The sequence below is a fragment of the Colobus angolensis genome, unplaced genomic scaffold (assembly GCF_000951035.1).
Source record: "Colobus angolensis palliatus isolate OR3802 unplaced genomic scaffold, Cang.pa_1.0 Scaffold42, whole genome shotgun sequence".
NCBI classification, from domain to species: domain Eukaryota; kingdom Metazoa; phylum Chordata; class Mammalia; order Primates; family Cercopithecidae; genus Colobus; species Colobus angolensis.
Genome location: NW_012117599.1, coordinates 4,453,707 through 4,511,639, shown reverse-complemented (window position 1 = coordinate 4,511,639; position 57,933 = coordinate 4,453,707). Strand labels below are relative to the sequence as shown.

Genomic DNA, 57,933 nt, shown 5'->3' with positions numbered 1-57,933 from the left:
GCTGCTCAGGTGCGACCAGGCGCTGGATCTCGGTGAGTCGGCTGCGGGGAGGGTCCGCCTCCCCTACACCTGTCGGGCCCAGCAGCGGGGTGGGGAGCTGACCGGTGGGCCCGACAGGTTTTGGGCTTTCGAATGCATTGTCCAGGCTTAGGGGTCACTTTGCTTCCTAACCATGGGAAGGTGAAAGGTGGGGGCGGACACACCCTGTAGCCAGGAGAGGCCACCTGCACCCCACTGGTTTTGTCTTTTCCAGGGTGCTGGTAAGTTTCCCGCGGCCCCCGGAGCAGCTCTGTAACGTCCTGTAATTGCCTTTTGGCACCTTCTGCGTTGTTGAGGAGTGGGGAGGATGACGAAATATTTTTGCTCATCCTGAGGGAAAATGCACATAACTGACACACTAGAGGCGCGGAACGGGGTGCCTTGTACTGGGGCAGGATTTGCTTTGGGTTTCAGCTAATATAGCCAGGAAGGAACCCCCTCCACTCTGCTGTCATCACGTCACACGCTCCGGCTCTGGCCTGCTCTCTGTCTCCGAGGCCATCATTAGATGTCATGGCGTATTTAACTTACAAGATAGTTACACTGACTAGTGTGTGTAGTTTTTAATTATTCATTCAGTCATTCCCTGATTTATCTGAGGCCTAAGGCCAGCAACAGGCACTCTCCTGCCGTCACCCAACCACCACCTGTTAACACTGCTTAGCTGAAAGGAAGACCAAACTTCTGTCATCGTTTTGGCTTTGACGTATGAGTATGCGCTCTGTTGGCAGTTGTTTGGGGCAGTGTGAGGAGGACCGTTTGCTTTCTGGTTTCACCGGTTTTATAATAGGGTGTATGTGATTTAAAGCACTAGCCGAGAAGACTTGTTGAATCTCTTGTTACTAAAAGAATCTTCTAGCATGCTACAGTCAGTACGCATGTTATTTTAAACTTAGGATTAAGGTTTTCCCTTTTAGAAAGCACAAATCATAAAGTGACTAGCATCCAATTTTGTCTTGCAAAAAAAAAAAATCTAATAATTGAACAAGTGCTCAATATCTGCATCTAAATTGGGATATTCTCTGCTGGAATAGAGCACTTAACTCAGCTTTTCTAACAAGTATTCTGTAGTTTTTGCAACCAACATGTCCATACTTTAACAGGCATATTTTTTAGTTTTCTATTAATTTTGGTATTGGTGGTGTTAGAGCAGCACTATCCAATAGAATTGCTGTGTAAGCCACACATATTTGGAATTTTCTTGTAGCTACGTTGAAAGGGTGAAAAAAGCAGGTGAAATATATTTTAGCAATTTTTAACCCTATGCATTCAAAATATTATTTCAATATGCCTTCAGTTTTAAAAAATAATTGAGATTTTACTTTTTTAAACTAAGCCTTTGAAATTCATTATATATTTTGCATTTACTACACTACCCCATTCCAACACCAAATTTTCATTGGAAATACTTCATCTATATTTAGATGTTGGAGAAGATGTAGAAAAATGAAAACTGTGATGTTTATATGCTGCTGAAGGGACTGCAAATTATACCCCTGAAAAATATTTGGTAGTGTCTACAGATGCTAAGCCTGTCGTTGGCCAAATAGTTTCAAAGAGCTATATGCATATGTGCCCCCAAAAGAATGTGCAAGTAGGTACAAGAGTGTATGTCATTGTTAGAGACACCCCAAAGGTGCACACAACCCAAATGTCCAGTAAGAGCAGAAGGGGTGAATATATGATTATGTTTTCATAGCATACTATACAGAAAGAAAATAAATCAACTACAGTTACAAACTACAATGTGGACAAATCTCGCAAACATAATGTTAAGTGGAAGAAGTCAGACTCAAGCGTTTTTACTATATGATCCTATTTATCTGTAAGTCCAAACAGACAAAATTACTGTAGGATGTTAGAAGTAAGGACAGTGTTTACCTTGGGTGGATGAAAAGGGAATAGTGATTGTGAGGAAGTATGAGAGGGATCTGTGGGATAGTGGTGATGTTCTGTTTCTTGATTTAGGGGATGGATACACAAGTGTGTTCACTTTGCAACAGTTCATTGCACTATATACTTATATTTTTAGCTTTTCTATGTGTATATTAGACCTAGTTTAAAGGTTTTTAAAATAGACTATTTCAGTAAATTCATGTGAGAACTTATATAGAATGTATTCATTTTTCTATTCAAAGATTACCTTAAAATTTTATGAAAACATTTAATTTCCAAATAAATTAGCCCTTTTAAAGAGGTTTTGATATAGTAAAAAAAAAAGTTCACAGATGTTTGGAATCAGAAATACCTGTGTTTAGATCCAAGCTCTGACTTTTTTTTTTTTTTTTAGATGGAGTTTTGCTCTGTCACCAGGCTGGAGTGTAGTGGCACGGCTGTACAACCTCCACCTCCCTGGTTCAAGCAATTCTCCTGCCTCAGCCTCCCTAGCAGCTGGGATTACAGGCACGCAGCACCACACCCAGCTACTTTTTGTATTTTTAGTAAAGATGGGGTTTCACCATGTTGGCTATGATGGTCTCGATCTCCTGACCTTGTGATCTGCCCTCCTCAGCCTCCCAAAGTGCTGGGATATCAGGCGTGAACCACCACGCCTGGCTTTTTCTTTTTCTTTGAGATAAGGTCTCGCTCTGTCACACAGGCTGGACTGCAGTGATATGATCTCGGCTCACTGCAACCTCTGCCTCCTGGGGTCAAGAGTGATTCTCGTGCCTCAGCCTCTCAGGTAACTGGGATTACAGGCATGCACCACCATGCATCGTGTTTTTTTGTGTATTTTTAGTAGAGACGTGTTTCACTATGTTGTCCAGGCTGATCTCCAACTCCTGTCCTCAAGTGATCTGCCCACTTCAGCCTCCCAAAGTGCCAGGATTATAGGCATAAGCCACCACACCTGACTTCTGACACTTATTTATTATGTGACCTTAGCCAAGTGTGGTGGTCATTAGTGCTAGTCTATCTCTATACCTTCCCCAAACAAGGTAGGATTGCGCTTCCTGGTCCACTTGTGATTAGGTGGAGCCGTGTGACTACTTTTGGTCAATAAGTTATAAGTAGAATTTAAAATAACTAGTATGTATGTAAGAGGTAAATAAATGTATGAAAATATAAAGCATTGAGAAGACAGTTGTCTATAAAAAAGAACCAAGTGAGTATTCTGGAAATTCAAAATATAATATCTGAAGTTGAGAATTAATTAGATTTGTTACAAACCAGATGGCACACATCAGAAGTCTGAATGAGAAAACTCAGAAGCAAGTCAACAGAAAATATCCAAACTGAATCACAGAAGAAGAATAAAAGAGAGCGTGAGAGTTATGTGAGACACAGACAGAAGTTCCAACATCTGGGAAATTGGAATCCTGGAAGAAGAGAGAGGGGAAAGGCAAGAGAAATATTTAAAGAAAAAAGTAATTGAGAATTTTCCAAATCTGATGAGAAACTTTAAATCACTGAATCAAAAAGTTCACCAAGCCCAACAGGGTGGACACAAGTGCACACACAAACATACACACAAAATCCATCCAAGTGCATTGTAGTCAAGTTCCTGAAAACCAAAGATAAAGAGAATCTAAATGCAGTTAGAGAAGACAGGACATAGTTCCTTCGAAGGAATCATAGAAGACTGACAGTTGACTTTTAGACAAAATTATTAAAGCTAGAAGATAATGGAATAACGTCTTTAAAGTGCTGAAACAAAAAACAAAACCTAGCTGGAATTCGTTACCCAGCTGAAAATATTTTTCACAAATGAAGACAAAATCAAGGTTCTTTAAAACAAAGAGGTAACTCAAGCTAAAGTATTTTATTGCCATCAGCATTACATTTCATGATATACTGAGGGGAGGTCTTCCAGCTAAAGGAAAAGTATCCATATGGATGCATGGAACTAATGCACAGAGTAAAGAGTGCTAGAAGGTGTAACAATATAAGACAATATTGACTATTTCAATTAACAATAATAATGTCTTGTGGTATTTGTAACATACATAAAAGTGAAGGATATGGCAATAGTACAAAGCCAGAATGGGTAAATACAGTTAAATTGTTGTATGGCTTGTATACTGTTTTGGAGGTAGTAAAAGTACTAATTTAAAGTAGACTGCTAAATCAGGTTTGCATATTCTGCTCTCTTGAGTAACCACCAATAGGAAGGTAAAATTAAAAAGCTGTAGTGAAATAGTAAAGTAATACTTGATTAATCTGAAAGAAAATGGGAAGGAAGAATAGAGCAGCAGAGAATAAGTGGGATAACTAGAAAAGAAATGGAAAAATGGGGATTTAATTTACATTAAATGTGAAGACCTGAATTTTCCATTTAAAAACTAAATGTTGGCAGACTGGATTAAGTGAATTATAGTTACATGCTGTTTACACACGAGGTAAACTTTAGGTGTAAGAACACAAAGAAGGTTAAAATTAGTAGGATGGCAACAGAGACTGACCAAAAAAAAAAAAAAACAAAAAACAAAAAACAAAGCCTGATATGGCAAAATGACTATGAGATAAAGTATTCTTTAAGGCAAGGAATATCAGAAGAAATAAAGACATTTATGAGGAATGGGTCAGTTTAACAGAAAAAAATAACGTATCATAATATTCCTAAATTTTTATGCACCTAACAACAAGTGTACACACACACATGCGGAGAGAACAAAAGGAGACAAAAGTGAAAGGGGAAATCACTGGAGATTTTGAACAAAACTTTTAGTAACTGATAAAGTAAGGATTGAAAAATAGGTAAGGATGTAGGTACAACATACTTCAGCACTTTGATTTAATTAATAGGTGTCTACAACTCCTGCAAAAACACAGCCATTTAGGCTCCCATGACCATAGGCAGAGCGTTGGAGTTGGCCTGTGGTTGCGTTTGCCGACTCCTGGATTAGGCCATGAAGTCATAATAAATATTAAAAGATTGAAATCAGACTGTATATCTTCTTTAAACACTGTGGACTTAAACTAAAATTAAATAGCAGGTAAATAGAATATCTTCAAATATTTTGAAATTAAGCAATATATTTTTATATAATGGGTAAAATGAATCACAATGTAAAGTAGAAAATTTTCTAATTTTCTAGTAATTATTATAATTATTAGAATTTCTAATAATTATTAGAAAATTTTCTTTTTTTTTTCTTTTGAGACGGAGTCTCGCTCTGTCGCCTAGGCTGGAGTGCAGTGGCGCAATCTCAGCTCACTGCAAGCTCTGCCTCCCAGATTCACACCATTCTTCTGCCTCAGCCTCCCCAGTAGCAGGGACTACAGGTACCCACCACCATGCCCGGCTAATTTTTTGTATTTTTAGTAGAGATGGGGTTTCACTGTGTTAGCCAGGATGGTCTCGATCTCATGATCTTGTGATCCACCTGCCTCAGCCTTCCAAAGTGCTGGGATTACAGGTGTGAGCCACCACGCCCGGCCAGAAAATTTTTCCAATTTACCTGAATGATAATGAAGATACAAATATCAAACACTGTGGGATGCAGTGCAACAGTGCTTAGAGGGAAACTTCCTGTTTTAAGTGCCCATACTACAAAAGAACAGCTAATAGTCAGTGATCTCTAGGCTTCAATTTCAAGATGCTAGAAAAAGAAAAGCAAATAGAATCCAAAGAGAGTACAGAGAAGGAAATAAAGGAGCCAAAATCAGTAACAAGGCAGGAAAAATACAGCCCAATATTTCTTATGAATATAGTTGCAAAAATCCTAAACAAAATATTAGCAAACTGAATCCATTGATATCCTTAAAGAATGTCACATCACTATCAAGCAGGTTAAGTTTTGTTTAATCCTGGAAAATCAAGCAATGTAATTCACCATCTTTACAGAAAAAAAAAATGATATGATGTGTGTTAGCATCTCTCAGAAAACTATGAATAAAAGGGAACTTTCTTAATTTGTTAAAAGTCTACAAAAATGAGACCAGCTATCATAATTAATGATGAAATAATGTTTTCCCATTGAATGAGAAGGTAACAATATTCTATTCTCACTGCCACTCAGCATTTCACTGGAGATTCTAGATAGCTGTGTATTAAGATTGGAAAAATAAAAGATAAACAAAAAACTGTCATTATTTGTAGATGACCTGGCATATGTAGAAACTCCAGAAGAATGTATGAACTGTTAGCAATTATAAATGATTTATCCAGATTGCTGCCTACAAGGTCAATATAGAGGTATCAAAGTTAACTATATACTTAGAAAAAAGCAAATAGGTAAACAATTTTAAAACAATTTATATAAACAGATTCCTTGGAATAAATCCTGAAATGTCTGAAAGATGTTTAATACCTCTACACTGAAAATTTCATTTCAGTACACTGAACACATGAAACATTTCTGAGATAAATTAAAGCAGACTTAAATGGATGGATATATCATTTTTTTCATGGATTGCAAAACTCAGTATTGGCAAGATGTGAGTTCTCTGCTGATTGAATGGTAAATTCAGTGCAATCTCAGAGAAAATCCTAGCCCATGTTTTTGGTGGAAATTGATGAATGGCCAAGGCAACAATGAAGAAAAACAACCAAGCTGGAGGATTTACACCGGCAGATACCAATGCTGACTATAATGCTGCAGTCATTAGGACAGCATTGTACTGGCTTAAAAATAGACACATTGAAACTGACTCTTACATATACAGTTTCTTGATTTACTACAAAGATGCTAATGGAATTCAATGGGGAGAAAAGAGTCAGTTGCTTTTCTATATGGAAAAAAAAAAAAAACTTGGATACCGATCTCACATCATATAACAAAATTACAATTAAGTATCTGGGAGTCATAGGAGACCGTTTTCAAGGACTTGGGGTAGGCAGTTGTTTCTTAAATAAGACACAAAAAGCATAACCATAAAACTTCTGTTCCTCAGAGGCCCCCAAAAGAGTGAGAAGGGGATGAGTATACAAATATCTTACTGAGACCTCTAATGCAGAATAAATAATGCCTATGATTCAAAAAGAAAAAGCCGATCTGTCTAAACACAGTAAGTACTCACTTAACACCATTGATAGAAACAACTTTAGCTGAAACTACGTAATACACAAAGAATTAAACAGGTGCTTTATAAAACTAGATCTCCAACTGAGCAATTAACATCTGAAAGACTGCACAACATAATTAGTGCTCAAATGCAAATTAAAATGAAAATAAGTTAGTACATCCCCACCAGAGTAGCTGAAATGAAAAGAACTGGCAATAATTCGTTTTTATTTGCAGCAATTGGAACTCTCAAATTACTGGTGGAAGCGTAAGTTTGTGTGACAACTTAAGAACTATGTTTGGTAGCACCTGCTGGAGCAAAACTCGTACAACCTCTGATGTGGCATTTATACTTTTGAGTATATTCCTAGATAAAAATGAATGCTTATGTCCATCAAAATATGTGTACAGGAATATTCATTACAGCTTTATTTATATATGCCAGAAACATTTGGGGAGCAGTTCAATTGTTCGTCAGTAGTAGAATGAGTAAATAAATCAATCCTACAGTGTAATATTACACAGCAATTTTTAAATTTTATTGAAAGATTAATTTAAAAATATTACTGAGACATATAACAATATTAATGAATCTCACAGAATGATAATTTAGTGAGAAGTCAGATGCAAAAAAGTACATTCCATTTGTAATTATCCATTTAGAGAAGTTAGAAAACTGGAAAAAGTAATCTAAAGTGACAGAGGTGAGAATGGTGGTTACCTTTAGCAGGGGCACACTAAGTGGGATAGTGCACAAGGGAACGCACTTAGGCCCTGGGGATGATTGGCTTGATGATGGCACAGGTACATATGTAAGAGTTCAAGATACACACCTAAGATTTGTGGGCTTGACTCTGTAATTACAGTCTCCCATCAATTTGAATAAATAGGCTTTGAGGAGTATTGCCATTTATTCTTTCTTTTCACAGGGAATACTACCCAGTTTTTATTGCTTTATGCGTTTGTTTGTTTATTTATTTGAAACTGGATCTCTCTCTGTCACCCAGGCTGGAGTGCAGTGGCACAGTCTTGGCTCACTGCAACCTCCACCTCTCAGGTTTAAGTGATTCTTGTGCTTCAGCCTCCCAAGTAGCTGGAATTACAGCCACGTGCCACCATGACTGACTAATTTTTTACTTTTAGTAGAGATGGGGTCTCGCCATGTTGGCCAGGCTGGTCTCAAACTTGTGACCTCAAGTGATCTCCCCACCTCGGCCTCCCAAAGTGTTGGGATTACAGGCATGAGCCACCATGCCTGGCTCATTTAACTCGTTTAAAATAACATGTAATTCTCCATTTCTCACCACTGCACACATTTGACAGATTTTATAGCAGTAACCCTAGCTCCTGGTACAACAGTGGCTCTGGGTTACAACGGGAAGACAGCCTTTGGTGAACCCTGAACACAGATGTGGTAGACATCTCTTCTTTTCCTCTCAAAGCCTGGGTCTTAGGCTGCCCTCTTACGACTTTTCCCCACAGAGGGGTTAATTGGTGAACCTACTGAAATTTTGCATCAATTCCTTGGGAAGTACATATGTACATTTTTCTTCCATATGTTTTGTCTACACAAAGACTTCAAATTTGTACTTCCTCTTCTACTTATTTTTGAGTGATCCTTGGAGAATTCCTTTAGTTTTGTTAAGCCTAAGGTTTAATCCTTAGAAAATGTGTAGGCATTTATTTTATGTGTTTTAAAAGACTAAATTGTGAAGTGCTGTCCTCACAAATGTATCACCAAATGGTGGAAGTCAACAAAGACAACAGTTTGATTCATTCAGTGTCTGGATGAGAAGTGTTTGTTTTTCGGCCTTTTGGCTAAGATCAAGTGTAGATGGGAGGTGTGAATTTTATGCAATTTGGACTTCAGTTAAAGCACCCTTTAGAATGTGAGTAGAAACTTAAATATAAAAAGAATGATTAAAAATAAATGTAAATGAAATGTATTTTTAACACTGGAAGCTTTATCAAGATTAATTAAGCTAACACAAAGATAGTATAAGCAGAGGAATAATGAACAAGATATTAGTAAAACAGAAAAAAATTGAGTTAGTTAACAGGTCAGACACTGGTTCATTACCAAGACCATTAAGGGACAAATATTTGACAAATGTATTGAAGAAAAAGCAAGACATAAATACCATCAGGAATAAAGAAGCGTAATTGCTAATATAAAAGGATATTTATAAAAGATTTTAAAACATATAAAAATGACAATTTTAAGTAAAATATAAATTATCAAAATTTATCCATGAAGAAGTAAAAGGCTGACATGAGCCTATAAAAAAATGGTAATGCACCTCAGAGATTCTCTTCTGCTGAAAAGGTGCTAAGGTCAAGCAAGTCCTTACAGCTTTCAATGACTGATTTCCATCTTATTTCAGATCATAGAAAAATGTGGGAAGATTTTCATCTCATTTAATAAGGTTAGTATAATCTTGACACCACAATCAGGTAAAGCTTGCACAAGAAAAAAAAAAATGTATAGGCTAGTCTTACCTATGTATATAGATGTCAAAATCCTAATTAAATTTCTTAGTAGTTTGAGTCCAGCAGTGTAATAAGAGTTAAGACCAAGAAGAGCTTATATTAGGGCCATAAGGATAATTCAGTACTAGACAAATCTTTCAGAGTAATTCACCACAACAGGTTGAAGGAGATAGACTATATGTAATCTCTCAGATGCTGAAAGCAGTCTATAAAATTAACACCTACTTCTTATAAAGTCCTTACAGAAAACTAGGAATAGGAGAGAAATCACCTAACTGGATAAATATTTTCTCTCAGAAACTTACAACAAACATATTTTGTGTTAAAACATTAGACACATTTTAAATTCAAGAATAAGAGAAAATGCTGTCACTATTATTGCAATATGAGAGTATGAGGAAATAGGAGGTACAATGTATAAATACTAGAATGAAAAAGAGCAAATTGTGCATGACATTCTTGTTTAAAACATTCAAGAGAATCCATTGGCAGATTGGACTAATAAATAACTTTAGCCAAGTGGAAACAGGATAGGAGATCTCCATTCTCACACAGATTTGCAGCAGATATAACCCAAGCCTAAAAAACTATACTTCTAGGAGCACATTTTTTTTGGTAGATTTCCAAAAATCTCCAAAGGAGAATTGTATATTTCAAAATGCATTTAACTGTGCGTATGAGGCACTTTCACCAATCTTTTAGTTGGAAATAATCTAATGACATGCTAAAAAGTCAGATATCGTGAGGAGAATCTAATAGAATTCTATAATGTCTTCTCAGCAATTAAAATGCTCAATTTAAAATCATATGAATTGATGCCAGCATTTCAGAGTTACTATGCGCATTTTCAAAGATGAAATACATAAAATCTCGTGTTCGATCATAATTAACAGATGAATATTTTCAGTTGTTTTGATGATAGGAAACACTAACTTGGAAACTTAATTAAGAAAAATGTTATTCCCCAAACCAGAATTCCATTCTTTCATTAGTTTATCTATATTCCAAAAAAGTACTTAAATTATTATCCTTACCATATTTTAAATTACATCAATAAAAAATCTGTGAAAATTTGTTTTCCTTCTTGTTAAACAAGTATCTATATAATATCTTTCCATTTGCCTCTTTGCCTGCAAAGCCTAAAATATTTACTATCTGGCCTGTTACAGAAAACAAGTTTCTGCCACCTGCTCTAGCCAGTTATCCATACCCAGCAATGTCTCTTTTAATAATTCAAATTGTATTCTTTAACTCTTGCTGTTTCTTTCCACTTCTACTTTTTTCTTGTTATACGTTCTCTGTGTGACGTATATGTGGTGATGACACGTTTATAAGTAGTTACTTTTCACCATGTCTTGGTGTAATATCTTGATGCGTCAGTTCTTTGGTGCAGGCTTGCTCAGTTACCTACATCAACTAAAAGGAGGCTAGTAGCATTTGGAAAGGACCAAGGGGGTAGTTTGAAAAGAATCAAGGTTGAGATTTTGGAGGAAACTGAAAAGGTACATTAGGTAGAGGGGTGAGAACACCTCTTAGCTCAGAAAATGTGTGGTTGAACTAAAATGGATAGCTGTAGCCCGCCTACAAGGACCGTAGGTGGGCGTAGGTAGAGTGAGCCAGGCCCCACAGTAAGGAAGAAGGCTGTGATGGTTCTGCCTTTCTGAGGTCTGGCTTCCTGCCTTTGCCATGGGGCTCTGCCAAGTCGATACTTCGAGACAGCAAGTCAGTTCAAAGAGAGAGCCAGTTTTGGCCTCTGTGTAGCTGGACTTAAGTCTGTGGCAGCGTGTGAGTCATTATCAGGACCTCTGCTGTTGAGGAATGCAGAGAAAGGAGTTTTTTTTTTTTCTTTCTCCCCTTAAGAGAATGTACTCTAAGTACAATTATGGGGACAAATCAGCATCTACTAAGTTGTGTAGAAAAACAAATTATGGGCCAGGCGCGGTGGCTCACGCCTGTCATCCCAGCACTTTGGGAGGCTGAGGCGGGTGGATCACCTGAGGTCAGGAGTTTGAGACCAGCCTGGCCAACATGGTGAAACCCCATCTCTACTAAAAATACAAAAATTAGCCGAGCATGGTGGCACATACCTGTAATCCCAGCTACTGGGGAGGCTGAGGCGGGAGAATTGCTTGAACCCAGGAGGCAGAGGTTGCAGTGAGCCGAGATCATGCCATTGCACTTCAGCCTGGGTGACAGAGCGAGACTCGATGTCTGAAAAAAAAAAATGTTTTACTTTTCTGTTTCTTAAACATGAATTTCCTTGCATACTTTCATAAAAAATTATTTTAAATCTCTTCTAAAAATACCTAGCTATAGCAGTAAGAGGATTCAGCAGTTGCAGAATTTATTATTGGAGATGATGTAGCTTGTGTGTGTGTGTAGGAATTCTCAGTGGCAGTCTGTTTTTCTTGGTGCTTTTTCAAGTCTTGTTAATCTTCTTCCTGTTTTCCTGAGAGGAGCTGTCAAAAATATACTTACTAAATAACTAAACTCTATGATTGGAGGAGGGAGGAATTCTTTCTAATTTTGTCTTTATACTTTATACATATGTATACATACACTTTAATATATGTAATGACGTTAAGATTACTTGTTTTTAAATGCGGTCATTTTTATTGATTTGTATTCCTCCTGTCTTTCAGCTCCTGATGATAATTCATTATTGCTGCTGCGGGCAGAGTTGTATTTGATCATGAAGAGCTATGAGCAAGCTCTCCAGGATGCCAGTGCAGTTTGTCAGAATGAACCTCTCTTGATTAAGGTATTTGTATTTGTTAGCTTTGGAGATAATCAATGTGAAGTTTATATGATTTTCTTAAAAATAAAAGTAAGATTATTGTGATCAGGTACCTGTAGACAAAGTATGTTTCCCTCAAATTACTGTAGCCTACATTTAGCAATCCTCACCTCATGCTAAAGCAACCTGATTTAAAAGACTAAATCTCCAATTGAATTTAGCTGAGAAACACTAATTTTGATTACACTTAATAGATATTTAGCTGAATAATATGCTGGCTGCATTGAAAAAATATATAAATAAAATCAAATTTTATAAAGTTGTAAGTGAAGAAAAAAATATTTAAAATTGCAACATCAATAGGAAGATCACATAATGATCCTGGTTAGCTGTTGGATCCTAATATGCATATGAACAAATCAATGCTATTGGTGAAAGAGTTAACATTTTGTGTACATTTTACACTACTTTTAGTCTCTGTGTTTTGATTGGAAAGGTTTAATATTTCTCTCATGACAAAAAACGAACTTTGCTGATCTAATAATGATAGCTTAAGTAGTACTTAAAGAAGTTTAAGAAGCCAAAGAATAAAAGCTTTTTCATGAATCTTTGAATGTTAAAGTTTTGAAGAACTTGTGATGGAATTACCAGCTATTGCATGCTCTATTAGTCAGTAAATAATTAAAAATATTTATTCTGCTCTATTACTTTATATCATCTTTGTTTTAGAAACATTAAAGAGACATTAAGCCAGGTTAGTAGACAGGCTCTGGGAAGCCTGCCCTTTTCCCTCCCACCTTTTTTTTTTTTTTTTTTTTTTGAGGTGGAGTCTCGCTCTGTCACCTAGGCTAGGCAATTGTCCTGCCTCAGCCTCCCGCGTAGCTGGGACTACAGGCACCTGCCACCACACCCAGTTAATTTTTTGTATTTTTTAGTAGAGACAGAGTTTCACTGTGTTAGCCAGGATGGTCTCAATCTCCTGACCTCGTGATCTGCCCGCCTTGGCCTCCCAAAGTGCTGGGATTACAGGCATGAGCCACTGTGCCCGGCCTCCCTCCCATCTTTTAAAACAAATATTTTCAGGTTAGCCTGAGTGTCAAGTTCAACCTAGGAATAAGCCCAAGGATGGAAGCAGATGTTTGTTGGACTAAGCTCAGAAATCTATTTTGTTGCTTGTTTGCTTCCCTTAAAAAGAAGTTTAGACTCCAATTTCAAATGCCTTTTCTCCTATGCCTTCATCCATTCTTCTTTAATATTATGTTTTCAATTGACAAACAAAAATTTGTATAATCTATCAGGTGCAATATGTTGATTTGAAACATGTATACACTGAGAAATGGCAAATTCAAGTTAATTAACATATGTATTACTTCACATACCATTTTTGTGGTGAGAACACTTAAAATCTATTCTCTTAGCAGTTTTCAAGAATGCAATACATTGTTATTGACCGTAGTCAACATATGGTATTGTAATAGATCTCTTGAACTTATTTCTCCTGTTTGACTGAAATTCTGTATCTTCTGACCGACATCTCCCCAATTCCTCTCCCCTGCCACTCTTCTTCTGAGTTAATTTCTATCAGTAATGATCAAGCCTTAGTTCTTATGAATTATTACTATTATTTCTGACTGACAGCAGCCCTGCATTGACCTCTGACGCTAGATTCCTCTCCATAGTATTATTCTTTGAGCTAAAAACTTGACAGTGTGTCTCTGACGAAAGACAGACTTAATTCCTACAGAGGGACGTGGTTAATTGTAACTTTTCAAGGGAGGCAGCAAATGAATATTTAGTGTATGAGGTGGTATGAGATGATGGCCATATCTGCAGGGTCTGTTGCAAACCTGTGGACCTCAGTTCTTGACAGATGCCCAGTGAAGAGAAGCTTCAGCCAAAACATAGTTTAATAAGTAAGTTGAAGATAGTAAAAGATATATTCTAAGTTTATTATTGTAAGTAAGGACTGGGGAAGAAGTGCTACTGGAAGGTAAGGCAAGGGGATGGGCAGTAAGTTCACTGAGGAGAGGACTAAGGTGGCTGAGTGCGATCAAGCTGAGATGGAAGCTGACTTAGAACCAAGCACTTCGAGAAGCATGTCTAGACCCTCAGGGGAGTTGGGTTACAGCAGTGCGTCTTATTTAAGCAAAACTGCCCTTTCAAGCATCCGGTCACAGCTAATATTCATCATGGCTAATGATTCAAAGCTTGTGGAGCAACTGGAGATAAGCCATTGCCAGCAAAATATTTACCCGTTTGCAGAAATAGATACAGGCACATGATCAGTTTGATCTTACCCACACAGCAAACCTGTAAGACTTAAAATTACTTAAAAGCCAGTTAATTTATTCAGTTAATAAATATTTATTGACACACTGTGGTATCAAAACTGCAAATCTTGATTGAGATTCTGAGCACATGTATGAAACACTTGAAACTTTACGTGAAGTTATTTGTGCATAGAAGACAGTATTATTTTCTCAGAACTTTTGATAATCGAAGCAGATTTAGACACTACTGAAATATGAAAGTTGGGGACTTTCATAAGGCCTGAAAGGGGCCCTAGCAACTTTATATTCTTACTTTTGTACTTTTCCTGACCAGTGCAGTGGGTCACACCTGTAATCCCAGCACTTTGGGAGACTGAGGCGGAAGGATCACTTGAGGTCAGGAGTTCAAGACCAGCCTGGCCAACATGGTGACACCCCACCTCTACTAAAAATACACACACACACACACACACACACACACACACAAACGAAATAGCCAGGAAAAAATTAGCCAGGCATGATGGTGCACACCTGCAATCCCAGCTACTCTGGAGGCTGAGGCAGGAGAATCACTTGAACGTGTGAGGTAGAGGTTGAAGTGAGCCGAGATGGCGCCACTTCACTCCAGCCTGGGCGAGAGAGTGAGACTCCATCTCAAAAAATAATAATAACAACAATTTTGTACTTTTCCTTAAACAACTTTTCAAATGATGTAAGATTCAGGCTCCACCAAAGCGGAATGTTTTGTGATTCCGCTTTTGTGAAAGGAGAATAAGAACATGAGTCAAACTTCACATTTATTGTCAACGTAAAGTCCCATAGATGAATCACTGATTATCTGAAGTGTATTTGAGACTTCAGGGAGCTCAGGGATGAAACTGCTGATTTGTTGTGTGAAATACTCATGTCTTTCGAAATGGCTGCTCTTCCCGAGAGCTGCAAGGTAAGCGATGTGGTGAATAGACAGTTAGCAAACATGAGGAGACATGCTGGTGCTGGAGCTGGAACCTGGGCACTATCAGAAGAGTCATGGTATTTAGAACAGTGGAGAGACAAGTGCAGTAAAATGGGACCTGAAAATAGACCTTCACATGTACCCGTTAGTGGCTACCAGTGTTCTGGAGAAATTTTAGTACAGAAATGATAAAAATGACAGTAACAGGGGTAGTGGTTTACTCCTGGTAACAGTGAAGGAGTGAAGTAGTCATGTGCATCCAGAGGGGAAAACAGTTATAAAAACTGGATGAAAAAAATAAAGACACTATAAAGCCTCCAAAAACAGAAGCTGGAGGAGAGTTTCCAAAAAACCTGCACATGAAAGGGATGAGAATTGTGTGTGGGTTTTTTGTTGGTTTGTTTTTGGTTTTGTTTTTTTGGTCCCTGAGTTCTCTCTATCTCCACAGCTGCAGCTGCAAAAAAAACAGTACTGGGACAAGCACTCAGCATCACCACCTAAAAGGACCAGGAGTTCAGAGTTCTAACAGAACAGCTGAAAATTAGGGGGAAATCCCTAAAAGCAGAGAAATCCCAGAGTGGATGATTCCCAACTCTGGCCAAATCTTGGCTTATTTCCAAATTTCATACGCATCAGGGAGAACCACAAGGCTTAAAAAGGAGCTGTGGAGGTTGGGTGTGGTGGCTCACGCCTATAATCCCAGTACGTTGGGAGGCTGAGGTGGGCAGATCACAAGGTCAGGAGTTAGAGACTAGCCTGGCCAATGTGGTAAAACCCCATCTTTACTAAAAAATATAAAAATAAATAAAAAAATTTAAAAAATTAGCCATGGATGGTGGCATGCACTTGTAGTACCAGCTACTCAGGAGGCTGAGGCAGGAGAATCCCTTGAACCTGATTGTACCACTGCACTCCAGCCTGGATGAGAGAACAAGACTCTCACACACACACAAAAAGAACAGTCAATTAAAATTGTCTCTGAGAGGGCCCAGATAATATATTTTCCACAAAGAGTCTTTGAAGAAGCTATTATGAATAAGTTCAAAGAGTTAAATTGCAAAGGATTGAAGGAAAATATGGTACCTTTGACTCAAGAGCAATCTCAGCAGAGAGATGGAAACTGTAAAAAATGGAAATTCTGGCTGGGTGTCATGGTTCATGTATCTGTGCCCAGTGCTTTGGGAGGCTGAGGCAGGAGGATCACTTGAGGCCAGGAGTTCAAGACCAGCCTGGGAAACGTCGCAAGACCCCATCTCTACAAAAAAAATCAAAAAATTAGCCAGGCAGGGTGGCATGTGCCTGTAGTCTGAGCTACTCAGGAGGCTGAGGCAGATTGTTTGAACCCAGGAGTTAAAGGTCACAGTGAGACGTGATCATGCCACTGCATTCCAGCCTGGGCAACAGAGTGAGACCCTGTCTCTAAAAAAGAAAAAAGAAAAGGAAATTCTAGAAATAAAAATTATCAATGCTGAAATTTAAAATTTCTAGGTAGGCTTAATAACACATTATACATAGCAAAATAATCAGTGAAATTGAAGATAGATCTATAGAAACCTTATTCAATGCAAAGAACAGAAAGAATAAAGATTAAAGAAAAATGAAAAGAATCTTGGAAACTTGTGGGACAATATGAAGTGGTACAATATATGTGCAATTGGAATCCCAGAAGAAGACAGAAAATGTTTGGCAAGAAAAAAAAGAAGAAATAATGGGTAAAAAGTTTCCAAATTTAGTGGGAAACATTAATTTTAGACCCAAGAAGGTTAATTCAAGTTATAAGCAATGATAAACTCAAATCATAATCAAATGGCTAGGCTGTAAGCCAAAGATAAAAGGAAAGTCTTGGAAGCAGTAAGAAAAATGACATGAAATGAGAATGAGAAAAATGACATACAGGGAGATAATATTTATAGTTGTCATCTCATCTGAAACTGTGGAAGCTGGTTGACATTGGAACAACATATTCCAAGTGCTAAGAGAAAGTCTTTCAACTATATATAAAACAGTAAAAAAAGAAACAAAAATAGTATTTTTACAGATTTGAGAAAATACTGTATTCATAAGATGAAAAGAAAATGCCATGGGAAATTACTGATCCGTATTGTGTTTTGTTTACTTTTATTGTGGCACTTAGTATATTATGATTTGTATTGTAATTGTTTTTAGTCATGTCTGTCTTAGCTCATGAGACTGTAAACTCCTGGAAGGCAGGAAGATGGTAGTGACCTGTAATTGCCGAATGAATTTAAAATGGATAGCCAGTTTTCTCTCAGCACATCCCTTAGAACTCCTTTTGTGCAGTATATTTCACGTATGGTAGCTCCTGTGTTCTGACTGTAGATTGTATTTATGAGCTATTGAAGTTTGCTAAGTTTCCAGGGTGAGAGAGACAGTAGCGATAGAGTCATCCTTGGTGGGTTTTGTTTATTCTAAGTAATGTGAAACTAAAACAAATTGTTTTAATAAATTTGTTCAGGGAAGTTTGTATTCAAGTATGTAATCATGCTGGGTTTTAAAAATGTATACTTTGTCTTCGGTGAATCTAGGGACATCAAGTAAAAGCTCAGGCTCTTTCTGGATTGGGAAGAAGTAAGGAAGTGTTAAAGGAGTTTCTCTACTGCCTTGCTCTAAATCCTGAGTGTAACTCTATGAAGAAAGAAGCACAGAAGGTAAGAGTTGTGTTAAAGGACTTTCTCCTTCAGGTCTTATTTATAGCCTTCATGTCCCTGCTGAGTAACCCTTGCCTGTGAAATAAACAAGAAATATAACTCTGAATGTGCGTGATGATGTGATAAAAAGCCCACGGCAGTAATTATAAGGTTCATGCATTGGATAACTTCTAGGGAAACATTATATTTTGTCCCTGGGTAAAGCAGAGTGTTTCGTGAGACAGCGTAAACATGCCTTGATTCTGTTGACATAAAGACACATGTGAGACAAAGCAAGGTTATTATAGTTTGTGTAGAAGCTTTATAAAAGACATTATGATATATGTAAAATGTATCAATTCGGCTCTATAGGGTGACCTGTGATTTTCAGCAAAGCTTCACCAGCATAATGCAGAAATATCTGCTCGTTTACGCATCATCCAGTCACACTGAATGTGAAAATCTATCCTGTTAAAAAGCTTATACAATGGTTACCTGATATTTACTTAGCACTTCCAATGACCAGGAGTTTTTATATTTTTATGTTTGTGCTTCCCTGTTATAACGCTGTTTATTGTCAACTTCTACCCTATATTTACTCTGTAATTTTTACTTACCTGTCTAGTTCTATTTTCTGGAGCAACAGAAAATGAATCAGTTCTTCCTTGTACAATTCAAACCACATAAGATGTTTGAGAACAGCTATTATCTTTGCCTTAATGTCACCTTGTGGGTCAAACATTCTTTTCTCACAGACTGGCGTTTCTAAGATTTCCTCTTCTGGATGCATTCTAATATACCCTGTATTTTAGCATCTACATTTGACAGCCACGGTTGGTGAAATTTTACCTTCACTTGTGTTCACATTAGGGGCATGTTTATTTTTAAGTACCTAACTCATCTTTTTTTAAAATAGGAACTTTATAGTGATGTTGTTTTTTATATTCTTCTCTTGTGCAGTTGAGTGGTGTTAGTCCTGTTCAGTTGTCCTGACAGTTGTTCAATTGACCAGTGTCACTCATTGGTTTTTGGCCATCATTTCAACTTTTATCTAAATAATATTGCATCTTCAGCCTGCTGTTCAGCTATCCCTGCCTGCTTTGTCCTATATGGAAACTTCCTAAGAATCTTAAAACATATCTCAACTGATTCTCATAACACTTTTCTGAGAAAGTCAGCCCAAGGTCAAAGAGATGAAGTACATTCACCAAGGTTCCTGGACCAGGGTTTAGGTCTTGTGGGTTGTTGTCTACCTGGAGCTTTTTCAGACATGGTGTTTTCCCCTGGGCATTCTATGGCTGATAGATACCTTGTATCACAGAATGTACCGAAAACAATGTTAGCCTGTTCACATGAAATGTGACTCCATCTCCAGCAGCTCTGCTGAGGCTACTCAGAGCTGGGGCTGAGGACATTGATGACCCTGCTGAGAGTGGTGGTGTGCATTGCTACAGGGCCATGGATTCTAGTATCCACCTTGAACCAAGAGGAACAGTGGAGAGTGGGAGGAGTCTTTGTTTAGGTTTCAGTCACTCCTTTCTGCTTTCCTCAAACCTTGGATGCAGCTGAGGCCATGAGGACCACAGGACCATTTGAGGGTCTGCTAGAATTGGGTGTCAGCTACAATGCCTAACTGGCCATTGCTGTCCACCGTTCCCCTGCCCCCACCAATGCCACTCCCTGGTTCTTGAACCACAGTTATGGCCTTTCCCTCTCTCTTCCTTTAAACTTCTTTACAAGGTGGCTCTTCTGGTTCTCATAAATAAAGCAGTTATGAATAGTAACCTCAGCCCTGTAGGTGATCACAGCTTAGATTTAATTCAAGGCCCCCAGCAACCTTTACACTCCCTTTCTCTCTTATCTGTGTGGCTTTTAGGGGAGATTTTATGTAGTGTGTAAGGACCAGGTAGAAGGAAGTGGTAATGCTTTTATTTCGTCATTGGGAAGTGTAAGACGGAAAGGAATTGGAAGCTAAAATAACTTAATACATTGACTCTGGTTTCAAAAATGTTTGGATTTTAAAAGGTTGGCAGTTAAAATTATTCTTTTCATGTTTTAGGCTTATTTGGCCTCTTAGTTTCCTCTGAATCTATAAGACATGCTATATTTTCACAAAAGTGTTTTAAAATATATATTTTTTCTTTTCTTGGCAATTTTATAGGTAATGTGTGAAGTGCTGTTTTCAGCTACAGAAAATGTGCATGAAAATTTAACATCTTCCATCCAAAGCAGATTAAAGGCTCAGGGTCACAGCCACATGAATGCCCAGGCTCTGCTGGAAGAAGGTGATGCAGGGAGCTCGGAGGTATGACGTGTGTGTGTTTGTCACAATTCTCTTGATTAAGCTTTATGTAATTGCTTCCTTTTAAATAATTACAGATTATTCACACATTATGGCATTACGTTAGTTAGACATGTTTCTCAAGACCAATTGTAGCTCCTTAACCTGGGAGTTGGAACTTTTACATGAAGTCTGTGGAAGTAATGAAAACGATTAAAAATTGAAAGAAGCTTTGGAACACCACCAAATCACGCCAAATGGTTTGGCTTGGAGAAAATAAAGCAAAACGATGATTTGAATATGACATATGATTTTATGTGTGTACGTGTGCGTGTGTACGTGTGTGTGTGTGTGTGTGCGCGCATCTGTGTGTAGACAGATAGACAGATAGATTGCATGTGAAGATAACTTTTCACTTTCCCAGCTCAGGAAGAAGTTATCCTGTATTTTACTGTGAAAAGAATGAAGCTCATCTTAGAAATTAATAGATGAAGCCAATTACGAAGGAAGAGTATAAGCCCTTTTTTTTCCCCCAAAGATTTCTGGTGCAGGCTACTGCATTCTTTTTATCTTATGCTATGATTTCTTTAATATTCAGGATTCCTTTTTTTCCTACTTAACCAGAATTCATCTGAGAAATCTGATATGCTTGGAAATACCAATTCTTCAGTTTTGTATTTTATACTGGGTCTACACTTTGAAGAGGATAAAAAGGTGTTAGAAAGCATCCTTCCAACAGCACCCAGCGCTGGCTTAAAGAGACAGTTTCCAGATGACGTGGAGGATGCACCTGACCTGAATGCCCCTGGAAAAATTCCCAAGAAAGGTCAGTGAACTATTTTCATCAGGCAGTTCTGTGACTCCAAAGTGATAGAATGCTAGCTAGTATTCAATATATTTAAAAATTTTTTACACCATTTAATATTAGTAATGAAATGATTATATCAGCTCTAAGATTATAGAGCATTTTAGATGTTTTATACTGCAAAGACTTCATAGTCAAATATAGCAGGGAAAATTTAGCCAAAATTTTAAATTTTATGCATGCTTACCATCCAGATAAATTATTACTATATGCTATTAACTGGACAGGAACTATTTCTGCCCAATGTGATTTGTTACATTGATACAACACGTTTGGTCCAAAGGAAATACATTTCTTGCATGGTGTTATTCACGTGCTTAGGTGTTAATTACAGCGTTTTAAATTTTTTCACATTCAGATCTCTCACCTCAAAGGAGCCCAAACTCTGAGACAGAAGAAAATCAGGGGCTTTCGCTTGATGTAACTGACTTTGAGTGTGCCCTCTGCATGAGGTAGGATGGTACAGAATCCATGCAACTGTTTTAAAACTTCAGCCTTTCTGAAATGTATACCAAAGTGTAATGGGCTTTTTATTATCAGGGAAACTATGGAGAGCTCAGTAATAGTTCATTTATTTTCTAAAGATTTGAGAGGATATAAAATGGAAGTGCATGCAAGTGTTTTCTAGAACAGTAAGGGGATTGCATAAGGAATCCTTCGAAAACCAATCCATGATTTGAAAGTCTGTCCTGGACATTTCTGGCTGAAAATAGATATTTTCTTCCAGGTTGCTCTTTGAACCTGTCACTACGCCCTGTGGACACACATTTTGCCTAAAATGCCTTGAGCGCTGCCTTGACCATGCCCCACACTGTCCTTTGTGCAAAGACAAACTTTCGGAAGTAAGTGGGTTTTGGGAAATGATGGGACAGCTCCTCCTCTCATCCCTTGGTGGATGCGTATTCCCTGTCTTGCATTGCTTCCCCCGCCCAGTTGTTAAAGAAAGTGAGATTTCTCCAATCAAAGATAGGTCTTTTCTCATCTCTTTGATTGATCAAGAAATACACAAGGAAGGTTTACACGCAGAAATTGCTAAATGTTAAGGAAAGTTTTAGGTAGAAATTTTAGTTGAGATAGATTGAAAATAGCTAACATTATGAGCCCTTACATTACGTTCATTGTAAATGGTTGGGACATTGTCATGGTGCACTTAATGTGCTCCAGGAATTCCCTTTTTCATCTTGAGAGTTTTTCGTAGGATTGAAGACTTGATCATTTCTGACCACTGGTGAGTCCCTTTAGGGCTTTTACCAGTTGTCAGTTATTATTGTCTTTGGTCTGAAATCAAAACCAGTAAAAGTCGGGTTCCATGGGGAAGCTATTTAATGATATTTAGCCCCAATATAAATGATTAAATCCATTTACTTTAGGCATGGTAAATACAGTGAAGAATAGTTAAAAGCTGGACCTTCTGATCAATTTCTGAAATAGCGAATCCATGTCGGCTGTATTAGGCTGTGGTCCCATTAGCGCCATTAACTTTCTATGGAGCAAGTCATATAACATCTTAAGGCGGTGGGGAGTGTCTTCCTTTGTTCTGCATTCATTAAATGAGACTGGTAACATTTGCCTTAATTACTTTCCAGAGATTAAATTTATTGCATGCATTTTAAGTAGGATAAAGTTTTTTTCTTTTTACAAATGTACAGCAAAATTTATTTTTTAAATCTGATGTGATAAGAGGAGATATTATACTTCAGTGACGTTTTAAATAATTATAACCTTGAAAATTTACTGCCAAAACATTTTTAAAATAACTAGTTACAATTGAAACCATTTTCTAAAACATTTTATGTACATACTTGCTTTATTAAATTGCATGCATACTGAATCTTTTTAAAGTCCTCAGAGTTCTCATAAACATCAATTATTGTGCTGTGCACTGTGTGTCACAGTGGTGGCTATGTTCTCAGTCTGCAGAGCTGTTTTCCTTGGTGGCCCCTGTGCAGTTTTCCTCCAGGCATTTGCTGTCTCTTCTTGCTAGTAGATGCATCGGACCCATTGCCTCTTGTTCTGGTGCCTGCCTGGGCCAGAACAGGTCATCTGTTCTTACAAGAATAAAATGCATGTATGTGTGAGCCCTGTTTACAACACAGACCTTACTCACTTCCGTTTCAATGCTGCCTTGTAGGGGGCCGAGTGAAGAAGTGATAGCTGGAGGTTGGCACTAGAATAGAAGCTGCTTAAGTACTGAGGCTTCCTGTGACCTGTTTTCCCTGTATTTCCAGGGACCAGCACATTCACCAGAGACTCTAGAAGTCTTTGTTGAATGAATAAATGAATGAATGAATGATTACATGCAAACTATACATGGATTACTAATGTTCCAGAAATTAGAAATTAGAATACTGTAAAATGAAATAAAATCCAAAATTATAGTTTTGTCTTTCTTCAATGCAGAAGTCACATCATGTGCATAGATGACTTTGCATGCACTACCAGGGACCTGAATCATCAATTACATAGAATCTACAGAACCCTTGGTTAGCGTCATGCCAAGTAGAACACATTTTATTATGTTACTCTTCAATAAAAGGACATCGTAAAGCATTTATTAAATACCTGTGTCATATAATAATGACAATTATAAAGCAGTTTTGTGAATGAGGTGATAGCGTGTTTCTCTACCAGTTACCCTGTGATGGTGGTTCTCGAATGTAGGTGTTGCCAAAGTTTGAACTCCTGGTCCTCAATCACAGCAATACATTTAGCTTGTTTCACACCAGCTACAGGGAAACCTGGTAGCATGCGAAGGACTAACCCAGCCATGGTGTGTTGGAAATACGTGGAGCCATCCCAAGCCCAGAAATGCAGCAGGCCACCAGAGAAAGCGCAGAGCCCTGAAGCTCGCCAGGCCTGGGGTTCTTGTATACCATGGTGGCTCGGCACTGACCCCTGACCCTTTCTGAATCACAGCTTTATGAGCACAGTAGAGAGAACAACTATAGTATTATACTGTTTTCAGGACCGATGAAGCACCTGCAATGGTCCTGATGTGTATCAGAATGTCAGTGAAAAGAGCTACTATATGCTAGTATACATGGCTGCAATAAAACAGTGCAACCTACCGAACTACTACTCTGTGTGCACACACGCACACACACATACACGCACACACAGAGTAGTAGTTCAGCCACATTGTGGCCCTTCTACCCACCGATCCCAGCACTTTCTTGTTCAGTCTCCTTCCACCTTCCCTCACATCCAGCTTTAATCTGTGGTCCCTCACTTTCTTTCTCAACCCTAAAAAAGTTAGCCTTTGCCTTTTACATGCATCCTGAGTAACACAACAAAGCCAGAAAAAAACACAACGTTGAGAAGATTGGTGTCAGTTTCAATGAACAATTTTAAGTCTTAGACTCAAAACATGAGTAATCATTCTTACATTCTTTCTCTAGTAGTTCCAGTTCTTCACTCTCCAAGCTGATCATTGCAAAAGTCTCTCCACTCCCAACATGCCCTACTTCACTCCCTCCCCTCTCACCAACATCAGGGCACTTGGTTGAAAATGTAGATGCTGCCAAGATTGAGTTGCCTCATCCTTTGCCCAGGTGAACGCCTCCTCCTGGTCTTTTCTCACAGTGGAGGGGCTGTCCGGGCTCCTGGCACAGGCTAGCCCACCTCCCTCTCCATCCCTGTTCCTTCTTACCTGCTCAGAGATCCTTCCCGCCACCTCTTTGTTCACCTTTTGACTCACGGAAGCTTCATCATTTACAGTCAATTACCATACAGTATCATTTGACTATTTTTGTTTGTTTGTTTTTGTTGAAGTTATTGGCAAGCAGGAACTTTAACATAACTGTTCTGGCCGAAGAATTAATATTTCGTTATTTGCCGGATGAATTGTCTGATAGGAAGAGAATTTATGATGAAGAAATGTCAGAACTGTCAAAGTAAGTGCTCCTGTTATGTGTCCTTGGTCTTAAGTTCAGATTGAAATTTGTCAACTTCAGATTCACCTCAGATTTTCTTTTCATGGCAGAGAACTCTCTTGGTGTGTAAATGGAAACAAATGTTAGTTGTAAAGTATTTTTGGAAACATAATTGCAAGAACTTATAAGAATTTTTTTCTTTTTTAAGAAGGTATTTTTACAGTGTTTTAACAAAATTATATAGTTGCTTTTTGTATGTAAATAAGTGATACTGAATTTTTCAGGATTTAAAAAGCAAAGAAGGCTGGGTACAGTGGCTCATGCCTATAATCCTAGCATTTTGGGAGGTCAAGGCAGGAGGATTGCCTGAGGTTAGGAGTTCAAGACCAACCTGGCCAACATAGCAAGACCCCATCTCTGTATTTAAAAAATTATTTAAAAATAAATAAAAGGCAAATATTATAAATGTATTTGTTACTGATGAACTGTACACTTAAGAATAGTAAATTATATATTTTACCTCAAAAATTGTTTTAATGTAATATCTGCAAAATGGAGTAAAGTGAAGCACAGTTTTAAAAAGTGGAGAGAATGAGAACTAATACCCAGGATTGCGAATCATGACAGGCTTGACAGTTTTCATCTTTTAAAATGGCAAAAGTTTTGTATTTTAGTAGCGATCTTATCACTCTTCCACTCTTCTATTTAAAACTCATTGCCTTTGAGTACTATGTAGTTTTTGCTTTTATTAGAATTTTTTTAGAGTGCTTAAAAGGTGTAACTTTTCCAAGCAAAGTAATATAATTCAGCATCTTCTTTCTCAAGTTAAATAAGACAGATTTGTCAGGAAACCTGGGTGGGCAGAGAATTTTCACATGCTATGGTCCTTGGCTTTCTTGTTTTGTAGAGGGGAGAACTGAGGTTGGCTGGCTTTTGCTGTTTTGGTGGCCAGTACTACCCTCTGATCTAATAGCTCATGTATCTGAGATAACAACATGTCCCCTTACTTCTGCAGTCTGACCAGAGACGTCCCCATCTTTGTGTGTGCCATGGCCTTCCCCACGGTCCCATGTCCACTCCACGTCTTTGAGCCCCGCTATCGGCTTATGATAAGAAGATGCATGGAAACTGGCACCAAACGATTTGGCATGTGTTTATCTGCTGAGCACGCAGGGTAAGAACTGTCAGCATTCAAAGGGTCCTAATGAAGGGCAACGTTGGACGTTTTTCTTGCAGAATGATTTAGGCTGATGCTTGAAAACCTCCAGTGGCTCCCATTACATAGCAAAGTCCAAGTTCAAGGCTGCCCACAATGCGGTCCCATCCCTTTCTAGCCTCGCTGCCCACCTCTTCCTTTCAAGCTAGTCCAGTGCCGTGCTACTTGCCCTTCTCTTGTGACAGCTCATGCTTCCACACCTCGGTACTTCCCTCTGCCTGCAATTGTCTTTATCCTCATTTATATGTAAACAGATCTAGTCCAACTTTTGAGGTCTAGAAAAATTGCGGCTGGACTTAGTGGCTCACGCTTGTAATCCCGGCACTTTGGGAGGCTGAGGTGGGAGAATCGCTTGAGTACAGGAGTTGGAGACCAGCTTAGGCAGCATAGGGAGACCCCATCTCTACAAAAAAATTTAAAAAAGAAAAATGTCTATATCCTGCACAAAGCTTTTTCTCTATCTCTACAGCCAAATCATTTTCAGTCTCACAAAAACACACTATGCTTGGTTTTCCCCTCCCCTCATTTCACGTCTTTGTCCAGAGAGGGTGTTGGAAGCCAGCAGGTTGTTCCCCTCTGTAGACTGATGTGGGGACTCGGGACCCTCCCATCCCTTAGGGCCTTGTCAGCCCTTTGTGGTCATGATGAGGTCACTGCATCCAAATGCTAGCTGTGGAGGAGGCGCACGTGCTCTTAAAGGACTCTGGAGAAAGGGGGCTCCCTCCTGTTGTAGCCAGCTCCCTCCTGCTGCAAAGGAACCTGGCAAATATAGTCCACCCACGTGCCCAGGAAGAAGAGGAGTCTGCATTTTTAGGGCCACTCAGAATTTTCTACCATAAATACCTAGGGACAGAGCTTTTTAAAATATGTATAGGACCTTGATGGAGAAAATTCTGAAACTTGAAAGATATTCAAGAAGTTCTGAATCAATGGAGAGAAATGCCGTGTCTGTTGGTGCACAGACTCGATGTTGTAGAGATTCCACATCTACCCAGTTCCCCAAATCTAGAGTAATTTCTGTCAGCATCTCCAGGAGGCTTCTTCATGGACTTGCTCAAGCTGATTTTAGAATCCATGTGGAAAAGCAAAAGGCCAAGCCCAGATCCGGCTGAACAAACAGGAGAACATTCCTATGATATCAAGTTTACCAGCCTTAGTGAGTAGACCAATGAAACGATAAGGTAGAGATCCAAAACAGGTCCACTCATATGTGGACGCCAAATTTATAGACAATTGTATGAGAAAAGGCAAACTACTCAATAAAGGGGGCCCGAAAATTAGTGGGTAGTCCAAATGAGAGGGGAGAAGAAAACTTTACCTTATGCCATAAGTAAAAAATAACACGTTTGTATTCCTAATGTGAAATGTGAAAAACAAAATATGAAAACATTTAAGAGGAGATATTGGGGACCGCCTTTATAATTAGGAATGGGGAAAGATTTTTTATACAAGGTGCTGAGAATACATAAAAGAGGGAGAGATTAGTAAATTAGAATATATTAAAATTTGATTCATCTAAAGTCAGCCAAGTGAAAAAATAAGCTATAAGAGTTCCACGTGCACTGAGAATATAGAACACTGAAAAGAATGTTATTCCCATCCAAACAACAAGAAAAACAAGAAAAAACAGATAAACCACAAAACATACACTCGTTGAAGCCATCAGAGAGTGGAGGTTGCTCAGGGTAACCAAACAAGATCCCACAGGGAGAGAGGAGGCAGAGCCCAGGAAGAGACATAAAAGCGTGTAGGAAGAATTCAGCTAATTTTTTTTTTTTTTTTAAACAAATTGCCAATGACCTTGTGTGGGCTGGCATCAGAGTGCAGGTCTGGAGAGCTGCACTCACAAAGGGAGTTTGCATCACACACAGGCTCTTAACCACAGATAAGAGGCTCCTTGGTGAGTCATGCCCTGCAGCGAAGCAGGCTCAGAGGAGCTGACATTTATTTGGAGGCCTCTGCTGGTTGCTGGGGGCATTCAGTCCTCCCTTGAAGAGGAATCTTCAGGGCGCCTCCAGGTTCACCACACTATGAATGAGATCATCCTGTTAGATACCAGGAAGAGACAGTCTTATTAAATGTATAAGTAGAGGCATCCAGGTGGCAGTTTGAACCATCGCTGCTCTTTAGTTTGAGGGATGTGTAGTAAAGCTGCTCATCATGAGGACTTTAGAATCACACTGCCATGAATTCTCATTTCGGCTCTGAATCTCCCTGTGGCCTTAGAGAAGTTAATTCCTCTGAGCCTCCGTGTTGTGTGGGCTTGAATTAGTATATATTATAAACTGCTGTGTGTGGTGCTTGGCATGTGGTAGCGTGAGAATATCACTGGGTTACGGGTGATAGTTACAATCAGAGTGTGGGTAAGAGCTGGGGAGAGCTTTGGAATGAGAATAGCCATATCCTAGAACACCATCCTGGGGAGTACGGAGCAGCAGGGACATGCAGAGGTAGGGGCTGCGAAGGGCTGGGCTGGTTAGAGAGGGTGCAGGAGAGCAGAGGCATTGGCTCAGCAACAGTCTGCAGGGCCGTGCCTTAGGGAGGTCAGACAGGAGCCTGTCCAGTGATCTGAGCAATTCAGAGGGCTTCTCTGACTACTTTTGGAGGTATTTTAATGGAGCAGTAGGATATGGAGGAGTGAAGGGGAGGCAAGGAGATGAAGGCAGTGGCTGGGGACTGCTTTCCACAGCACTTTGGTTGGGGAGGGCAGAGCTGGCAGAATTGGAATGAGGTGAAGACCTTGTGGGCAAAGGTAGGAGGGAGGAGGAGCTGAGTGCCTTTGAAGGTGGAGGACTCGCTGCCCCAGCAACCAGCACCAGCAGGGGCTTCCAAATAAACGTCAGCTCATCCACGCCTACCTCACTGCAGGGCATGACTCACCAAGGAGCCTCTTATCTGTGATTAAGAGCCTGTGTGTGATGCAAACTCCCTTTGTGAGTGCAGCTCTCCAGACCTGCACTCTGATGCCAGCCCACACAAGGTCATTGGCAATTTGTTAAAAAAAAAAAAAAAAAAAAAAAAAAGCTGAATTCTTCCTACACACTTTTGTATCTCTTCCTGGGCTCTGCCTACTCTTTCCCTGTGGGATCTTTGTTTGGTTACCCTGAGCAATCTCCACTCTCTGATGGGTTCAAGAGACATATGTTCTGTGGTTTATCTGATTTTTCTTGTTGTTTTTCACATTCTTTTTAGTGTTCTGTATTCTCAGTGCACGTGGAACTCCTATCGCTTGTTTTTTCACTTTGTTGACTTTTGATGAATCAAATTTTAAGTGTGGGCTTGAATGCATATGTATTGTAAACTGTTCCATGTGGTACTTGGCACGTGGTAGCATGAGAATATCACTAGGATAAGGGTGATAGTTACAGAGTGTGGGTAAGAGCTGGGGAGCGCTTTGGAAAGCCGAGTGTGTGCATGGCACCAGCTGGGCAGTCCTGATGTTGCCCCGCCAAGGTGGCTGAGGAGCCACATTTGAGATTTCATCTCTTCCCATCTCTCGAGTCCTTCCCAAAACACTAGCCCGTTGGAACTGCTAAGGCACTAGTCCTGTCTCACCCAGAGCCCTTCCCCTGCAGCCACCATCACCACTATATTTAGCATCTAACAGAAGTGACCATGTGCACGTGTCTCTTAGCGACAATAACCTTGCTGGTCTGATGTGGAGACACTGTTTTGTGTGGCTTTGTATTCCTTTTAAAAGAAAACTCTCATCCAGAGAAAAATAAAGGCCCCCTGCATTTTAAAAATCACAGTCATTTCTCCCAACCGTCTCTTCAGGCTTTCAGAATATGGATGCATGCTGGAGATTAAGGACGTGAGAACGTTTCCCGATGGAAGTTCTGTTGTAGACGCGATTGGCATCAGTCGGTTCCGAGTGCTTAGCCACCGCCACAGAGATGGCTATAACACAGCAGACATTGAGTATCTTGAAGATGAAAAGGTAAGGCTTATTGTACTGGTGTGTTTTGTAGAGGTCTGTCCTCTTGTTTCCCTCTTGCATTGTGGAAAAGCTTTGTCAAACTTGTACTGACAATATTACTTAAGTCCTTAATTCATCACTTAAATTTGTTTGTTTGTTTGTTTTTGAGTCAAGGTCTCGTTCTGTCGTGCAGGCCAGAGTGCAGCAGCATGATCTCAGCTCACTGCAGCCTTGACCTCCCAGGCTCAAACGATCCTCCTGCTTTAGCCTCCCGAGTAGCTGGGACCATAGGTGCACACCACCATACGTGGCTAATTAAAAAAATATTTTTTGTTGAAACTGTGTTTCCCAAGCTGGTCTCAAACTCCTGGGCTGAAGCAGTCCTCTCACCTCAGCCAAAGCGTAGTCGTCCCAAAGCGCTGGGACCACGGGCATGAGCCATTGCTTTCGGCAGTTACTTATTTTCTCAGTGGATTTTTACCTGAGTTGGGAGCTGGTACAGAAATCTCCTTTAAAAAAAATGATCTAGCCAGGCATGGTGGCTCAGGCCTGTAATCCCAGCACTTTGGGAGGCCGAGGCGGGCAGATCACAAGGTCAGGAGATTGAGACCATCCTGGCTAACATGGTGAAACCCTGGTTCTACTAAAAATATAAAAAATTAGCCATGCATGGTGGCGGGCGCCTGTAGTCCCAGCTACTTGGGAGACTGAGGCAGGAGAATTGCTTGAACCCGGGAGCCAGAGGTTGCGGTGAGCTGAGATGGCGCCACTGCACTCCAGCCTGGGCGACAAAACAAGACTCCATGTAAAAAAAAAAAAAGACAGACCTTATTGTACTTAGGCAACATGTAAACCTGCACATTGCAAAATAGGCTTGTGATTTGCTACTGGCTGCTCTAGCCCTGGAGCTGGCAAACTTTTTCTGCAAAGGGCCGGATAATAAGTACTTTAGACTCCACAGGCCTATGGTCTCTGTCAAAACTACTCAGTTCTGCCCTTGTAGTGCAAAAGCAGTCATAGACAATGTGTGAAGGCATGAGCATGATGGTTTTCCATTAAATGTGATTTCTGGAAACATGGTGGTGAGCATGGTTTGGCTCAGGAACAGCAGTCTGTCAGTCTCTGTTCTCTAGATTGGTATTAATTCAGAATGTGACAGAATCTGCAACTTAAAAATACCTCCCAAAGCTAAATATAAAAGACTTGAATTTATTACCCCTTAAGAATGTTTTCATGTGTCTCATAGAAATATCAGACAAAATAATTGTCAAAATTATAATAATTTTGTCAAAATAATTTGACAAATTAGCAAAACATTTTGAGAGATTCTCCAGCAGACTTACACAAGGATGTCCATAACAGTCTTACTCCATTACAGCCCCAAACCAGGAACAGCCCAGGTGCTGATCACACTTGAGTCAGTAAAAACACTGTGGTCCATTCATGCAATGCGATACTACCTGTTAATAAAAAGAAATGAATCACTAGTGCACAAAACAATATGGATGACTCTCATAGACATTATGCTAAGTGAGAAATGCCAGACGCAGGATGAACACATACCGCGTGGCTTCATCTGCAGACTTCCAGGAACAGGCAAAACTAGACTCTGGGGACAGAAGTCAGAAAAGGCTTGTGGGGTTGGCTTTGTAATTGACTGGAGGGGGCGGTGAAGAATCTTTCTAGGTAGTGGAAATGTCTATCTGGTTTTGGGTGATGGTCAGGCTGGTGTATACAGTTGAGAAATGCTGTATACGCTTTGAGAAAACTCTTTGAGCTAAATAAGATCTATGCACTTTTTGGTCTGTCAATTATACTGCAGCGAGAAATTTTAAAACACTTAAAAGGAGGAAATCCTTGGAATTGTCGTATTCCTCTTTTAAATTCTTTGGTTGACATTTGGAAATGTGGAAGTAAGGGTACATAGCCACCCCACATCACACTAGGAGTCATTTTTGGGGCAGTGGTGTACACTTAGGATTTGTGAATGGAGTCATACCCAGGACGCTGCCTCTCTGCCTCCTCCAGCTGCGGTTTCTGGTCATCCCAGTGCAGAGGAGCAGAGCAGGGAGCTCAACCCCCAGACTGGACCAGAAAGCTGGGTTTCAAAGCTACGGCTGAAAGTGATAATCTTCAGGGTCTCTCTGCGGGGTGGATAGACCTGACGGCAGGGTTTATTGACTGTTGTTGTAGATGACAGCTTTTCATAGTGTATGTGTTTATTTTAAAATGGGGGCTTAAATAGCTGCAACATGAAACAATTTTAGCTTGCTCTTACAAGAAAATCCTCTATCACATATGAATATTTGATTTGTATAAATCAAATTGAGGGTGATATATGCATTACATTATAATTTCTCAGCACGCTGTAGTTTTTGTAGGTACTGGAATTTTATAACAGGAAAGGACTTTCATGGTTTATTCCCGTTATACAGATGAGAAAACTCTGCCCTCACGAGGCTGTGAGACTGGCTGGATTCACACAGAAGAGTTGGTGATAAAGCCAGAACAAACCCTGGTCCCGTGATTCCCAGTTCCATGCTCTTCCTCCTCTGCCAGGTGTTCCTGAACAGGACCGAGGCATAAGTTAATGATAGACCTGACACTGACAGTGACATAGGGACCAGAGGCCAAGCTTGGTCAGTCTAAGGTGCTGTGGCCGACAACAAGCTGGAGTCCATCAGCCCAGGCCCATGTAATGAGGATAGTCTTGCCCTATCATGCCTTTAGGAATATAGTTTGGTGATATGGAATACAATTTTTAAAATGTCACCCTTTGACTTGGTAATTCTGTCAAGGTCTCTGGAAAACTATCCTGAGGAAACCATACCTCCCTCCCTTGTCAACAAACAAAACAAAACGAAACAACTTTTGCATAAGTGTTTATATTACTGTGTTATTTTTAAAAATGAAAAACTAGGCTATTCTAAATAACTTACGTGAATAGTTAAGTAAGTTGGCATGTATCTCAAATATAAAATTGCATGCAGCCATTGAAAATTATTCAAAACTACATGAAACATGCTTATATTATGGTATTAGGAGAAAAATCAAGATACAATTGATAGATTTCAAAAAAATGCAGATTTCTATATTGAGCATGTACAATTTTTGTGAAATTGATGAATTATTAAAGTGCTAAATGCCACAAATCCACTTAGTGGCAGTGCAGAGGTCGCTCACTGTGTTACGTGCATTACCATGAATGGGTCATACGGCCGTGCCTTTTTCCCTGATCAGGTGGAGGGTCCAGAGTATGAAGAACTTGCCGCTCTCCACGATTCCGTGCATCAACAGTCTGTTTCCTGGTTCGCGTCTCTCCAGGATCGCATGAAAGAACAAATTTTAAGTCATTTTGGGGTAATGCCAGAAAGAGAACCGGAGCCTCAGGTATGCTCTCCTTTTTCCTTTATAATTCTGTTATTTCCTGCTGTCGTGTGCTGAGCCATCGTTCTGGTGGAGAGCCTGGCAGTACAATGCTGGGTATACCCCAGTGTGGTTGCTTATGAACCAGTTCTTCTACTAACAGCCCAAAGGAGCACCTACTGTGGTAGCACAGGACTTGTGAAGCAAAACAACAAAGGCTTTCTAACAGAACATAGTTTCTTTTCTAACGACAATCAATTTATTCTGCTTGACTGTCAGCTTCTGCAGCCCTTTCCTTCTTTCACTCACATCTTAAAATGTAAGTAGTAACTTTATTGTATTGGCACGAACACTCCACGTTCAGCACATAGCATTGCCTTGCACCTGGTACACAGATGTTGAATAAGTGAAGAGAAAAATCCCATTCTTCTTGTGACATTAGAAGCATGACTTCCCTGTCCTGTAAGGACCCTGCTGCCCAGCTGTCATGGGCTTTCTCCGGTGCTCCCTACGAGTACTCTTGGTGACGCTGGTTCTTTAAGCAATGAATGAGCTTCAGGTTTGTGGAGCATTTCTAAGCTCAGGTGGCCCCTCCTCTGCATTAGATGGGAGAGCCAGGCTGAGCTGGTTTAAGATTGTGCCTGAGAGCGTGTACCTCCCACCTGTACATGGATGCCCAGCGTGTACCTCCCACCTGTACACACAGTATGGGAGGGAGATTGGTTCTCAGCTGGTTTAGGGTGATGTGAAATGTCTTTTGTGTGTTTCCCCATCCACTTTAACTTTTTTTTCTCTATCTCTTGGAGCTTCTATCTTTTACCCCCTGCCTGAATTCTTTCTTTTCCAAACACAGAAAAATGCTTTAACTGCCAGAAATAGCCATTAAGTCCTTTCTGGCTTGCCCTTTTTGCATAAGCCTTTGTTCTACAATGTCCTGGAACTCAGATTCAGAAAACATGGTGGTTAGACTGACTTGCATTAGGATATGAGTCATTCTTTTTCTAGGAGTTTTTGTTTATTAACCAAATTAATCCATCTCTACTTGGCAGGTATATTAGCTTCCTACTACTGCTGTTAAGAAATTTCACGAATGTGGTGGCTTAAAGCAACACATATGTATTATCTTCCAGTCCTGGTTCTTCAGGCCAGACTATGATCTGGGTGATGGCAGCATGCGCTCCTCTGTGGACATTGTCAGGAGAGTCTGTTTCCTTGCCTCTGCAGCTTGTAGGGGCCAGTGGCAATCCTCGGCTTCCTCCCTCCATCAGAGCCAGCAATGTTGCTTCTCTCCGACGGTCCTTGCAAAGCCACATGTCCCTCTGACCACAGCCCAGAAAGGACCCTATATGAACACATTGGGCCCATCAGGATAATCCCCCCATCCTAAAGTCCTTAACTGAATCACATCCTCCAATTCCCTCTGCCATATAAGGTACCATATTCCCAGGTTTCAGGAATTCGAGTCTTTGGGGGAACCATTTTTCTGATGACTACAGAGGGATTTTAGGTAATACATCGATTTTTATATGAGGTCCTTCCCATTAAGCGTGCTACTCAGTTTTCTTCTTTCTCTGCGAGATGAGGCGGGGAAAAGAGTGTGACTCTGTATAAAAGGTTGTTTTCTCCGTCTGTGCCTTTCTCCCTGTGAAGGGCAGGTTGATGTCTTCCTCACAGTGACTTGGGCTACCCCCAGTGAGCTTTGGCCACGGTGCTATTCCTAGTCCTCCAGTATCATCTACCTCACCGTAAAGTAAGGCGACTCCAGAGTCCACCCTCCCAGCTCTTATTGGCATCCTGCACATTTTTGAAGGAGGAATAGAGTTAGGAATCCTAGACCCTGGAAACAAAAAGGCCTGGATATCTTAGTTCCAATACCAAGAATATTGAGAACAAGTTTATGATTGGCTTTTGCCTAGCACTTAGCCCAGAAGTACTCTGTTTGATTATGTGAAATAAATGTTTTTTGGTGGCATAATAATTCTTATGTATATAATTTGTGATAACTCTTACATATGACATGCATACATATATATGTTTCATACACTCACTTGCCACATTGAGTATGTCATTCAAACTTGTACACACACTTTTAGCACTCACAGTATTATGCTTTATATGGCATGCTTAAGACGTAAAAAATAATAACACGGAACATTGGAAAGTGAAGGTTAAAGTGATGGTCTTCTCCTCTGACCAGTGTGTACTTTTAACTGAAAGCTTGAGAGACCAGAAGCAACTGATGCATAGAATCTCCCCGTGGAAGATGCTTCTCTTTTCAGGCTTTTCCTTTTGTGGTTCCCCCACCTCTAAATGTGTACCGTAAAAGTAAACTACGTGTTTTGAGAGCTGAATGAATTGTGAAGTAGCTCTAAAATACAAGGTGGCATTTAATTCTTGCTCACGTGTCTGTTGGCGGAGCAAAAGACTGTGTTGGGGAACAGGCTTGCATTTTCAGTGTTAATCTTGCTCTCCTCTCATCTCTTTTGCAGAGTAATCCCAGCGGCCCTGCCTGGTCCTGGTGGATCCTGGCCGTGCTGCCCCTGGAGCGCAAGGCTCAGCTGGCCATCCTCGGCATGACCTCACTCAAAGAGCGGCTCCTTGCCATCCGACGGATATTAGTCATCATCACGCGTAAGATGAATAGTCGGCAAGAGCTGGCTAATGCCAGGGAGAGAAATAATTGATTTTTCTCTCCGTCAAGGTTTCTGGAAGCCCTTGTACTTTTATAAATGTCAGGCATGGACGAATAGCCGTCCATTCATTGTGCTTTGTCAAGTGCTTGTGGATAAGGTTCCAAAATGGGACGCTTGCCAAACATTGAGTCCTCAAAAATGACAATTCTGTGTCTGGTGGGATCTGATCTGTACAAGGTTAGCCTGAAGTCTGAATGGAGCCCATAGTTGGGGAAAAAAAAAAAAACCTAAGAAAATCTCTTGGAAGCAGGTGCTTGGGGAATGCAGTTCACTGACAGCACAGGACCCTGCAGATGGTTTACATGTGGTTTAGGTTTCACGAGAAAGAAGGATTCCCTTCCCAGTCAGTATCTTGCTCTGCCAGATGGTAAAGGCATACTTTAGTGTGTAGACAATATGGGGAACCACGTTTTTATCTGGAAGTGGATTTCTTAGAACACAGGCTGACCAATACTACGCTTAGGCTTTGCGTGTTGCTGTGAAGTTGTCTGTGAAACTGAATAATCACACCATTGTTCAGTGCAGGAGCCCAAACTAGTCCTTACCCAAGAAGTAGTAGCCACCGGATAGAACTGTGTTTAACGTCCTGTTGTAGTCCCAGGTGTTGTAAATTGCATGTTGTAATCAAATGAGTGTCAAAACATAAGAAAGTATACCTTGGATATAGAAAAACCTGAGAACAGTATAGTTCACTGGAGGATATATATATATATATTTACACACAATAAAGTGAGCAAAAGTGAGTTAAAATTGTATATGCATTGGGATGTCAAACATCAAACCACCAAGTGCAAAGAATGCCTTGAAAGTAGAACCTTGTCTCATTGCTCAGTGGTTGCTAAGCCTTCAGGAAACAGTCATCTTTTTCTGTTGGGATTTGCATTAGAAATTAGCCCCGTCCATAAATTTCAGTTTACTCTCCGTTTATTAACATACAAGGACACTAAAAAGCTGCCATGCCATGGTAAATCTGTCTGTTCCAGGAAAATAGATCAGAATATACAAAGGGAGGATGGCCGGTATGGGATGTAAATATTCAGTAAGTTTTTCTCCAACACTAACCTAAAATTATCTTTATTTTTTTGAAAGAAAGTTTGATGGTGATCAGACCAGGTGTTATCTGTTAAAGGACAGTAGTGTAATTTCCATCGTGTAATGCACGTTGGTGATATTGATTGGAATAACTGAATCTGAGATACTCATATGTTCTCTCTGGCCCAACCAGCTGGTACATTTAGTTGGCTTCCTCTGTGAGGTGGGTGTTCTTAACCAGAGGGTCACAACCACTAAAGAACACATCACAGCTGCCAGTTTTGCTTTGTTCATTGAAGGTGTATGTGATGTTTTAGTTTTAAAATATACATATCTCATAATATACAATATTGGTGGTATTTCAATCCATCAAGCATTTTGTTGAAAAGATTTTATAGTATTATTAATTTTTCTTTTAGTTTTCGGTAGATAAAACTCAGTCTCATCATGGAAGTTAGAAAATACCAGCATCACTTAATTATAAGGAGAAAATGAGAAAGTATTTTCCAATCCAATGTTTCAAGTGCCTCACTTATTGTGAATCTCAGATACCATCTTGAGATGGTTTAATGGCAGTTTGGCCAAGTGATTTCTAAGAGATTTTATGAATTTATGCATCAACAATAGTATTCCGCTTTCTTAGGCATTATAACCTAACCTGATCATTTGATTGGAATAACTGAATCAGTCATTGATTGGAATAAAATAAAACAAAATGCATCTCACATGCCCGAAGACCTTTACCAGAAGCGGTTCGTGAAAATCGATGTGCATTGACCATTCTCTGCCTTTCCCTTTTGGAAAATGTTTTTGTACCTTCATATCACAGCTGAATAGTTGTCATTGCTGTTCCCATTTGGAGGTGTCTAAATAACCACAGTGTGATCACAGCTTCTCCACGAGCCTTCCTGAAGTTTAGTTGGTAAGCTTGCTACACCATTTGGAACCTGTTGCTTTCTCTTCCTCACTCTTTAAGTGTCATAAGGTCACACAGTTCTTAGAATCAGAGCTATTCAGTTATTTCTTCACCATTCTGCCTGGCTTTCTGAGTCTTCTCATTCTGCGTGTTATGTAAAAGCCTGAACAACAATGATGACGCAGACGAGAGCACCACACACTTTTATTTTTTGGTAGAGAGGTTTTTATTTTTTTGATACCAGAGGGAATTAACTGTGATCACGTCGTGCTCTCTCTGTTCAGCATCACACCCCCGCATACTGCGGTGTGGGAGCAGATTGGTACTTACCGAGCGCTTAGAAACATCACGCATCAGTAACCCGGTCAGGGTGACAGCATCCTACGGTCATGTCATGAAGGAAGCCTCCTTTTACAAACCTTAAAAAAAACAACCCCCCAGCTTCAGTTTGCTACCAATCAAGCTAAAGCAGAACGGTCTGCTTCCTCCTCCGCCTGCCCCCTTCTGCCTCTTTTCTGTTGGGGAGATGCCAATTCTAAGGATTTCTCAGAAAGTAATGTAATCTCTCATTCAATGTCAGGACATTCCAGCTTAATTGTACTGAAAGTGCTCCAACAGTCATGCCCTCGTTACATTGGAATAAAAGCAGAAAAGAGTAATAGCAGCGTGGGGGAGTCATTTTTCTTCTTGAGGAACAATACATGCTGTTCGGTATTTTTCCATTCATTGCCCAAACCTGCCCGTGTCTTTGAAATGCAAGTAGGATCCCAAAAGCAGCATTCTAAGAGCCTGGGGCATTTTTAGCATAGCCCATCCCCCCATGTGTGTCCTCATCTTGAGAATCGAAAGTTAGGATACTTTTTAAAGTTTCAAAAGAAAATAATTTAAAATGTCAAGGTTTATCCATAGAAACACAATAATTCTTAACCAATTCATGTGCCAAATGCAACAGTATTATCTCATTTTTAGGGTCGCAAATGTTTTTTGCACTTAAACCTCCTCCCTCTCTCAAAACAAAATAAAACAAACAACAACAAGGCAAACAAACAAAACAAAAAAAACATCAACACTGCTTAGCAAATTGTATCTCAATGTATATTAAGTCTTACCACAGGACGTTTGAATCATCAAGGAACAATTGGAGTTTATGGATGGTAGAATTACAATGAACTATGATATCACTTTATTATAAACTTTTTGGAAAATTGACAGTTGTTACCATCAAAATACTCCATTGCCTGTATTACCTCAAATTTGTTTTAATTTTTAAGTGCTGTTTAAAAATACCCATCTGTTTCTTCTCCTTGTTTTCTTTTGTGCCCCACCATTTACATTACTTGGGTAAATACCACTCTTCAAAATTTAAATACTGTCTATCAAATAAGAAGAAGTGTGAAAGATACGGAGAAGAAAGGTGATAGCAAATTAGGAGAAAATCAGTGTGGGTGATTTCTTTTAGTTGAAAGCACAAAGTTTTATTTTTCCCCAGTATAGCTATTGAGTAGGGTAGGGGGGGTCCCCGTCTCCCCATTTTTTTCTCTTTTTTTTTTTTGAGATGGAGTCTCGCTCTGTCGCCCAGCCTGGAGTGCAATGGTACAATCTCATCTCGCTGCAACCTCCACCTCCCGGGTTCAAGTGATTCTCCTGCCTTAGCCTCCTGAGTAGCTGGGACTACAGGCACGCACCACCACGCCCAGCTAATTTTTGTGTGGTTCTTGGTAGAGACAGGGTTTCACCATGTTGGTCAGGCTGGTCTCGAACTCCTGACCTTATGATCCGCCCGCCTCGGCCTCCCAAAGTGCTGGGATTGCAGGCATGAGCCACCGCGACCAGCCCATCTCCCCATTTTTTAGCACAGACAGCAGTGGCAGCCACTGGAAGGAATTCTTCCCCTTCAGCATCATCCTTCCCGAAGGCCACATTCCGTTTCTCTTGTTCACCGAAACCTAATTCCCAGGGAAGCCCGCTGTGGATGGGAAAGATGAGCCGCGTGAGCCATCACCCACGCAGGGAGATAACTGAACCCCTTTGCCAGCATCACCCCCTCTACTGGGGTGAGGCGCTTCCTTCGGAGCACTGGCTCTGCCTCCCGGGGGAAGGTCTTTTTCCCTTTAGGACTCCTCACCTCAGCCTCACCTTGACTTTCATTTCTCAACTGCTGAATTCTAACAAAGAGCCTTTTAGCGGCGGCTCAGCTTTTAGGTGAGCACAAATAATGCAGGAATTGAAGTGCCACCATTGCACTCGTCCACGTTGGGGACATAAACTCGAATTTGCACCCAGGTCTGATAAAGGTGACTGACGGAGGACACAGAGAGGTGGGTGCCATTGACAGCGTTTACTGTTCCTCACAATTCCTGTAGAAATGAAAGAACCAGAGGCACAGCAGACCACGCCGGGCCACGAGGGGAAGCACGGGAGACAGGCAGGAGCAGGAGTGAGCAGGAGTGAGGGTGGTTCAGACCCTCTACTGTGTGTGCTGCAGGAAAGGGCAGGGAAACAGCTTAGACTGGCTGATTTGAATAACAGCTCAGACGCTAGGGCTATACGGGTGATCTCTAGCCCTCTGGCACCTGGCCCTGGGTGATTAGGCTGGGGGATATTGCCTCCTAGGTTGTAAGAGCCAGAGAGAGGAGGATGGCCTCTGGATTGGCCACTTTGCTCCCAGGGTAGCCCTTTGCTATGTCTAAGAATTGGCTCACCCTGGGACGGGCAGTTTCTCCCGGGTCAGTGAGGCCCCTGAGAGGTCAAAACATCATAAAATATAGAAATCATGATTAATGCAATTGGTTCTCTGCTGTGTTGACATACTAAGGTCACTTTTGATAGCAAACCTTTTAAAGAGTAGGGCATACGTTGCCCTGAAGAGCATAGAAAATGTTTTATTCTGAGAGTAGAAAGGAGGAAGACGTGGAGATACAGGAGTTCCTTAGGCTGGCCCATAGCTGAGTCTTTGATGTGTATGGCATTAGTCAAGAACGTAGTTCTGCCGTTTTGGGGGGGCCTCTAACAATTTCTTGGTGCAGTTGTTAACATGTGTTAAACGTAAGAGTCTGATGATGATATCGTGGTGTTTCTCGGTTTGTGGTGGCTGGTCCGGCAGTTGTGTGGCTGGGGGTGTGCACTGATAGTTCAGTAAAGGATAAGTAGAGACTCGTGGTGTTCATGTGTCACCCCAGGGAGGGAGTGGCTGTGGAGACGCAGGGCAGGAAGTCGCGGTGGAAAGCGGGCTGGGGTGGTAGGAGAAGGCTCTGGGGGTGGGTGCTCCTCCCCCAGGGGTTGAGGACTTGACTGATAGGGGGCAGTTACCTCCTGGGAAAGCAAGACGCTCCCTTAAGCTTTAGAATGGCACAGAGAGTAGACCCTTCTACCAGAGTTTCCATCTGGACATGGGAGTGTAGGGGCCATGTTTTGGCAGAAAGCAGGGCGTGTATCAGCATTCGCGGACTCCTCAACGTTTAAAGGAAGAACAGCAAAAATGTCATGTGCCCGCTTTGTGCCTCAGGAGAGGCAGCCCGTGGGCATCACCAGGGCAGAGGTTTTAGTATCTGGGACAAGTTATCTCCCACGGCGAGGTTGTGGCTGGGGCCATGTCATCTTCAGCCGTGAGCTGCTGGGCTGGGCAATGTCTTCTGGGATGTGAGACTTGGGGTCTCCTTTCTAAGTGGATCCCCACTCATGCCGATGTGGGTCCCAGCATTTGCCGTGTTTGGTTGAAATAGTGGCTTAGCTGGAGGGTCTGGGCCTCTGGATCATAAACCAGCAAAAGCCCCCAGATCAGTGTTGACAAGATCAATAGACCCCAGAATGTGTGCAGCCGTGCTTGGCAGGGTTCTGGTTCTTGCTTTGTGGTGGAAGTTTAGGTTCAAATGGATCCCACATCAGAGGAGCAGCTGGCTGGCCTGTGGGAGCCCTGGGGTTAGTGGGTCCAGGAGAGAATGTGTTCTTTCTTTGGTCTCCGGCCCTGATGGGGTGGGGACAAGATCTGAAATTTATAGGAATGGGGGGAACATTATGGAAGGCCCTAATATGTAATGAGCTTGTATATACAAGAACGCAAGACATAGCCCTCTTTTTATGTTTAAAGGGGAGTGTGGTCATGTTTTTTAAAGTTTGTGTGAGGTGTGAGTCAGCCGAGAGGCCCTCAATGAAGAGATTCAGGTTTGTGGGGCAAGAGAGAGGCCCATTTTGTGGTCTGTTTACAGACCAGAGTTTGAAATGGAGTTGTTTGAGGAGCCCATGGTGTGTCTTCACTAAACCGATTGTATGGAACCTGTCAGGGCTGAGGAAGCTGTAGCGAATGTCTTTTCCCAGAGCCCAGCATTGTGGATTCCAAGAAGTGACATGTGTGTCTCGGTGACTTCCGGTGATGCCTGCCTCTCTGAAGGGGTGAAACAGTGCGCCGGCAAGACCTCGAATCCCAGCTGTAGCACCTACGGAGAGGTGTGATTTAGAGTTGGATTTGGGGTATCTGTGAGGAAGAGTCCCAGAGCTTTTCATCCTGGAGGGGGCAACTCTTGGGCAGTGGTCCAACAGTTGGCCATGAATGTGAAGCTGGGGCCCTGTGCTGACCAGGGCATCTGGCGTTAAGACGACTGCCTAACTCTGGCCATGTGTGCTGTTTTGGGGGTTCCATTTTGTATCAGGACATGCTGGCTAAAGGATGGGAAGCAGCACCATTCTATTGGGCTCTGTCATTTATATGAGGGTTGGCAGTGCCATCTGTACCGTCTGTGAACTCCCACTGCTGTTCACTCAGTTAATCTAAGGGACGCCAAGGGGTCTGCGGGAGGATGACCTCACAAGAGACTGAGGGCGTGGGAGGCCACCCTCCTGCGGGTAGAATACACCAGAGGGCCCAGGCTTGACTCTGTCCTGTGATAAGAAGGCAGTAGTGGGTTTGCTGAGCTTCTCAGGTGTTTGTAATGGGCAGCTGGAGATTGGGGTCCTAGGCTCAGGTCTTTGAGAGCCTCTGTGTCCAGGAGAGCCCACTAGGCATCCAGCCATTTACTGCTTTAATGGGCTATTGCATGAGGCTGAGAGGGGCAGTTTCTTGCATCCAAAGCCCTTGGGCACCTTATGTCCATCCTAAGTGGGCCAGAGACTCCAGGCCTGCACAGAGCTGGCCAGAGCTTCTATAATGAAGGGATCTCTGAGGGCACCAACAGGAGTGCCCGTGGATTTTAAGGTTTGATTTTAGAGGTTGTTTTTGGAGGGTGCCCGATTTAAAGCACGCTGATTTGTAAGCAGCAGCAAGAAAAGTAGAATTTGTAAATGAGGACTACATTGCCATCAGAACCTCAGAAGTATTGAAAGATGTTGGTCTTGTATGTCCTTAATGAGAGTGACGATGAGTCTCCTCATTTGTGCCCCTGGAGAACGTGGATGTGGTGAAGACCCTGTCTGCAGAGACGGTGTGCTGTGGCAAAGCTGTGGAGCTCCCTGTGAGGGGCCTGCACAGGTGTGTGTGCTCCTTCAGGGCAGGAGGCAAACTGCAGCTGAGAAGCTGTGGAAGTAGACACTTAATGGGACATGTTAGCCAAATCTGTAAGAGCCAAATATTGGCTGGTTATTTATTGTATAGAATTAGTAATTTTAATAATAATGGAAATTGGATAATGGATGGGACCACAGCAATAAGGTTGTAGTAATCCACCATGAGGCACCTTTTTTTTTTTTTTTTTTTTTTTAGGTTTAAGGATAGGAAAAATTGGGCTGTTCAATGGAGAAACAATGGATATAATCACCCCTTTATTAATTAGTAAGTTTTAATCCTTGAAGGCCTCATATTAACTGTTTTAACTGGAGGTCCATGGGGCATCGTTTTATCAAGCTAGTTTGTAAGTGCCAAAGACTGACTTTAATTTTAATTTATTATTTGTTATATTAGAGTGTCTGTGTCCAATATGGGATATTAGGGCATTGGGTACTATGACCACGGAAAATTTAGACAAGCTACAGTTAAAGCATAAGTTCCTCCTGCCATTTTACATTTAGTTGCATTTTTAAAAAGATTATAGGGGTACAATGTTTAGATTTAGTGAGATCTCCAGGTATAACTGTAATTTGAGCCCCAGTATTAAGATTATGAAGCTTTGTCAATGGGTACATTTTAGCAAATGTCACAATTAATTTAGAACCTAAGTTATGGAGACACAAAAGCCAATAGGCACCGTTTTATCTTTCGGTTAAGTGTTTTAGTATATAAATCTTATTTATATGTAATATTAATATATAATTTGTTGTATAACTTTTTAGTGTATAAGTGTTGGATTTCTAATTGGAACAGATTAGGGACCATCAGTTTAGCTGTATATGTACATATACATGTATAATTTATTATATATTTGCATTAAAATATTCTATCCACATGTGTATATATGTGTGTAGGTGTATGTATATGCACACACACACATAAATACACACAGTCTATTTAGTGACCTTTAATTTTTTTCCCCTTGTACCTAGGCTTTTTCTCGCTTTTTCCTTTTTTTCTGATTTTGTGGCAGTTTAGTTGGAAGGAGACAGTCCCGGCCTGTTGAGAGGCAGGGTGTTCAGGAGCACCCAAGCACGTTGGCGGGGGGTGTCACAGGCTCACGTAGCTCAGAGGCTTCTGCAGGTCTCAGGAAAGTGGGAACAAAGTGTCCCACCCCTTCCCCTTTTCCTTAACCTGGAGCCACTGGTCTGTATGGATAGATCCTTTGCGTCCCACTGGATTGAGGAATGAGTCCCAACAGCTGCGAGGCTCTTAAAGCAACGTTTAAACCTTTTGGCAGCTGTCATTTCTGTGAGGAGGGCGCCTCTCAACAGCCACATGGCCGGAGGATCCCTGCAGCACTTCGGAGACCAACACCCAGACCCTTTGCCCAGGAGTGCGATTAATTCCTCATGGATGCTGGGGGAGGGCCCGTCAGGTGAGCAGCCCACCACTGACTTCAGCGTTGCTGGCTCGGTTATCAGACTCTCATCCAGCACGAGCTCGCAGGGAAAGCCGTTCCCTGCTCCTTGTGGAGGGAGTCACCCTCATTGCCCTGAGACCACCAGCCGAGAATTCATTGCCCTGAATTCCCACCAGGTAGGGAATTCAGAGGGACCCGGTGCATCCAATTATACAATTATACCCAGCAGGTCCTGCGTAGGGGACTGTGATTGACATCACCCTAGTCTACAGCACCAAGGACTGAATGAGCTCGGTCCTCTTATAATTTAGGCTGGACTGTCACAGACACTCTGGCAGACACAGCATACGTGGTGCAGCTGAAGTGCAAACATGCCAGCAACAGCCACGCTCCCACCCTGGACCTCCAGCGTGGGGATCCAGTTAGTAAGCCGCGCGCAGCCAAAAGGCGAGGCATGCCCTCTGCCACACACGGACTTACCCTGCTCACTGTGCCCGTGGTATCAGAATGTACCTCCATGTTTAATTCATAAAGGAGAGGCTGATGTCATTGAAAGAAAAGTTTTGTTACTTGCATTTCTGGAGAAAAGGAGCGCACCAGGCCATGCAGGGCCACAGGAGGAGGCGGCACTGGAGTGGTCAGGAGGCAGAACTAGGTGCAAGCACGGGCAGGCAGCTTTCCTTTGTGTCTCCGTGGCAAAGGCAAAGATGGGCGGGGGCGGAGTGTAGGATTGGCAGGTTTGTTTGAATGTCTTGGGCGGTAGCTACAGGGGTGTTCTCCAGCTGCCTGGTGCCTGGACCTGGGTGATGAGGGCCAGGCGATACTGCCCCCTGCGGTGGAAGAGTCATATCGAGGAGATGGACTCTGAATTGGTTAGTGTGCAAAGGTGCACTCCCACGGGACCCCTTCGCTCTCTCTAAGAATTGGCTTGCTGTGGGAAAGGCAGTCTCTCCCAGTCAGTGAGGTCCCCGAGATGTCAAAACATCGTACATTATCAAAAAGCGTGATGAATAGAAGCTCATTCTAGCATTTCAGGTTACAGCTTCTAGGAGAGGCTTGTAGTCTCCAAATGAGTAGGTTTTTCCTCTAGAAAGGGGCAGGCCTGGACCTTCAGGCACCCCTTGGTGTGTTTAGGAGCTCGGGAATGGAAGCACCTGCCTGCAGCCCTGCAGCAAAGGAAGCTTCTGTCAATCACTCAGAGCAGGGAGGGGCTGGGAGAGGCATGCGAGCCTCCCTGGGTACTATGACAGTCCCCAACATGAAGGATTGGCCCTGATCATAATAGAGAACCTGCGGAAGTTTGCTGTCATGAGTCTCGGTTGGTTGGCACATGTGACCTTTGAAGGATGGAGATGGAGTTTGCAACATGAGTATCTCTAACCTTTTGTTTTCCAGGCATCATTTTTAAAAATTGCATTGGGGCCTTCATGATTTACCATAATATTTTAACTTTCATAGTTTTGTCACCTTTTGTACTACCAACAGTTCAACCAGTGAGCGACTTCTCTCTCATGCTGTTTACCCCATATACAATTTTCCACTCAATTCTGAAAATAAAAACCTGTTAATAGGCTGGAAGGCTGGGTACTCTATTCATATATTGTTCTTTCATGCTAGTGGAGAGTGGTGTCGTTAGCATCGTAATTTTAGAGTTGTGAAATGATTTTACCAATTAGGAATTGAATGTGTGTTTTTTTTCTATTTAATAAGAAGAGCAAATTTGAACAAATAAGCCGGTGTAGATAAACTTGATAATCATGCTTCTTCTTGTTTGGAAATAAGTGATGTGTTGTCATATCATGTGATACAGGTCACTCATCTGGCCTTATGTTTCTGAAGTTTAAGTCTGTTTTGAAGATGTAATAATAATACTCAGCATTTCTTGTTGCCTAAGTGAGACGAAACTTAAATGTTACGATATTTACTTCATGTATTCTTGTACTGTTCATTTCAGTTAATTGGTACTGTATATCTAATACGTGATATTTGAACTGAATAAAACTTACAGTGTTATAAATGTTCTTTAATAAACAATCATACCTAAGTAATAGGCTAGACCGATGAGAAATTAGATCAAATCAGTGCCTAGGCCTTTGTGTTAGTGTCATAGGGATGAACTAGCACATCCCCACAGACTGGCGGCTTTCCACAATAAATCACACACGTTTCTGGACATCAGAAATCCAAAGCCAAGGTGCCAGTAGGGCCGGACTTTCTCTGAAGTCTTCTCTGAAGACTCCTCCCTCACGTCCTCCAGCTGGTGTGGTTGCTGGCCAACTTCGGCCTTCCTCGGCCGGCGGCTGCATCACTCCAGTTTCCATGTCCGTCGTCACACGGCCTTCTTCCCTCTGTGTGTCTATGTCCAGATGTCCCTTTCCTTATATGAGGACACCAGTTATTAGATTTAATGCCCACCCTAATCCAGGCTGACCTCATCTTAACTAGATTACATCTGCAAAGACCCTATTTCCAAATAAGGTTACATCCACAGGTTCTAGTGGATATGAACTTTAGAGGAACAGTGCAGATGTGGAACGATTCCAATTTAATTTTAGTAGAAAAAAAAGGAAAGAGAACTGCCAATGGCTTTCGCTTAAAACCATAATTACTTTAAAAAATCATTTCTATACGAGGCAGATAAGATTTAATAAGAAGTGAAGCTTGTGTAGTTGTTTATTTGGGAGGAAGGGGGTAGTGTTTTTTTTTTTTTTTTTTTTTTTTTTTAAGGCGGAGTCTCGCTCTGTCGCCCGGACTGGAGTGCAGTGGCTGGATCTCAGCTCACTGCAAGCTCCGCCTCCTGGGTTTACGCCATTACGCCATTCTCCTGCCTCAGCCTCCCGAGTAGCTGGGACTACAGGCGCCCGCCACCTCGCCCGGCTAGTTTTTGTGTTTTTAGTAGAGACGGGGTTTCACCGTGTTAGCCAGGATGGTCTTGATCTCCTGACCTCGTGATCCGCCCGTCTCAGCCTCCCAAAGTGCTGGGATTACAGGCTTGAGCCACCGCACCCGGCCTAGTGTTTCTTAAGAATAGGAATATGACTTGCAAATACTGAATTAACTATGAAAGCACATATTTATTTAGAATTTTTAAAGGCATAAATTAAAATATTTTAAACTTGCCATAACACACTCTACAAAATACTGAAAAGTATTTTTATTAACTTCCTGGCACCTTTATGATACCTTTTCCATCCTCCTTTTTATATTTTTTAACCTACCTACCTTGTTTTTTTTTTTTTGCTTTTGCTTTTTTTAGAGACAGGGTCTTGCTCTGTTGTCCAGGCTGGAGTGCAGTAGTGCAAACATAGCTCACTGCAGCCTCAACCTCTTGGGCTCAAAGAATTCTCCTGCCTCAGCCTTCTGAGTAGCTGGGACCACAGGTGCATGCCACTACACCAGCTAATTTTTTTACTTTCTTTGGAGACAAGGTCTTGCTGTGTTGCCCAGGCTGGTCTCAAATTCCTGGGCTCCAGCGGTTCTCCCACCTTGGCCTCCCAAAGTGTTGAGATTACAGGCGTGAGCCACCGCACCTGACCCTGCATACTGTTTGATCATCTCTTCCTTCTTAAGATGACTTTGTGTTGGTTACTAAAGAGAGACTTATATTCAAGTTCTTCCTCTTACATGGATATGGGGCAAAAATCATAGACGAAAAGTTTCAGTTTTCACAAGTCATTATTGGTAATGTCATTTAAACAGGATTGTTGTCAAATCTGGGAAATCCTCTGATTAAGTCTTTTATATATGAGCTGTAAGGATCAGGCATTTTCCCACTTCCTCATGCAGTGACATCTTAAATCCTTCAGCACTGTTCGATGAAACTTTCTGCGATGATGGACATTGTTGGAAATAAAGCTCGGAGTCGTAAGGAAAATGAGTATTTAGACATGCTCTGTATTTGTGCTGTACAGTATGGTAGCCACCAGCCATATGTCACTGTTGAGTACTGATGATGTGGTTAGTGTGGCTGAGGAACTAAATTTTTTATTTAATTTGATTTTAACATTTAGCGTTTCCTCAGAAAGTTGCCCCCTCCCGGCCCCGTGGCCCACCTTGGTGTCCCCAGCTGGGCCTCCCTCCAGGCCCAGTGACTGTGTCCACAGACTGGGGCCTGAGCCAGTGGATTTGGTGAAAACTAACCAAGGTTTATTATAAACAAAATTGTCCACCTCACTCACCCACCTGAATATGCTTGGAATGACTATTGAATCAATGTGTTTAAAAGTGAACAGGCATGTGCTTCTGGACAGGTTCCTCTTTATGTTCTTGAAATCTTTTCCTTCCTTTCCACATGAAGTCAGGTGTTTCAGTCAGGATGGGCTACATGATGCTGTGGTAAGAAGCATCCCCCACATCTCAGTGTTCTCCATGGCAAAGGTTTATTTTTATTTTTTGAGACAGAGTCTCCCTCTGTCGCCCAGGCTGGAGTGCAGTGGCCGGATCTCAGCTCACTGCAAGCTCCGCCTCCCGGGTTTACGCCATTCTCCTGCCTCAGCCTCCCAAGTAGCTGGGACTACAGGCGCCCGTCACCACGCCCGGCTAATTTTTTGTATTTTTAGTAGAGACGGAGTTTCACCGTGTTAGCCAGGATGGTCTCAATCTCCTGATCTTGTGATCCGCCCACCTCGGCCTCCCTAAGTGCTGGCAAAGGTTTATTTTTTACTGATACAACATATTTCTCTGTGGTGGGCACCCATGGTCCATGGCCTACCTCCCCTTCAGTGACAGACTAGTTGCTGCCGCTGCAGGGAGCTCTGCTGGTGGTGGCTTTTGGCTGCCTGGCTCTCCCTTTTTGGGAAAGTTCACATTCTGTGACTGATCAAAGTCATCGCATAAAGGCCTGGCCATCTCAGCCACACATGGGACAACTCTGAAGGGCCAGGTTGCTCTGAGCTCTGAGCCCAACTGATACTGTCACTGCACCTGCGGGACAGCTGGACTTCTCCCTTTGCCCACAGCCACTTCCTTCCTTAGGCGTGAGTCCCAAGAACACTCCTTAATAAGCATCTTGCCTGCTAAATCCTTGTCTTGGATCTGCTTCCCCAGAACCAGCCTGCAGTGGTTAGTTAGTACCAGGAGTCAGGGTTGGAGATGGATCACTCACCAGTTTTCTAGCAGTAAGAACCTCTGTCACTGCTGGTAGGTGGAACACAGCCCTGTCATGAAGTGACAGTCCAATTTTTAAAACGTTCACTGTTCGTGAACTGGGATGATGTACTAGCTCCTGCAATCTATCAGCCCTTTGAGTAAATCATAACTATAAGGACAATGGAATTGGGTAGCTATCACTAAAATTGGTCAATGCTCTGGAAAAAGATAAAATATATGAATAGTTAATCACCAGCTGAAACCAGTGGAAGAATCTGAATATCAGGATTCCCCTGAACATATAGAAGTAGCTTGGAGATGATAGTACAAAAGCTGCTGCTTGCAGAGGCCGATGCCACGTGCCTCTCAGAATCTACCCTCACCTTCCCTCCTGGTCACTTAGCCTGTAACTAGGGTGAAATATCCGTAAAACCCACTGGGATGTTCTGAACCTGATGTGGGGGGAGGGAAGCACTATACCCCCCGGGAGCTGTAAGACCAGCACAGACCAGCAGAAGCCGGGAAACTGTGTGCTGGGTGGGAGCCTGAGGGTGTTTTATCCAGGGGACTGGCATACAGCATTGAATAAAGGAGAGCTGGCCAATTTGGGAGTGCTCTTTTAGGATTCAGGACTTGGCACACTAACATGGAGCCCTGGAGATGGGAGATTATCCTGGTGAAAGGGACACCAGCCACACTGAAGTCCAAGCCAGAGCTGATGCTAGGAGAGGCTGCTACAGGACTCGTCTCCCTCATGGCAATCAGGATGGAACAATTCCAAAACAACAGAGGCCACGTGGAAACGCGAGAAGCCAGGTGAGCACAATGACTGATGGGGCACCGTGTCCGGGAGTGGAGGGAGGGCTGCTGCTGGCTTATCGGCACAGAGGGCGTTATTAAAGCCGTGCATCCCTCTGGACAAAAGAGATGGCCAGCAGGGAGCCGCTCAGCCCTACTAAAGGCAATCAGGAGTGATGGTCAGGAGGCAAAGGGGCATGGTCCTAATCCAAATTCACATTCCTTTGGTCTGGTTTCCATGTCTGAGCTGGTTTCAGACCCAGAGCCCATTGACTGAAGAAGAGAATCACTCTCCAGGAGGAAGGGCCTGCAATACCATGGCCACGTTCCCCAGTCCTCCTCCAAAGGTGCCATCACCCATTCACTCAGATAACAGTACACTGGGGGAAGGGGAGATGGTGGATTTCAAGGTCTCTGGGGGTCCAAGTCCCCATTGTTCCAGGGACATGAAACATCATCGTGGCACCCCTATTAGAGTGGGGTACATGAGGACCAGGTAATAAATGCAGCCCCAGTCAGGATTTGGGTCACAGTGGGTCATTTTTCTGGTACCTAAATATAGTATCAGAATGGACACATTTTAGAGTATTCTTGGCCTGAGAGGTAAGAGCTGTTAGAGTGAAGAGGGGAAGTGGAAGCCTCCAAAACTCTCCTCTTCCCCTCAGCCACTCTAGTAAATAACAGCAATATCATGTGCCAGGAGGGGTGGCCGAATTTAGCATCACTGTTAAGTATCTAGAGGATGCAGAGGTTGTAGCCCATCATTTATCTATGTAACTTACAAGTCTCACCATTGAAAACTCCTGGTCAACCTTAGCAAATGAGAGTAGAGTCTTCTAAACTCAACTGAGGATTAGCACTGATTGCCATCTGCCGTGCCAGATAGATTTTTATGTCTTTGCTACAGCGTAGTCACTTTAGACTGAAGGAAATCGTGTACAGACATCGATTTTGCAAGTGCATTTTCTGTCAGGAAAGAGGCACTTTACTTTCACATGAAACAATGTGTACATGTATCGTTTTGCCTCGGGGCTAATGTTGACCCACCTGCCCTCTGTCATAATTAAACAAGGAAGAGATCTACCCAGAAGATTGTAGAGCATCATGTCAATCAATTACATCACTAATGCCACTCTAATCAAACTGGATGAGCAAGAAGTGGCTAGCACATCAGAGGCCTAGGTAAAACACATGCACTCCAGAGGATGGGAGATAAACCTTACAATGATTCAGGGCTTTGCCACATCAATGAAATTTCTAGGGAGGCAGGGATGAGGGGCATTCAGGAGAAATCACTGCATCTTGCACCTCCTACCGTGAAGAAAGAAGCACAGTACTTTGTAAACTTCTTTGGGTTTGGAGGCAGCATGTGACACATCTGGGAGTGCTGCTCAGACCTGTGTCCTGTGTGCAATAAAAAGCTGCCTGCTTTGGGGAGGGCCAAGAGCAGGAAAGAGCCCTGCACTGGGCCCAGGCTGTGGTCCATGGAGCGCTGACACTTGGGCACATCAGCTGGCCAACTGAGACATTAAGAGGATCACTGGGGGGTTTTATGGGCCGAATTGTGTCAGCTGACATCCCCCTCCCACAGGAATTCATATGTCGAAGTCCTAAATCCCAGTACCTTAGAATGTGACCCAAACGGGGTCATTGCAGAAGAGCTAATAAAGGTAAAATGAGCTCATTAGGGTAGGCCCTAATCCAGTATAACTGGTGTCCATATAAGAGAAAAGCTGGACACAGCTACATCCAGGGCGGAAGCTCATGTGAAGACACAGGGGAAAGACAGCCATCTGCAAGCCCAGGAGAGAGGCCTGGAGCACACCCTTCCCTCTCAGCCCTTAGAGGGGACAAACCCTGCTGACACCTTGATCCTGACTTCCAGCCTTCACCACTGCAAGAAAATAAATTGCAGTTGTTTAAGCCTTTCAATCATGGCACTTTGTTATAGCAACTCTAGCAAAATAATACAACAGAAATAAAAGGAGCTGTGTGGAATTTATGGCAAGTTACAATAGGAGAATCACAAGACTGCCAGCGTGCTGCTGGGCCCCGGTGGAGACAGAACCCTTGACCATGGCATAAAGTGGACATGCAGCCACAGCCTGTGGGCTGGCACTAGGCCTTTAACAGCCGTGCCAATTTCCTGTAAGATCAGAAGCTCCTGTCTAGTTCGGTGGGTGACGTGCATCCACCATCACAGCCCATGCTGCGTCCTTCACGATGGCGATGCTGTCCACTGTTGACGAAGCCAACACTCCATGAGCCCAAACCCCTGATGAATTAGGTTTGGACAGAACCATCATGTCATCAGATGGGGTGGGCCAGCAGAAATCCGTCTTAAGATGAAAGTGGTATCCCTACAGCCACACGTGAGCAGGACCAGGGCACAGCACATGACACAAACATAGCCCAGGCCTCTGTCACCGCCATGTGTGCACCACTGCATCTTACCAGTTCATACGCACGGCTGTGTGGGGAATTCTCTGTAACCAAAGGAGGAAGAAAACATCCAAGCTTATCATGCTCGAGTAGGCGTGGCATGTTTGTGTGAGCCGCACATAGACGGCAGCTGCATTCAGCCTCGATCAAGGGTGACCTCGAAAGACAGTAGTGATGGAGAAACCTCCCAACGCACAGAATTTGGGGCAGAGTACCTGGTCACCCACTTCGTGTGGAAGGAAAACCAGTCCAGAGTTAGAATATGTAAGGACTTGTGGGCAGTGACAAATGGCTTGTCTGGCTTCGGGAGCCTGGAAAGACAAAGGTTGCAAGATCTGGGGCAGGGAGGTCTGGTAGAGGCATGCGAGTGGGCAAATGGGAGGGGCGGGTGGACAGCGTGATGACCGTCTTATTACGTGGTAGTGCTCACTGGAGATCATCCACCAAAGAAGAGGCTCCTAGCAGCCAAGTAGGCCAAATGACTCGGCCAGGTAACAGGGGCCAGCCTGTGTCATTGGCCCCCCAGTGCTGCCACAGTGGTGGCAGGGATGGAGGCTATGAGTGAGCCCAACGGCACGGGCTTCTACTTACCAAATGTAACTACTGCTTCCATCAGATGTCCAATCTGCCAATAATGGGGACAAATGCTGAACTTGGTAGAAAGCCAAAGGGCCACCGATTCATTCTGAAATATAAACAGACTGCTACTCTGAGTAGAGATTTCTCTCTCCCAACCACAGGGCCTCCATCAGAAGCACCATGACAGGGCTCGTGGAGTGTTGGCTTCGTCAGCAGTGGACAGCGTCTCCGTCGTGAAGGACGCAGCATGGGCGGTGACGGTGGATGCACGTCACCTACCAAACTAGACAGGAGCTTCTGATCTTATAGGAAATTGGCTGTTAAAGGCCTCGTGCCAGCCCGCAGGCACTACTTGACAAGAATGAGATGCTGTCCTCCGGGATACAGGAGGCACTTGGGATCAAGCACTTTTACGTGACGCTTTGTCCCCAGTAGAAAGCTCCCCAAGTCCGGAAACCAAGATGTGCTGACTCCAGCTCCCAGGAGCCCACTCGGAGCATCTGTGCTTCCCATGCCCTGAATTCTGAGCTCTGCAGGTTGAAATGTCTGGGTTTCCAAAGGGAAATTTTTCCCTGGGGACACAGCAACCCAACGCCTCACTCAAAGTAAGGGAGTGAACTGCCAAGGTCACAGACTAACCTGGGCCTATGCTAGGCCCCAGGTCTCCTGGATCCCTGCCTCTGGCCTGACCATGGTCTCAGGCAGGACCACTGCTTCTGATTCACACAACTGCTGCCAGCGCCCTTTCACAGAGCCCATGGCCTCCGAAGGGTGGAGTCAGGCCAGGCAGGCCAGGCAGTGCGGGAGCGTCCGGAAGATTCAGCACAGCATGCGTGAGGCCAGCACCTGCACCCAGCTGACACTCCCACGGGGAGGGAGGGCTCAGGCCTGGGCAGAAGGAGAAGGGTGGGGAGTGTGTGTTAGGAGGTGAGAGTCATGCTTTTCTCCATGCCCCAGGGCCCTTTTTCTTCCTCCTCTCAGTCCTGAGGTGGGGGCTCTGACTCCTAGCACTACGCATACTGTGCCCTTATTTCTAGGGGAGGAGGTGGAGGTTCCCACAGTCTGGCTAGGGAGGAGAGGGTGCTGTGTCTCGCACCCCTCCATACCCGGGGTTTGTGGTATCCCACAGACCCCTGAGACCTACCATCCCTGACATGGGCCTGGTGGCACGCACTGTGGCCTGAAAGAGCAGTCGCCACTGCCCAGCAGATAACCAAGGTGCCAGCCTCACCGGCCTGCAGAGGCTCAGATCTGCGTGTCGGCCCAGGCCCCAAATATGGAACGCTACGGTGCCCTCAAACCTATGCTCAAGGCTGTGCAGGTGCCACCTGCCCCCGGAGGCCGCCCCACCTGGGAGATTGTCCCTCCACTGTCACTGTGTCATGACGAAATCTTCAGAAACCCGGGGATATGGGGACTGGCCAGAGGCATCTGCGCCCCCAGCACTCAACACAGTTCCTGCACAAAGATGCTTGTGGAAGGAAGGAAGGAGGAGGAAGGGAGGGAAAGAGGGAGGCAAGGAGGAGGGAAGGAAGAAACGGCGGATTCTAGTAGAGACTTTCTCTCATTCAGTGGTTCGATGCCACAGCCCACCATAAGGCTGTGCACGCCCAGTGTCTTGCTGGATGCTCATAGCTCAAGGGGCACTTGGGATGCTCCAGCCTGGGCACCAGAAGCTCTGCCAGGGCTGCGTCTGATTCACATAACTGCAGCCACTGCCCTTAACCTTCCTCCAACACCTTTGCTGAAGTCAGAATTCCAGCTGGGTCCCGTTCCTCCCTTCCCTCCCTGCCAAGGTTTCCCGTGGGGGCCTCTGAGGAGGTGGAGGTGTGCACCCCACTCTCAGGAGCCCGCAAAAGTGAGTTTCCATCTGTCGATGACCACCATGCACCCCTCGGTCTGAAAAATGTGGCTGACTGACATGACTCTAGAGCTTGGGGGTGCTGCACACTTGGTGGGGGAGGGGAGGGAAGCCCCTTCTAGAAGGTCTGGACTCCCCCTGGAGACTCTAATGAGGGTCTGAAGAAGTGGGGTCCATCCTGTGCTGGCTGCTGTTTCCAAGACAGTCTCAGGAGCAGCAGGATGGACTACGTACAGTTTGGGTGCCAGTAAGAGGAAGGAGGGCTCAGCATTTGGGGATTCCTAGGAAAAGAGGGGTGCAGCAAAGCAGGTCTGGGGCATGATTGGTGAGGAATCTCCCATGATTCCTCACCAATCAAGGTGAGGAATGGTGATTGAGAGGAATCAAGGGAGATCATCCTGGCATTTTCCAACTGTAGGTTGACCTCGGCAGAAATGGCATTTTCTGTGGATACTGAAGCTGGCTTTATCAGAGTCTGTCCTCCCAGCAGGATTAACAATTGGGCTGCTTTCTTCTCTTTTCAGTCCAGGCTGATTTTGACCATCACAGAGAAAAGTGTTCAAGAAGATGTTGAAGAAATATTCACCCTGACTACAAATCCCCACACACAGGAGTATTCCTTCTACTTACTTTGTACCTCCTATAATAACAAGGACAATCTTCTTCACATGGTTGTCATACAAATGTCTATAGAATAAATGCAGGCATGCAAGAATGAATGAGTTATATGTTTTAAATAACGTTTTGTGTTTTCAAAAACTGTGCTAAATGTTTTAGGTATGTTAACTCCTTATGCCAATCTTATGAACAGGTCATAGGACAATCTATTGTTATCCTCATTTTACAGATAAGGAAATCGAGGCTTTGAGGCTTTAAGGCGCTTGCACAAGGTTGCAGCGAGTGTGGAATCGGGACCAGAAGACAGACAAGACAGGTTGGTCTGACTCCAGCACCTGCAGGCTGCGATGATACTGCTCAGGAGTGACACTGCTCACTCAGAAACCTGTGCCACCTCCTGTATTTCAGTTGGTTGTTATTTTACTTTTTTATTATATTCCAGGTTCCTCAAAGGCAAGGGACCCTGTCCTAATTCATCCCCCCAGTATCTTGCACAGAACTCTGCTTGTAGTCATTCATGGATACTTGATGATTCAATGAATAAAGAAGAAAGAGAGGGACAGAAGAGAAGGAGAGGATGGAAGGAAGGAAAGGAGGGAGGGAAGGAAGGAGGGAGCTGTCATTTTGGTCAAATTTCCTTCTTGAGGAGGACATGGGTAAGGCGAGCGCTTGTCTTTTGCGTCACCTGCTGGACATCCTGCAGTACTGCAGAGGACTGGAGTGCCCGGGATTTCCCTGCTTGCCAAAGATTGGGGGGTACATCAGCGAAGCTGACAAGGCTTGGCTGAGATCCCAGGACGAACGGCTTCAAGACAACAAAGCATAGGCCAAGTCATTGTGAAGCAGGACCACCCTGGATGTCTCTCCACTCTCACACGCCCCAGGCAGAGCTGGACGTCCCTCTGTGAAGGAGGCCACTGGAAGACCCGTTGGCAGCCGGCTCCGCTTCCCCGCAGACCTGCAGAGCGCCCCTTCTTCATCTCCGGCTGATCCCCAGGCGGCGCTTGTCACACACTCGAGCTTTGAGTTTCTCTGTGCTCAGGCCTCTTTCTTGAGTGGCTAAAACTTTAAAATATTTTCTATTTGGGCGGGCGCGGTGGCTCACGCCTGGAATCCCAGCACTTTGGGAGGCTGAGGTGGGCAGATCACGAGGTCAGGAGATCGAGACCATCCTGGCTAACACGGTGAAAGCCCGTCTCTGCTAAAAAATACAAAAAAATTAGCCGGGCGCGGTGGCGGCACCTGTAGTCCCAGCTACTCAGGAGGCTGAGGCAGGAGAATGGCGTGAACCCGGGAGGCGGAGCTTGCAGTGAGCTGAGATCGGGCCACTGCACTCCAGCCTGGGCGACAGAGCCAGACTCCGTCTCAAAAAAAAGAAATTATATTTGAAGATACTGGAGAC

At 42.7% G+C, this 57,933-nt stretch overlaps 1 protein-coding gene across 1 annotated transcript; it reads left to right on the top strand.

Annotated features, from left to right (window-relative positions):
- The first annotated feature begins 11,872 nt into the window (after positions 1–11,872).
- Positions 11,873–37,053, top strand: LONRF2 (LON peptidase N-terminal domain and ring finger 2). Its single transcript, XM_011956573.1, has 12 exons — positions 11,873–11,887; positions 12,119–12,237; positions 17,985–18,107; positions 20,248–20,391; positions 20,992–21,193; positions 21,591–21,684; positions 21,960–22,074; positions 25,004–25,125; positions 26,120–26,278; positions 30,098–30,260; positions 33,480–33,629; positions 36,095–37,053. Exons 2-12 carry the CDS (start codon positions 12,169–12,171, stop codon positions 36,287–36,289), a joined length of 1,536 nt encoding a protein of 511 aa, XP_011811963.1. The 5' UTR covers positions 11,873–11,887; positions 12,119–12,168; the 3' UTR covers positions 36,290–37,053.
- The last annotated feature ends 20,880 nt before the right edge of the window (positions 37,054–57,933 follow it).

Bases quoted from the DNA above. Each gene is read 5' to 3' on its own strand.
- LONRF2 (XM_011956573.1), top strand. From the start codon at position 12,169: ATGAAGAGCTATGAGCAAGCTCTCCAGGATGCCAGTGCAGTTTGTCAG. The intron at 26,279-30,097 runs GTAAGAACTGTC...CCGTCTCTTCAG, and splicing joins TTATCTGCTGAGCACGCAGG to GCTTTCAGAATATGGATGCA. The intron at 30,261-33,479 runs GTAAGGCTTATT...TTCCCTGATCAG, and splicing joins AGTATCTTGAAGATGAAAAG to GTGGAGGGTCCAGAGTATGA.